Source organism: Mirounga leonina, unplaced genomic scaffold, assembly GCF_011800145.1.
Source record: "Mirounga leonina isolate KUSES-001 unplaced genomic scaffold, KU_Mleo_1.0 Mir_174, whole genome shotgun sequence".
In the NCBI taxonomy this organism is placed as follows: domain Eukaryota; kingdom Metazoa; phylum Chordata; class Mammalia; order Carnivora; family Phocidae; genus Mirounga; species Mirounga leonina.
This window is the reverse complement of record NW_023270451.1, coordinates 51,771,561-51,843,649: the sequence shown is the minus strand read 5'-3', so window position 1 is coordinate 51,843,649 and position 72,089 is coordinate 51,771,561. Positions and strand designations below refer to the sequence as shown.

Below are 72,089 nucleotides of genomic sequence, written 5' to 3'. Positions count from 1 at the left end.
AAGCCAGAGAGTAAAGACCAGCTGAGATCATTTCAAGGGCTAACTGTATTAATTAGAGTTGTCATATGCCTGCCAGAAAAAAAGTCAGTCCTCCCTGGAGAAAACATTATCCAGAGCTCAAATGATCTTGAAAATACTTTTCACGCAATTTTTTCCTTACTACCACTAGGTATATAACAAGATACAATTTGAATAAAAACTAAAAACAATGACAAACAGAAAACAAAAGAACCATAGAAGCAAAAAGCAAATTACCTTTAAAAACAAAAGTATGAATAGTATTGTCAAGATATAAATGCACAAGATAGAAGAATTTTGGCAGAGAAATGGACACTATACATAAAAACCACATAAGTGTATTATAAATGCGTGAAAAAAATCTCACTGAAGGGATGAGGAGAAAAGGTGTTAGCCCAAGTAACTTTGGAAATAAGTGGAGTCTATGAGACTAACGGCAATGAAACTTTGCATAACATTGTACTCTAGCTGATAAACTTGTTTTCCTGGGGGTACAGATTAACAAGTCTAAAACCATATATATTTATACTGTAATTAAACAAGTAAATGGATGGTGGATATGTGAGCCAGGTTTCTCAATGTTGCAGTGAGCAATTACAGCTAAGGAAAGGAACATTAGATGTGATAAAAGATTAGAGTTGGAGATATCAAAATGAACTCATGATTTAGCTTAATACAGATACAGATGTTATAGAAATATTTATAAACATGTGTTAGTACACAGTGGTTAGTACCCATGCATATATTTCCTTGTTCTGTCAGCTAAGGGGGCCTAGAAGCAAGAGCACATCCACTGCATAGATTGCTAATGCCATTCTCCAATAAAAGGAACCAGTACTTGGAAAACTGGATAATTCTAGGACTGGAGAAGGAAATATACAAGATGAACCTGGAGCATCTTATAGGGCCAGAAAGTATGGATATGCATCTTTTCCCCAAAAACATTATGTATACAATGATGGGGATTTGTCAAAGGGACATAGGAGACAACTAAAAGATCTACCAATAGCTAAAGCTAGAACAATCTGAATAACAAAATAAATAAATAAATAAATCAGAGTTGAATTATATCCTATAGTATATCTGTCTCAATGATATAAATATAAATATATATATATATAAATGATTGAATTAAAGAAATAAATGTGGGCAAATAGAACACATTCTAAATAATTTTTTGTCAATACTCGGCTCTCAAGGAGGTGGTCACTTCCCACTCATTACGTGTGGGCTGTACATACTGACTCCCTTCCAAAGAGATCAATATGGAAGCAGGAAAAAAGTAACTTTACAATGGAAACACCCAACAAGCACTACCTCAACCTCAAGGTTAACATCATCAGTAATAAGCCACGTTGATAGTATGTATCACTGATATGATGCATTGAGAATGGCAATTTTCCTTTCTGGCCTTCCTCCCTAAAACATAAAACCACAGTCTAACTATGGGAAAAGCATGTGGAAAATCCCTCATGGGGGACACTCTACAAAATTACTGGCCAGTACTCCTCAAAATGTAAAGGTCATTAAAACAAGAAAATTCTGAAAAATTGTCACAGCCAAGAGGAGTCCAAAGAGACACAATGACTAAGTGTAATACAATATCCCATAACAGGAAAAACTGGTAAAGACTACGGACATCTGAATTAAGTATATAGATTTACTTAATAATAATGTATCAATATTGTTTCATTGATTGTTTCACATTTACCACTCTAATATAGGATAATAACAATGGAGGACACTGTGTAGGGTATATGGGAACTTTCTGGACTATCTTTACAATTTCTCTGTAGATCTAAAACCTAAAAGTTCTAAAAGATTTTTTAAGTTTACTAAAAAACAGAATAGGTGTGACACCATTTACATTAGCACCACAAAAGAATAAAATACTTAAGTATAAGTATAACAAAATACATATAAGATCTATATAAGGAAAATTACAACACACTGATGAAAGAAATGAGACAATGTAATTGATAATATTAATAGAATAAAAGAAAGAAATCATATGATCACATGCAAAAAGAAAGCATCTACTTATGAATGAAATTTTCCCAGCCAACTACAATTATAATAGCAATTCTAAAAAAAGGCAGCAAAATCATTCTTAATGGTTAGATGCTGAAATGTTTTCTCCTCAGATTGAGAATGAGACAGCGATATCCTCTCTCATCACAATTCAATGTTGTATTTGGGATCATGAAAATCAAAACATTGTTGAAAAATAAATATTGTTCAGGGATGATATAATTATATAGACAGAATATCTAAAGGAAATTATAGATAATGTATTAAACTGTAAATCTATTCAGCAGTGTTGTATGCAAGGGCAACCAATATATAACTTTTTTCATGATTACCTTAACCACAAAGATTGTGATACATCTTCAAATAGCAGCACTGCAAAAGTGAAAAATAAATTTGGTTTTATTAGGGAGTAAGTTAGGGAATATGTTAAAGGTTTAATTATCTTGAGGCCAGAACTAGACAGACTGATCCTGTTCTTTGTTTTGTTTTGTTTAATCTTGAGGGAAAAGTGTTTTTGTTTGTTTGCTTGCTTGCTTCTCTTTTGATTATGAGATATATGTATGCATAAAGTTAGAACTCAAAGTTGGTTTTATTAGGCAGTAAGTTAGGGAATATGTTAAAGGTTTAATTATCTTGAGGCCAGAACTAGACAGATTGATCCTGTTCTTTGTTTTGTTTTGTTTAATCTTGAGGGAAAAGTGTTTTTGTTTGTTTGCTTGCTTGCTTCTCTTTTGATTATGAGATATATGTATGCATAAAGTTAGAACTCAAAGTGTCAGGTTTTTTTTTTTTTTAAAGATTTTATTTATTTATTTGACAGAGAGAGAGACACTGCGAGAAAGGGAACACAAGCAGGGGGAGTGGGAGAGGGAGAAGCAGGCTTCCTGCAGACTAGGGAGCCCAATGTGGGGCTCGATCCCAGGACCCTGGGATCATGACCCGAGCTGAAGGCAGACGCTTAATGACTGAGCCACCCAGGTGCCCCTGAAAGTGTCAGTTTTGATTCTACAAGGAAAAGGTGTTGACATAACAAAAAGAAATAATTTCCTCAAATAAACAAAAAAGTAACAAACCCAAAATAAAAAATGGGCAAAGAAAAAAAAAGAACAATTTTTATGAGAAAAAATCCGAACTGGCAAATCAACACTTGAACTATGTTCAACTTCATTGGTAATCAGATATGTTTAAATCAAAGCTATAGTGAGATACTTTTCACACATTATGATTGACAAAACTTAAAAACAAGGGATATGAAATGTGGCGAGAATGTAAAGCAATGGGGCCTCTAATACGCTGCTTGTGGAGGGAAATTTGACTGTCTATAAAGATGAAATTATAAAACAATTACTCAGAAATGTCTCTTCTAGATATAGCCCCCATTAAAAGTCTCACATATATGCATAAGAGACATATATGAGCATTTACAGCCTCATTGTTTGCAGTCAAAAAATAAAATTCTTGGGGTGCCTGGGTGGCTCAGTCATTAAGCGTCTGCCTTTGGCTCTAGTCATGATCCCAGGGTCCTGGGACTGAGCCCCGCATCGGGCTCCCTGCTCAGCGGGAAGCCTGCTTCTTCCTCTCCCACTCACCCTGCTTGTGTTCCCTCTCTTGCTGTGTCTCTGTCAAATAAATAAATAAAATCTTAAAAAAGTAAAATTCTTGGTAATGCGTATTGATATATTCATAAAATAAATTTATATAGAAATTTAAATAAAAATACTAGAACAAGAGATGGATGGATAAATAGATGGATAGATGTACAGATCACAAAACATGAATTTAAAAAGTAACAGAAGAATACACAGACTATAATACCATTCATAAAAATTAATGAGTGCAACAACATACATACTGTGTAGGGTATGGTTTGTAGGTATCAGCTTGCCAGGGATCTAAATGAATCAAATAAGAACATTAGAAAAATAGAAAATATGTGAATGTAATGTGATACATTAAGAATTATAATTCAAGGGGCGCCTGGGTGGCTCAGATGGTTAAGCCTCTGCCTTCGGCTCAGGTCACGATCCCAGGGTCCTGGGATCGAGTCCCGCATCGGGCTCCCTGCTCAGCGGGGAGCCTGCTTCTCCCTCTGCCGCTGCCTCTCTCTATCTCTCTCTCTGACTCTCATGAATAAATAAAACATTTTTAAAAAAAAGAATTATAATTCAACTCTTTATATGTAATTCTAAAATTACTAATACAGAATTAAAGGGCAACTTTATTAATTAATCCATCAATATTGGGATGCAGAATTCAAAACTGCCATTATTTGGAACCTTTGAATACTGTGGGAATGCAAATTACTGCAACCACTATGAAAACAGTATGGATATTTCTTTAAAAATTAATAATAGAACCACCATATGATCCAGTTATTATTCTATTGCTGGGTATCTACCTGAAGAAAATAATTGAAAAGATACACGAACCCCTATGTTCACTGCAGCATCATTTATTTTATGTTTTTTTAAAAATTTATTTATTTATTTATTTATTTATTTATTTATTTATTTATTTATTTGATAGAGAGAGAGACAGCAAGAGAGGGAACACAAGCAGGGGGAGTGGGAGAGGGAGAAGCAGGCTTCCCGCAGACTAGGGAGCCCAATGTGGGGCTCGATCCCAGGACCCTGGGATCATGATCTGAGCCGAAGGCAGACGCTTAATGACTGAGCCATCCAGGCACCCCAACAGCATCATTTATAATAGCCAACATATGGAAACAACCTACGTGCCCATCAATGGATACATGAATAAAGAAGATGGATACATATGATTTCACTCATGTGGAATTTAAGAAACAAACAAGTGAGTAAATGGAAAAAAAGAAAAAAGAGAGAGAGAAATAAACCAGGAAACAGACTCTTAACTATAGAGAACAAACTGATAGGTTACAAGAGGGGAGGTGGGTGAGGGGTTGGTTAAACAGGTGATGGGGATTAAGGAGTGCACTTGTTGCAATGAGTGCAGGGTGTTATATGGAAGTACTGAATCACTATATTGTATACCTGAAATTAGTATTAAACTGTATGTTAACTAACTGGAATTTAAATAAAAACTTATAAAGATGTAGCTCTCACACACACACACACTCACACACACACACAAACAAGCAGGAATATTACTTAGCCATACAAAAGGAAATCTGGCTATTTGTCACAACATGGATGGACCTAAAGGGCACCATACTAAGTGAAGTAAGTCGGAGAAAGCCAAATACCATATTAATTTCACTTATACGTAAAATGTTAAAAACAAACAAAACAAAACTCACAGATACAGAGAACAGATTGGTGGTTATCAGAGGTGAAGGGATTTGAGTGGTGGGCAAAGTACATGAAGGGGGTCAACTGTATGGTCATGGATGGTAATTAGACTTATTGTGGTGATCACTCTGTAGTGTATACAAAATTCAAATAGTTATGCTGTACACCTGAAACTAATACTTTTTACCAACTTTACCTTAATAAAAAAATATTGCAGGGTGCCTGGGTGGCTCAGTCAGTTAAGCCTCCGACTCTTGGTTTCGGTTCAGGCCATGATCTTGGGGTCGTGGGATTGAGAGCTTTGTATCACCCTCAGTGTGGGGTCTGCTTGAGATTTTCTCCCTCTCCCTCCACCCTCCCTTCCACTTGTGTGTGCTCTCCCTCTCTCTCTCTCAAATATAAATAAATAAAATCTTTTAAAAAATTGCAATTGTCTTGAAACATGTCAATTATCTACAGTGAAAATACAAGAAAATAAATTTATTTTTAGACATAAATAAGTGGCCAAATTACATAAAATTAACCTACGTAAATCATTTTTCTACCTATGTGTCATTTGTATCAAATAGAAAATGTAATGAAAAAAAGGGGGGAAAAGTGCCCCATATACACAAAAGACAAACATACAAACAAAAAATTAAAAAGTGGTCATGTCTAAATGAAAAAGAAAAACTATAAAGCTTTCCTAAAAGTCATAAAAGAAGACCTCAATGAACCGAGAAAGAGTATTTTCCTATAAGAGAGAACTCGCCATTGTAAAAATGTCATTTCTCCTTCAATTACTCTATAAATTCCTACAAGACTTCCATGAAACTTGTCAAACCATCTTGAAATGTATCTGGAAGTGAAAATGTGCTATTATTATAGCTTCGTACATTTTGAAAAGAACAATGAGCAGAGACTTCTCCTGAGAGATACCAAACATACAATTTATAGTATTTCAAACAGGGTGGTATTATCAAAGATATGTATGGTCCTCATCTTCCTGTACCCTATACATGAATAATGTTTTAAAGTATTAATTTTTACACTCATACCTTAAACACTCAGCTGCTTTACCAACAAATGCAAGTAGATACTTTGATCAGCCTCAAACTTTAAGTCTTTGTATGGTATCATCCAAAATATAAGCATTATCTTTTTTTGTTTTTTTTTTTACCACTTATTTGCTTTGTTCCCTCATTCTTTAATTCTTTGCCATATGCGAGTTCTCCATTAGGAGCCTGTTGTTTTGGGGTGCCTGGGTGGCTTAGTCGGTTGAGCATCTAATTCTTGATTTTGGCTCAGGTCATGATCTCAAGGTCATGGGATTGAGACCAGCATGGGGCTCCACACTCAATGCAGAGTCTGCTTGAGATTCTCTCCTTCTCCCTCTGCCCCGCCCCCTGCTCGCTCTCTCTCTAAAATAAATATATAAATAAAATCTTAAAAAAAAGGAACCTGGTGTCTTCATTTTGTGCATTTCTTCCCTAATTATTATCAGAATCCTAAGAGAGCTTTTTCACCTAGAGATGTGGAACACAACAGTGCAGTGAAATTCTGAGAAATTAGGCATCTTAAAGAGGTCTAATCTTACAAACTTCAAGTAGTTTTGCATATTTACTAAAATTCTGTTAGTGCCAGCTAGCAATGGCCTTCCTTTAATCAAAATTGTGCTGCTAAGAATGCAGTTCGTCAGTTTAGAATCTTAATTTTACACAAACTGTCTATGAAAACTATAATCTAATCATGGATTCAACTACGTAAGGTTTTATATAACCAAAAGCATCATAAATAAGGGTCATAAATGACACAGATAGATTAAATGTTTACAATATATAAAAGAGATCAACATCCTTAATATATACGAAAGTCCCATAAACTAATCAGGAAAAATAAATTACCAATGGACAATGTTTCAATTAGAAAGAAACAATATACAGAAGAAATACAAATCGGCAATATAAAAAAATCCTTAAAAATCTATCCTTAACAAGGATAAGTACAAGTAAACTAGGTAATAAAAATTTTTTAAATGAGATTCAACTTTTAACTGACCATATGAGAGAAAAAGGAAATTGTCATGAATAATGCTGATAAGGATAAGAAATTCAGTACATTCCTACACTATTATAATACTGCCATTTCATGCATATATTTGGAGGCCCATTTGGTAAAAACTATCAAAATTTAATGTTTTTATAACTTTTAAACTAGCACGTCTCAGGATTTCTAAAGCAAAGATATGTGTGCAATGATGTTCACCGGTACATGACTTGTGAAAACAAAACACTAGAAACCATCCCAAGGTCCGTTAATGAAGCAATTGCTAAATAAACCATGGAACCTCAGTACCATGGATTACCATACAGTAATTATAAATAAAACAGAACTACAGGGTGCCTGGGTGGCTCAGTTATTAAGCGTCTGCCTTCAGCTCAGGTCATGATCCCAGGGTCCTGGGATCAAGCTCCATGTGCGGGCTTCCTGCTCAGTGGGGAGTCTGCTTCTTCCCCACCCTCTCCCTCTGCCCCTCCCCAACTCATGCGCGTGCGCGCGCGCTCTCTCTCTTTCTCTCTCTCTCTGTCATAAATAAATAAAATTGTTTAAAAAGGGGGGGGCCTGGGTGGCTCAGTCGTTAAGCGTCTGCCTTTGGCTCAGGTCATGATCCCAGGGTCCTGGGATCGAGCCCCACATCGGGCTCCCTGCTCAGCGGGAAGCCTGCTTCTCCCTCTCCCACTCCCCCTGCTTGTGTTCCCTCTCTCGCTGTGTCTCTCTCTGTCAAATAAATAAATAAAATCTTAAAAAAAAAAGAAATGAAATAGAACAATATATACAGAAATGTACACCATGACGTTATATTCTCAAGTGAATCTCTGAGGAGAGAACAATGAAAGCAGATGCATACGCCTTCCATGGAAGCAACTGTTGTGGTGGTTAAGAGCACTAGCTCTGGAGCCAGATTATCTAGGTCTGAGTCCCACATTTGCTGCTTACTTTAGAAGTGCTCTTGGGTGGGTCACTTTAACTTTCCGTGTCTACTCTTTCAATCTGTATGCCCTGAGGGAAAGCCTTTACCAATGTTGGTATTTCCTTTTTGGCTCATTTTAGAATGTAAGATGGTACTAAAGAACTTTTGTTCAAAGCTATGGACACTGGACAAAATTCATGGACCAAAAGAAAAGACCTACGGGGTTTAAAAAAAAAACAACAAAAACGGTCTTGAAACATTACAAACTGTCTTAAACCATTGTAAGTGGTTCTCAATTGAAAGAAGTTTCAGATTAGAAGATAGCATAAAAGAGATACCTGATTGTTATTTTCTTGAGTCTGATGTCTTTGGATTTAAAGTATGTATAATCAAATACTGTGTAATTTACACAGATTTTTTAATCAAGGAAGAGAAACAAAAATAACAGGAAGCAAACAAGATAGTTTCCTACTGCAGGACGTTTTTGTTTTGTTTTGTTAGCACAGCACTTTTATGTTTGTTTCCAAGTCCACTTCAAGCATATCTAGTCCACTAAATAAATGTCATCATTTCTCTAGTCTACAGAATTTAACATTTACAGTTAATTTTTTTGTTCTAAATGAAGAGGGCTCATGACTTTATATATATTTGGAAATCCAACTTAAAAGATTGCTGGCTAGTTGTCTCTTATATTTATAAAGGGTCAAATGATAAAAACTAACGTTTCTTAAAGAAACTCTAAGGGACCGATGAGTAAGTTTTATTAGTACTCATTTTTTTTTTTTTAAAGATTTTATTTGTTTATTTGACAGAGAGAGACACAGCGAGAGAGGGAACACAAGCAGGGGAAGTGGGAGAGGAGAAGCAGGCTTCCCGCTGAGCAGGGAGCCCGATGCGGGGCTCGATCCCAGGACCCTGGGATCATGACCTGAGCCGAAGGCAGCCGCTTAACGACTGAGCCACCCAGGCGCCCCTATTAGTGCTCATTTTAAAAGATTTTTTTTGCAAATATAGACATTTTTATATTTTGAACACTTAATTGTCTGATAAAGGTGACCAAAATGTATTATCCAATTATACTATATAAGTATGTACTAGGGACTTATTTCACAGCACTAGTGGATCAGAAATACAAAACATTTCCTATTATATACTGAATATTATTACATGTTTAAGTTAAAATTTTAAGTTTCCCAATGAAAAACAGTTTTTGCCATTTTTATCCCCCTTGCAAACATGTATATGATTACCTTGTGGGTTTTTATTAACACCCACAGTAAGGTATTACTGCATTTAAAATTGCTTTTGAACAAATTAAAGTTATAGCAGAGATTATCAGTACAAACATATTAGTACACATTAATGTATTTTAAAAAGCCCAATATAATATGGTCTTTTGGGAGAAAAACATTAAAATGTTTTGTTTCATGCAGTACTTGGGTACAGCAAGCAATGTAAAATCCTAAGATATCAGAGCAGTTTCTTTTTTTTTTTAATTATTTATTTGACAGAGAGACACAGCGAGAGAGGGAACACAAGCAGGGGGAGTGGGAGAGGGAGAAGCAGACTCCCCGCAGAGCAGGGAGCCCTATGTGGGACTCGATCCCAGGACACTGGGATCATGACCTGAGCCGAAGGCAAGTCGCTTAACCGACTGAGCCACCCAGGCGCCCCAGAGCAGTTTCATAAAAGCATCTGAAAACTGGAAATTAATGAAGATTACAACTAATGACATAAAGATATAATATAGTAAGACATTATCTTTCCAAAATGTTTACTAAATTGATGATGGTTATATATGATTAATAAAATTATAAGCTCATCTTATAATGGCATTTGGCTTCCTACTAAAATAACGAATATGAATGTGTAAAGATGCTAAAGTATTTCATCACTTTTAAGTTAATGCATTGAATATTATGCTTTTTACATACCTATCTTTCTTTAATATATTATTTGAAAATTTATTATTTTTATTCATTTCTGTCTACCATTTTAATTCCATTCACCTACAACCTCATGAAGGCAGAAGTCTTGTCTCTCTTGTTCACATTATCTCTAATGTCTGCCATGGCCAACATGTGCCATATATTCAGGATATATTAATTGCAGGAATAAATATTTTTTCTTACTTTTATTCCTTTTTTACGTATTTTAATTCTATTCACATATCCCACTTATTTTTTCTCATTCCTCTAATATTCAAATTTATTAATAAGTGATCTGACCCTAACTTATCACCAGTTCTGCTTATTTCAACAACTTTAATTTTATTTATTTTATTTTTTTTTAAAGATTTTATTTATTTGACAGAGAGAGACACAGTGAGAGAGGGAACACAAGCAGGGGGAGTGGGAGAGGGAGAGGCAGGCTTCCCGCTGAGCAGGGAGCCCGATGTGGGGCTCGATCCCAGGACCCTGGGATCATGACCTGAGCCGAAGGCAGATGCTTAACAACTGAACCACCCAGGCGCCCCTCAGCAACTTTAATTTTAAAGTCCATGTCTATTTACTGACATGGTAGCATTTTTTTTAGTCATTCTCCACTAAATCAAATCTCTAGACTAACCCACAGCCCCCGTTCCCTCCATGAAACATACTGACATCTGTCTGTGGCCAGTCCTCCAGAACATTTCTTCTCCCACCATTTCCCTGAAGTCACACTTGTTCTCAAACAAAATTATGTCATATTCTTGTTAGAATGTTCTAATGTAATTTTATATTAACCATGAGTGCTAAAACAGGGAGTTTTTTTCCCCCCTAGCTAAACCCATCTTTGATGTGCTTTGAAAGCATCAATAAAAGGATTGCTAAAAATAATTTACTGTAGAGTTACGGTTGAGAGAGATGTAAGGCAAAAAAATAATGATCTAAAAAGATTCTGCATACAATTTATACCACATAGCCTCATTTTTCTTTTCTTTAAAGAAAAACAAATTTGGAAATCACAAATAATGTATTTTAGGTAGGATTTATGAAAGCAAAACAATAAAAAATTCTAACCACCTTATCTATTATCAAAGAAAAGGACTTGTCCATTTATTAAACACTTTATGTGTACAACACTATATGCATAATTTTTGTACTTCCAACTTTATCCAATATCTAAAAATTATGATCAATTACAAGTGAATTATTGTTCCTGACTACACTGGTAATAAGCTTCTTTATTACACTGAAAACATGTTCTTCAAATCTTCTACAAAATGAGTATTTCCTCTACATGTAGTGTTGTTAGTGATGACATTTAATTCAATAGCCTATGTTTTTAGTTACTAAGCTCATCCCCTTCCACTCCATTATCAATACTAATGCAAAAGAATTAGGTCTATTCCATTAAGTGTTTTAAAATAAACTTTTTTAAAGTTACATTTAATCAATAATAATTGATTAAAATGTAAAAAATCAAGGAGGCATTCAAATCCTTGAGAAAATCTTGAGAGTTGCTTACTAACTATAAAAAATATGTACAATAATGAAACACTGTAGCATTGGCATAATACTGGACACATAAGTCAATATAAATGAACTTTCATTCTGAAATTCAAATGTATTTAGTATTTAATATACAGTAATGCTGGATTTTCAAGACAGTGGAAAATAAGGATAATTTAATAAATATTCTTTGGGACAATATCCCTGGAAACAAAAGAAACAGGTAATACGAAAATTTAAAAATATGCAGATGTCCAAAATCTGAACAGATATTCAATTTCATTATCAATCAAATAGATGAGAAGTAAAACAACCATAAAGTACTTCTTATGTACTTGTGTTGGGAGTCCCCAAAGCTACCACCACTAGACTCAAGGATTTTCTAGGAAGATTCACAGAACTCAGCATATAAAGTCATCTCACAGCTATGATTTATTACAAAGAAAAGGATAAACAACAAAATCAACAAAGATAAGGAGCACTGGGTGTTATATACAAACAATGAATCATGGAACACTACATCAAAAACTAATGATGTACTGTATAGTGACTAACAACATAATTAAAAAAATATTAAAAAAAGAGTACATGGAGGGAAACGCAGAGGAGACCAGGTGCGAGATTCTAAGAGCCCTCTCCTACAGCAGTTATACAGGACATACTTAATTTCCCAGCAAAAATTTGTGACAATTTGTGTGAAATATGGTCTACTGGGGAAGTTCCTAAGAGACTACGTACGCAGGGTTTTCACCAGGAACTGGTCACATAGGTACCCTCCGCCTAGCACATATCAAAATTTCAGACTCCCAGAAGGAAAGCAGGTGTTCAGTATAAACCATATAGTTTATACAAAACAGTTTAGGCACAGTGAATCATTCTCATTAGGAGTTGGGAACCCAGCCCAAATCCAAGTTTCTAGACACAAGCCAAGGGTCAACCTTGTGATTATACAAAGATAATGTGAATAATGTTATTATTCACATAGTAAAAATAAAATGTATGTATTTCTAAACTCCAGGGGATGCATGCCAATGTTTCCCAAAGAGTCTCTCACCCCTCTTGGGCTTACAAATTTCTGGTATTCAGTAAGCCTTTATCTACAGAATCATATGCCAATGTTTCTTCCTTTTAGGCTTTGCCAATCTGGATAAGAGATCCTTTTAGCATTGCCCCAAGCCCTTTCCCACCTCAAACACACATGTTTTTGACTTCCAGGGCAAAGAAGGACATATATTTAAAGTAAATAAAATATAGTTTTTAATATGCACTTCACTGCTGTACAACACTTCTCGGTTCAAGTCAACTTGGTGCTTTTCAATGAAACTTATATTGGTGAGACCTTACTTAATGTTGGACAATGTGACAAATCAAGGTGAATAAGATTTATTTCCTCCTCCAAAGATATTATTTCCTCCTCCAAGGAATTTACAGTTCAACAAACGTTATCAGAGTAACAGTCTTTCTCTAGAAATTTTCTGGTGAAAACAATGGTTACTATGCCAAGAAGCAAATGTTTATGATGAAATGTTCAATTTTTCTCTCTAAGCAAGATAAGGTATTTTCTTTATTTAGTCTATCTCACTCATCATTTTGAATGTCTTTGTGTTTCCACACTTACCTGTGGAAATTTGGGAAAGTTCAGTTTTGTGTACTTAAATATTATTGTTGTCTTCCTTCTTTTATTTCTTATTGAGATATAATTGACATATATCATATTAGTTTCAGGTGTAAAACATAATGATTTGATATTTGTTATTGCAAAATGATCACTACAATAAAAATAGTGAATATTCATCACTACACAGTTATATTTTTTTTCTTGTGATGAGAAATTTTAAGATATACCCTCTTAGAAGCTTTCAAATATACAATATCATTAATAGTCAATATGCTGTACATTTGCATGCCCAGGATTTATTTTAATAACTAAAAATGTATACCTTCTGATCAACTTCAACCATTTTGCCCACCCCCCAACTCCTGGCAACCACCAATATTTTCACTTTATCTGTAAGCTTGGAGTTTTTTTTGCTTTAGGTTCCACATATGAGTGAGATTTTATGTAATTTGTCTTTTTTCTGTCTGATTTATTTCACTTAGCATAATACCCTCAAGCTCTATCTACGTTGTTGCAAATAGCAAGGTTTCCTTCTGTTTACGGCTAAAAAATATTCCATTATGTATATACCACATTTTCTTTATCAGTTGATGGACACTTAGGTTCCTTTCATATCTTGGGTACTATAAATAATGCTGCAATGAACATGGGGGTGCATATATATTTTTATGTCAGTGTTTTCATTTTTTCCAGAAAAATGCCCAGAAGTGGAGTTGCTGGATCATCCTCCCATTTCATAGGCTGCCTTTTCATTTTTTTGATGGTTTCCTTTGCTGTACAGAAGCATTTTCATTTGACGTAGTCCCACTTGTTTATTTTTGTTATTGTTGCCTTTGCTTTTGGTGTTGAATCCAAAAAATTATCACCAGGACCAATGTCAAGGAGCTTACTGCCTGTTTTCTTCTGAGAGGTTTATGGTTTCAGGTTTTACATTTAAATATTTAACCCATTTTGAGTTGATTTTTGTATATGGTGTAAGATAAGAGTCCTGTTTAATTCTCTTGCACGTGATGGTTCCATTTTCCCAACACCTTTTATTCAATAGGCTATCCTTCCTCGATCATACATCCTTGGCTGCTTTGTTGTAAAATAACTGTCCATATATGAACTAGTCTATCTCTTGGCTCTCTACTGTCCTAATGACCTAGGTGACTTTTTATGCCAATACCATACTGTATGATTACTACAATTTGTAACAGTTTGAAATCAGAAAGTCTGATGCCTCCAGCTTCATTCTTTCTCCAGATTTCTTTGGCTATTTGGGATTTCTTGTGGTTCCTTAAAAATTTTAGGGTTGTTTTCCTAGTTCTGTGAAAAATGTCAATGGAATTTAGATAGGAATTGCATTGGACCTGTATATTGCTTTAGATAATATGGAAATTGTAACAATATTAATTCTTTCAATGCATGATCTCAAAATATCTTTCCATTTATTTGTCTTCTTCAATTTCTTTCATCAATGCCTATTAGCTTTCAATGTGTAGCTCTTTTACCTTATTGGTTAAATTTATTTCTAGGTATTTTTTTTTAAGATTATTTATTTATTTGACAGAGAGTGAGAGAGCACAAGCAGGGCAAGCGGCAGGCAGGCAGAGGGAGAGGGAGATGCAGGCTCCCCGCGGAGCAAGGGGCTGGATGTGGGGCTCAATCCCAGGACCCTGGGATCATGACCTGAACCAAAGGCAGCTGCTTACCCAACTGAGTATTTTAATTTTTTGATGCAACTGTAAATAGGATTGTTTTCTTAATTTCTCTTTCTGATACTTTGTTATTAGTATATAGAGATATAACTGATTTTTTATAGGGATTTTGTATCTTGCAACTTTACTGAATTTATTACTTCTAACATTTATTTTGGTGGAGTTGCTAGGATTTCCCAAATATAATATGTCATCTGCAAATAGAGACAGTTTTACTTTTCCCTTTCCAATTTGGAGGTCTTTCATATATTTTTCTTGCCTAACTGCTCTAGCTAGGACTTCTAGTACTTTGTTGAGTAAAAGTGGTAAGAGCAAGCATTTTTGTCTTGTTCCTGATCTTAGAGGAAAGCCTTTCACCTTTCACAATTGAGAATTTATCTACTCCTTGTAGATTGTCCAATTTTTGGCATATAATTCTTAATAGTAGTCTTTTGTGATCCTTTGTATTTGTGCAGCATTGCTTGTAATATCTCCTATTTCATTTCCAATGTTGTTTATTTAAGCCGTCTTTCTTTATTTCTTGGTAAGACTAGTGAAGTTTTGCCTATTTTGTTTATCTTTCCTAAAAAATAGCTCTTAGTTTCATTGATCTTTTTTCTTTTCCTTTTAGTCTTTATTTCAATTATTTCTGCTCTGATCTTTGTTATTTCCTTCCTTCTGCTACCTTTGGGCTTAGTTTGTTCTTCCCCACCCCCCCAATTCCTTGAGATGTAAAGCTAACAAGATGTCTCTTTTAATGGAGCTTAAGTTAATAGGGATGATAGATAATAAACATGCAAAGAAAAAAAGAAAAAATGTCAAACAGTAACAAATGTGAAAGGATAATTTACAAGGAAGGTAGGGAGTCAGGCGATAGCTTTCTAAATGACTGGCAAAAATAATCAGACACATGAAAACCAACATAAAAAGCACTCCTAATAGATGGAACAATTGGTGCAAAAACCCTAAAGTGAGTTTAAACTGGGCATCTTTGAGAAACAGAAATAACAGCAGTGTTACTAACGCAGGCGAGAGAAGAAATGCTATTCATGGCACCAGGGAAGTAAGCAAAGGCTATTATCACACAGAACTTGATATATGAAAGAAAATAATTTGCATTTTATTCTAAGTTACCCACTGGAAACCCACTGGGATTAATAGTTTACTATTGTTCTTAGGAGAAAGATAAAATTTCTTAAACAGATTTGATACTTACGTCTGTTAAAATGTTAAAATGTGTTGTATTGTTATATCCTTCAGACTCTTTTTGCATCATATTCTTCCTTGGTTTGGGGACTGCAGCATAGCTGGCTAGCTATCCGTCTGCTGAACTTCAAGACTCCTTGGACCACAGGGCATTTGACGGTACTGCTTCTTTTCTCTGAGACTGATGAATTTTTAAATAAATGGGCGGATAACATTTAGACATTGTAAGAAACCAACTCATACCTAGATTTCTGAAATAACAAAACAACTAAAAAGGAATACAATAGGGAACCTCCTCCCAACTCACTTCTCACTTCCACACTAAAGCCTTAGTGTCTGTACCACCAAAGTTTCTAGGTCAGCCTTCCTCCTGATGGGAGCCTCTATGTGTGGCTCGAACCACTTCTACTCTCAGTCTCAGTACTTACATATTATTCGATCAGACAATTCTCTGTAAGACAACACAGTCTTCAAAGGGGATCTGTGATGATGCATTTTATCCTGAGTTAAGTCATGTAAAGTAAAAATAAGATGAACACAGAGAGCTGGACTTTCCAGAGAGAACAGTATTTACATGCAAAAGAAGACCGATAGGTTGCTTTAAATTATGACAGGAGCCAGGGATGAAAAATGTAAAATTCTCACCTCGGGGCAGCAGAGCTGCATTACAAAAATGCGTAATATCAAGTAAAGCCTATTTAAGAATTATCTAAATAATGTAACCTAAAATTTTAGAACTAAAGATCTGTGGAAATACAGAATATAGACACATTGTCAGTTAGCAACCTCTGGTCAGAACAGATCTCTACTGTTTCAAGACTGCATAAACTGGGGGGAGACGGAAATAAAAAATAATAATACTGAGGCCTATATGATACTTTACAACACAAAAGCATGGAACCAGTTTCTTAAAATAGGCAGAAGGAAAGTAAACCTATACAAATATTTACTGTAAGAAACAATAGGACATGTAAAACTATATTCATTTTGAGTTTCCAGAAATATTAAAAAAACACAGTCCAAGTGAAATAAAGTATTAAAAATTAAATGAAAAGGTAGCTAGGACATATAAGCAACAAATGTTTAAAAATTACAGATGAACGCAGGAAACATACTTGCATGATTGAAGAAAGAATGGAATCAACCAAACATAAATTCAAATCTGCAATTTGGAAATCAGACTAAAAATATACGTCAAATATAATAGCTATGAAAGACGTGATGGCTATCGAAAGCAGAGAGTATATAGTAAATATAAAGAGAATATAGTTCTTTCATGAATGGACATTTCTAAAAAAGCTAACTAGAACAAATAAAATATTTAAAAAGCAGAAAAAATATTCTCAGCACATAGGTGTGGGTTTCTGTGTGTGCTTAACCTATTGACCACAAAAATTTACTACATTCCAGGTTCAAACAATGCAAAAAGAATCTCAGTTTGACATACTCTGGAAAAGTTTTAAATCCTGATAATAAAGAAAATACAATCATAAACACCCATGCTTATAAAAATAAGTGACCATTTTTAGGGTAAGTTATATAATTCTAGTTTATTATTACACTTGCATAAGCTGCTATCAATGTGTAAAGACAACCTAAAGAGATTTTTGGATATGCAAAATCAGAACATGGAGTAAAAGATGACCTTTATTACCTATGCCAGAATGTATTAATTGAAAATATGAACTAAAATGGAGAAGGTTATATTTATATTACAGAATAAGTCCTGCTTCTATCTCATATCATCATCTCTGTGATAGCTATTCTATATATTTAAAATTAAGTTTAGATCACTCATTAATTCAGGATACATTTTTTGAGCGTCAATATGCCAGGGACTATGCCTGGCAACAGACTGATGACAAAAGAATTGGGGCCAATATGGTAACAAAATTGCAAAAAGAAAAGACCAATATTGATACTTAAAGGATGATATAAAAATTAATAATAATCATACAAGTATATGTATATATGTAGATTTTATTGCATTGAGAGAAACTGGGGAGTGAGAGAGTATTATGCTAAATTCTTCATTTTACATTAAGGAGTCATCAATAATGAAATTGTTCTTGAGTATGACAATTTTGAAAATCATCAATCTAATTGCATGTATTATTTTAAACGTATTGTATAAGCTCTAAATCATTTACAATAAATGTCAAAATAAAGATATGCATATAATTAATACTATAAGTAATGAAAATAATTTAGATATCATGAAAATACATAAAATGACATACCACATATTATACTTTTAAAAATTAAACTCCCCATTAGGAGGAAATATCTATTTGATTTGGATAAAAGCAATAAATTGCAAGAATATGCTATTTATTTGAAAAATACCTAAAGCACAAGAGTAAAAAAGTAAAAATGTGAAATGATATATGAACATAGTTTTGAAGATAGAGAATTGTACATGTTTTTGTATATGATGTATATGAGAATGGGTACAGGTAAATCATATCCCCAAATATTTGTACTTGTTAGCACATAATGAATGCTGTATGTGCTATAGCATTATAGATTTTACAATCTGTAATTTCTATGTTTCTCAGGTTTTTTCTTAAAAGGTATATACTTTAAGTTGGGGAAAAGCAGGTGAAATTTTTATGAAAAAACAAATATTTTTGGCTTATTTACTATTTCATTTTCTACAGAATACTTTTCATCTTCCTTGCCTAATTAACTAGCCAGGCCAGTACTTTGTTATTTTAGCAAAGATGAATAAATCTGGGAATTAGTGGCTATCAACAGGGAATATTCTTAAAATCATGACCTTGATTTTAATGTGTCTCTAGAAATATGAGATAGTAAATGAGCTGGAACTCATTTATTTTTCATCGTTTGAAGGAATATTTATTCTTACCTGATATGCCTGCCCCCAAAGCTCTTGAGATATATAGTTCTACTTTCCTATCAATTGAGAGCTTTGAAGTATTTATTTCATTCGAAAAGTTGTGCATACACTGCAACTGCTCATTTTATTTTTTTGAAAGATTTTATTTATTTATTTGACAGAGATAGAGCCAGAGAGCACAAGCGGAGGGAATGGCAGAGGGAGAGGGAGAAGCAGGCTCCCCGCTGAGGAGGGAGCCATTGCAGGACTCAATCCCAGGACCCTGGGATCATGACCTGAGCGGAAGGCAGATGCTTAACCGACTCAGCCACCCAGGCGCCCCGCAACTGTTTAAATAGAGAAAAAAAAATCATCATGATTCCAACTTAAAGTACAATTTAAATTTTAAAATTGTTAATCATTTTCATAAGCTACTTTAACCAGTCATCTGCTCCCCACTTATCCTATAATTCCTGTGCCCAGACTGCAGTATTTTTTATTCCTGGAAAGTGTTCTCCTGTCCCAAAGGATTTCTGATCATTCACAGGCTCACATACCCAGAGCTAATTTCTTAAAAATCCCTTACACATTTTCCTCTTGTTTAATTCCACCTTGAGATACCATTATTAGTGATTTACTTTCACTTCTTCTCCCCTCTCTGTGTGAAAGTCTTCCTGGCTCTTTTCCCTTCCATTTAGTCCTGAGATCTTTTAATCCTTCCTCTCTTTTTAATGCTGGAAGATTAAAATCAATCCCAGTTTTTCTCCACAGACATGCATATCCTAATTTATCCCAAAGCTCAGCAAAGCAAAAGGGCTTCTAAGAAACAGGAGTCTCCTGAATTAGAAGGCATTTTATTAAGCATTCATTTTAGAATCTTATTTCCCTTCCCCAAAACGAGTATTTCTTCCTAATACAAAGCATACTCTCCCCAAAGGGAATCCAGTGAATTAGGATTTTTCTCTCTTTCCACCACCATAACATAGCTTCTACCACTATAAAAATGTGGTCCCTAGACCAGCCTCAGCAGCCCTGTGACCATGTTAGGAATGCAGATTCCTGGGTCCTAACCCATATTGAAACAGAAATTTTACTTTTTCTGGTGATTCTGAGGTATACAAAAGTAATAGAATCTGCAGCAACATGAAGAAAAGGTAACATGCATGCTCTCAAATACATATTTCTATGTGATCAGGTCATATTAAGAATGGCAGAATAGGGATGAGAATGGGGGTGAAGCACTGAGAAGATACCTGTACATTCCAAACAGACTAGTCATGCTGCTCTGAGCGTGTCTCATCTCTACCTTCAATACTCAACAGCACCTTTGAGTCAGTTTCTTCTACCCCCAACTGCTTCCTCCATCACATAGCCTACATTAATTCATTGCTAGGTTCCTACACACCTGGCTAGGATCCTAACTGTTCCAAAACTTCCCCTGTGCTTCCACCGACAGAGCTCACCATCTCTCCCAAGAGACTTTCTGACTGTTCAAGGCCTTCTTGTGTCCTTTCCCTAATATTCTGCTTCTACAGCCCTGAGCTGCCTGATAATTTCAAAGGTTTGGCATAATTTAAGTAATCCTAATAAGGAATCTTACCAATGAAATAATTCCTGCACGTTTGAAACTAGTCTCCTTTTGCCAGTTTAATCAGAATTGGTCTAACCAATGAATAATATAGTATGAATCCAAATTATTTTTTTTACTCCAAATTCTTAACTAATTATTGAAATTTTTAGGTTTTCTTTTTCTCCCTCTAAGATTCTAATTATCATTACTGAATGGTAGATTTGTGACAGATTGCAAAGAATCTTGAAGATGTTTTATCCTATACACAAAGATAACAATGAAAATTTTAATGAGATTGGAGGGGACATGCCCTAAGGGTGGAAAGACAAGGACTACCTGTGGAGAAACAAGGTAGAAGGCCTTGATAAGCCTGAGTGAAGAATTATGATAATAGTTTGATCTAAAATCGGTACAGTAAAGCTTCAGGCAAGCAGAAAAACTCAAGGAAAATATATGGCACTTTGAAATAGATAGAATAAGGGGGGTGGTGAGAAAAGCAGTTATCAGATGTCTGTCTTGCATCAGTAGATGGTGAGGGAACCATTCAATAAGCCAAGAAGTCACAGAAAAGGGCGGGTGGGGGTGGATGTTACCTATTTATCCTTCTACAATAATCACCTAGCAGATCTTTTTGTTTCCTTTCTCACCTCTGTATTGGAGAGAGAGGCAGTCATAATAACCTTTACCGATTATTTACAATATGCAAAGTTTTGATGTGTTAAAATATATGTATGTATATATATACATACATATGGATATATATATATATGAGAATATTACATATTGAGACTATTACATATTCTCACAGAAGAGGAAACTGAAACACAGAGGTGGATGGCTTATTCAGATTCACATAGTTAAAGAGTGGCAGGAATCAAATTTTTAGAGTTCAAACTCTGAGCTTTTGCACATTTGCCTACTTAAATATTCCTCCCTCCCCAAAACTGAGAAGTGATACATATTCATCCCTGATCAGGCTCTTACTAGACCTAACTCAGTCTAACTGTAATATTGGACTCTTTCCTGTGGCAATCTTTCCTAAGAATTGCTTCTTATTAGCAGAATCCCAAATCAGATATATCTCTCTACAATGTTTATTCTATTAGATTCCCTCATACTGTACCTCATCATAAACAATAGGGCATAAATTTCTGCCCCACAGTTTAACATCTCTAAACCAAGGTGTCTTAAAATTCATGGAATAAGAGAATCTTGGCATAATTTAATTGGCACACATATTTTTCTTCTTAGTGGCACATACAATTGGTACATCTTACAAATAAAGCCATCTTAGATTCTTAAAAAATTCTCTATTTCCTGATTTTGTATCTTTAGAGAAGCTCATACATTAATATTAAATAAATTGATATGTGATTGAAATACTGTAAATTTAAGTGGCCCTAATACTACCTAGGCAAACTATGTTTTCCTAATCCAACCACTTACCCACTCTTCTAGATAGTCATTTCATATCTTCCCCTCTCCTCAAACTTCCAATACTATGTCTTCTATGCTCTTCCAATTTTAGTAAGAAAACAGAATGAGTATTCTGAAATTATTGGACACAGTGCTCTGTGCATATCAAGTACATATTTTGTTAACTGTGGCCTATTACATTCATTAGCATTTCTGTTTGTTCTATCAATTATTGAAGAAAATGAGCTAAAATCATCAGTGATAGAAAGTTGTAGATGTTTCCATTTCTTCTTTTTATTCTGTTAATTTTTACTTGAATTATTTAAGACTATGATTTTACATGTATATGCTTTTATATTCTTATGTATCAGAACATATCAATTTTTATTTTTAGTATTTATGTACATTTAATGTAATTATTGATATGATTACATTTTAATCTATCATCCTGTTATTTTCTACTTTTTTTTAACCTTTTTTTTTTTTAAAGATTTTATTCATTTATTTGAGAGAGAATGAGATAGAGAGAGCATGAGAGGGGGGAGGGTCAGAGGGAGAAGCAGACTTCCTGCTGAGCAGGGAGCCCGATGCGGGACTCGATCCCGGGACTCCAGGATCATGACCTGAGCCGAAGGCAGTCGCTTAATCAACTGAGCCACCCAGGCACCCTATTTTCTACTTTTCTCATCTGTTCCTTGTTCTTTAGTTTATGCTTTTCCACTGTTAACTGAATATTTTCTATTATATTTTTCACTATTGGCTTTTTATACCAGTAGCCCTAAAGATTACTACATAACTTAGCATACTCTAATTTTCAAATACAAATTCAAGTAAAATGTAAAAACCTCAAAACTTCAGAGCTGTCATCTTTCATGACTTTGGTTTTTAATTTTGATTCTATCTAGAAATCCATAATTTTCTAATTTTCTAATTCTAAACATTCTGGAACATTTTCATAAACCAGATTCCCTAGAAGGAGTGCCAGTGCTGGGAATTCTGTGAGTGTATGATGTTTGGAGGGAGAGCTCTCAGGAGAAGGGGGAGAGCTCAGGAGAAAGGGCCTGAGGGAAGCAGGATAGGAATAGGGAAGAAGAATAAGTCAGGCAAGGATGTGGTTTCGATTAGAGGCTAGCTGCAGCCTGGTCCCATAAGATGCTCTGGTATGTGAACTAAATCACAGAGATGTTCTCTACCATGAGGCAAGGGGGCCAGGTTTATGATCCTCATTTCAGTCAGTCATTGACTGACGGCTATCCCAGGCAATGAAGGTAGACAGTTCTGGGGTAGGATATATAACCTCTCAGGTAGGTTTGCTCTTATTGAGCTGAAGGAAATTCTCCAGTGAAAGCCTTTAAGCCTTTAGTTGCAAACATTCATCCTGCTGGTAAAAGCAACTGGAGTTGGGAGAAAAATTTTTTTTTAAAAAAAGGACCCACTACAGTCTTAAAAATCAAATAAATAATATTTGGATATAATGAGTATAAACAGAGGCTAAATAAAGGCAGCATTAGGACTTAGTTTTAGCTACTTTTTATAAGAAGAAGCCTTGTCAGTTTTAGACTTATTCTATAGTGTTGAGTTTGTTGAAAAAGTAGAATGTTACCACATATCTAGCAAAATATATTTTTGCAGGTCTGCCTATAAATCACATCTCTAATTAGTCTGAGAACTTCTAAATTATTCAAGTTAAACCTGAATATTTTATCTTGGAATGTCTAAAATATCTAATGTTTAATGTCAGTTACCTTTGATATCAATAGAAGTTTTATATTTCTACTTAAATTGAATAAAGTTTTGAATTTGAATAATTTCCAATTCAGAGGTGAAAATTCCAGAAAAGAACTGATAACTTTGATACCTCAAAATTAGCAATTCACATTTATACAAGGATAGAATCATCAATTTTCTTTATATATAAACATATATTCTCTTTGTAAAGAAACAGATCATCTCCAGAGAATTCTTTAAGTCATTTTGTGCCTTCCTACAAGTGGTATATAACTTGTTCCTATTAGTTTTGACAAAATGATTATCATCATTGTTGGTAATATTTACAATCATCTGCTTGTCTTCTCTCATGTATTTAGAATGCTTATGAGAGGAAGTCCTTTTTAATACAATTTGGTAAAGAATATTTTTAAAAATTCCAAAGTTGAATTTGTATACCTGACACCACAACAATTAAAAATATTTATTCAGAACAAGCTTGTTCTTGATGTTTAGTAGTTACTGAACATTCATCATGTTGCATGCAATGCTCTTTTGTTTTCTTTTCCTCCTCCAAAGAAATGGAAATCATTTTATTCAGCTCCAGCCAGCAAAGAATTCTCACCAAAGATATATGAATTTAGGCACACTTACAATTTTCTGAGGGTGATCTATAATACCTGTTTTCAATTAAAGTGCAAGAAATACCCTGTATAATGCATGTTCTGTCAGAAAAGCAATATGGGAAATGAACACTAACATTTCATGAGGCTGCTACCTCACTTCATATAGAAAAGGGAGGTCAATCAATCAGTATTTGAAATAAAATTGTTGGTATGCATTTTATGTGAAATACTGCATTACATGTTTAAAAACAAAATATATTAAGAAAACCAACTTCTCAACGTTTTTGCATTACAATTGGTAGCACCTTAGTATGACAGGAGCCAAAAAGAAGAAAACAAATTCTTACTTTCGGTACCTGAGTGGGAAGAAACAGTACTGATGGAATGTGAAATTAATGAGGACTTGGAGTAAAAGAAAGAACACAAAAAGAAGAAGGGATGCCTTTCCTTATAATCTACTTAGGATATAAGCAGAGGTGTGCTTCATAGAGTAAATAATTCATAAATCTATCAATGATGGGAGGGGAAAAGCCTTAAAATAGGTTTCACAAAATTAGCAAATCTTTGCACACCTCCAACCTTGGAAATAAAACCTTAGGATCTTTCAGAGAAAAATGTTGCAAACCTTCTAGGAGGATTCTTAGTGTTAGCCCTGTAGCCTCTGAGACTTATATTGAGAGCCTTCTGTGAACATTAATTCACTTCCCAATGAGTAGTCTTGACAAATTCAAGAATAAAAATCAAGGATTGGTCAATTGCCATTCTCTTGCCTTCCCTGGCAATTCATTTGGCATTGTGCAGACCTACATATAGAGCTTAGCATGAAAGACTCTGTGAAGAGCACTTGAAATTGAAATGTTTGAAATTTCAAAGGACTTAAATTAAGTTGGGTTATCCTGGCCTCATTTTCCTGGTCAGTGAAGGCTTTTCAGAGAGTGAAAGCCTACATTTTAGCAGTGTATTCTACATAATTAAAAGAATCTTCACATAAGACATCTGTTTTAATTAAAGCTGGAAAATGGAATGCTTCGTTGGAAAAATAAAGCTCTTTTCTCAGCTTTCTGGTCTGTAGGTACTTTCCTGAATTTAAAATCAGAAATGTTTAAGTGGTAACAGCGATACATTGGCAGATCTCCCCAGCCCTCTGAAATATCAGAGTCATTTCCATTTGAGTATGCTCACAGAATTAGTGTTCAACCCACCATCTATGGAGCTGGAGTGTCTATGAATTCTGCCAGAAATAAAACACATCATCATTTGTTAGCTGTACTATGTTTTATGCCACTAACAACCAAAAACTTTCCCCATCTGGGGATTTGAGTAGACTCTGCCAGGGGTCAACGACAGGTAAAGAGAATGAACTGGAGCTGGCATCCCACTCATGGAGCTAGGAAAGAACAGTGATGGTACTCAGTCAACATTCGTAGAGAACACTAGTGTTAATTCCAGAAACACAAAACCAGTGTATAAACCTAAAGGCTGGGAGAGGATTAGAAAAATGCAGATACAGCCAGGCCAGGCTCTCGGAAATAGGAAGAGGGTAGTGGGATGAGTATGAAGCAAGGCTGACCCAAAACAGCTACTGAAAGTGTTCTGGTTACTGTTCTTTAAAACTTTGCAGCAAGTTTCAAAGGGTGAGGCTGGAGCAGAGGTGTGAGGTCAGGATAAAGAGGTAACAAGCTAGACCGAAATCTATAAAAATGAGATAATGCAGTAAAGGCTTCAGCTATGATACATTATATATTATAGTGAGAAAATTCACATTTATTGCAGTGCCTGGTATAGAAAAGGTATCAGAGCATTTTGTTGCCATCAAAATCCTTGCTTGCCAAACTCTCATTATATATCAACCTGCTTTTGTTACTTCAGTTACATGTTTCATTTAACAATAAGTAGTATTCTTTAATATGTCCTACACTAATGCAACTTAGCCTGATCTTCCACAATACCCATTAGCATAGCGGGCATATCTGTTAGGATAGATGACTGGCCTCTTGGATATGGTACCCATATTGCCATCTACTGGAAACTACTACAAATTACAGATAGACACCAAGATGAGCAAGGATGCTGCTAAAAGAACTCAGCTCCATTCTATATACAGTGACATAATTGTGAAATTTCTGATGGATAAGAAAGGTACAAATAAGCACTGTGTGGTAACTTGGCTTTCATTTCTAAATGACCATAGTCTGTGTGAATTTCTTCATTCAACGTGTCTTACATGATTTCGTTGGTGCAATCAACACTTCACCTGATTGTTCTAAATGTTCTGTTTCTGATACACAGGGATGTTTCAAACTTTTATTAAGAAAAAAAAAGTTTGAATTTATTCCATAAGGAATATTATCAGTACTTCTTAAATTCATTTGCTATTCTAAACACTGATATTCTGATATTGCATATTCTTAGTATTCTTTTCATGATGTTTACTCAAAGGAAATAGAAAAGAAATGCCATGTACCATAAAAAGTATAATTTAAGGCAAATAGCACAGATATTTGAAAACCAAGGGAAATGTATTATAATCCATCAAAATATAGACTTTAAAATTTCTTTTATTATACAGCTGATAAATTAGGCCCAGAAAGACTGGGGATAAAAATCACAATCATGTAATGGTAACATTTAGAACGATACCACACCTATGAAGGAGTATGACTTAATTTAATCATTACTACACAAAGCCTTTTTAGAGGGTTCAATTTTCATTACATTTTTTTAAAAGATTTTATTTATTTATTTGAGACAGAGAGAATGAGAGACAGAGAGCACGAGAGGGAAGAGGGTCAGAGGGAGAAGCAGACCCCCTGCTGAGCAGGGAGCCCGATGCGGGACTTGATGCGGGACTTGATCCCGGGACTCCAGGATCATGACCTGAGCTGAAGGCAGTCGCTCAACCAACTGAGCCACCCAGGCGCCCAATTTTCATTACATTTTTAAAAATAAGATCTTGAGGATCTGGAAAAGATTTTTTAAAAATCAAATTAAATATTTTGGGGGTACCAACAATGTATGGTATTTGTCTACAAGAGAAGTGGGATTTCTTATTATTTCAAAAGTGTGCTGATTCCAAATAAAATGTATCAAAAATTATGTCATTATTATATTAGAAATTGTTTCACATAATAAAGTCCAATCATCAGAAAGCTTATTGTATTGGGAATTTTACATTCTTCATCAGAAATAAACAAATGTTAAGAAATGAAAAAGTTCAATATCTACATTTATCAATATCTGTAAATATTGCAGAGGTGATTTGTATTCACAACAATGTACGTATGCCTCTGCCTTCTGATCTTTGAATTACACTTCTTAAAATATATTGCATCAGTCTTGTAGAAATATATGACAGCAAAGATCCTTGAAAGCGTATCTGATTCATCCTGTTGACTTCAGCTGGAAATGCAAGAGTCATGCTACACAGGTGAGTCTTATTATTCAATAACTACACAGTAGCAAAATCCATGAATTCTCTTCCAAATAAGTCCATTCTTGAATTCAATGACCTTTTCTATCAAAACAGCCCTCGATACATGTGCCTGAATTTACGCTGCCATAGGTTAAATTTATTCCCTCAGTGGAAAGAGAGAACAACATGACATTGTACACTTAGGATTTTATCAGTGAGTTCCACGGAATGACAGCTAATCACAAGAACCCTTGCTAAAAATCCCTTTCTTGTCAAAATTAATGTTTAAATATCAGATTTATATTATATGCTAGTCTCAGCTTTCTCTTTTAAGGAATAAATTTGTTCATTTATCCACACAGATCCCCTTCTATATTACAGGGTCATTGTTTTTAAGCTTAAGGGAAAGTTTCAGTATCCTGTTTGAGCTTTGACATTTCTCAAGAACAAATTATGAGTTCTTTACCTGGATTTCAGTATATTGATTTTCTTTAGTACTTTGGATTCAATTCTTTCTGTAGCAAGAGAACAATAGACTCATTACCCCAGGAGATTTACCCTTGGTCATACATTAGTTAATATGACAGAGAAACACTATAGAGAGAATATCCATCCAAAAAGTTTGAATTAGAGAGAAAGAGGCTGTAATGCTTTTCCGAAGTCTCCACTCCCCTTCCCTAAAGTCCAGAAGAAAGACAGTCTCTTCAATATTTCCCACTGCCACAGAACACTGATCCAGAATAGAAGTCTGCGTTTATCAACTGTAATACCTCTCTCCACCTTAAGAGGGAGATTCAGGTTTAATGACATAGTTAACTGTACTGAACCATCATTGGAGTTTGTGGTATCTTCTAGGTACATCCAATCAAACCTATCACTGGTACTTGTGTCTACACCGTCTTTAATAGTCTTCTTCTTTTTTGATTTAATGATTTCAGTCTAAGAATAACAATGTATCTTCCCGGACTAAATCAAGACTCTGAGCTGGCCCGGCATATAGAAATCCATTCCCAATGATGATCTCTTTCAAGAGACCAATAATGTCATATAGTTTGTAACAGATTCTTTTTCATTTCATTCTTTCCTCTTCTATCCCCTTTGGTTTAACTGCATCTACTCCAAAATGGAAAGGTTCTTAGGAAGAATAAATTTGGCTAATATAGCAGATCATCCAATTAGAATAACAGAAATCACTCACTAAAACAATTAATGGATTCATCCAGTCAGCAAGCCTTTTTACAGCTATGTTATATGCAGTGCACTTTGCTAGGTGTTATAATTTCATAGGTAAATATGTTCCATTAAGAGAAATATGTATTTTGGGAAACAGTTTATTCTGAAATATATACGTTTGGTCCTTTCAATCTTAAAATACACAAGATTTTATCTGTGTATAGCATATTTTAGTCAGCATTATGTTATACACTCCACCCATGTTGCATGTGTAGCTGAGGTTTGCTGATTTTCAGTGCAATAGGAGGTTTCATTGGATAATCATACCACAATCATTTACCCATCCCATTCTTGATGGCCATTTATGTTACCTACAGTTTTTAGTAATTACAAGTAACACTGCTACGAACGTTTTTTGACAAGTCTTGCTGCACGTATGCACCCACATGGAAAGAGTGGAATTTCAAAATCATAGAAAGTTAACAGATAATGGCAAAGGGTTTTCCAAAGCAGTGATGCTAAATTTTACTTCACCAGAAGTGTATAAGAGACCCTGTTGCTCCAAACACTTGTGAAAACGGTACTGTCAATCTTTACAGACATTTAGGACAGTGTTTAGTAGTATACTGTAGTGGTTTTGATTTGCATTCCTACAATGATTAATGAAGTTGCACGCCTTTTCATATTTTTATAAGTCATTTTGATATCCTATTTTGTGAAGTGCCTGTTCACATCTCCTTCCCATTTTCTTTTGGATTCTGTGTTTCCTCTATTGATTTATACTTTTTATTCTGGATGGGTCTTTTCTAATTATATGGATTGCAAGTATTTTCATTCATTGTGTCTTTTCTCTCTTTTTTAAAGATTTTATTTATTTATTTGACAGAGAGAGACAAAGCGAGAGAGGGAACACAAGCAGGGGGAGTGGGAGAGGGAGAAAAAGGCTCCCTGCCGAGCAGGGAGCCCGATGCGGGGCTCCATCCCAGGACCCCGGGATCGTGACCTGAGCTGAAGGCAGACACTTAATGACTGAGCCACCCAGGTGCTCTGAGTGTCTTTTCTCTCTTAATGGTGATTTTTGATACAAAATTTTATGTAGTTTAATTTTTTAATCATTTTTATTGTTAATGCTTTTAGGAGTTCTGTTTAAGGATATTTTTCTACCCAAGGTCATAAAGATCTTCTTCCATGTTTTCTAAAACCTTTCATGTTTTGCCTTCCAAATTCTGCAGTGTACAAGCAATTGTTACTTTATGACATGAACAAAGGTCAAGTTCTTTTTGTTTCTATACAGATATCCAATTAGCACTGTCCCATTTGTTGAAACAACAATCTTTGCCCACAAATTTATAGTGGCACCCTTGCACCATATAAAGCTTCATATATTCATGATGCTGTTCTGATATGTTTGTTCTGTTCTATCGATGTATTTGTTTATCTTAGCCCAAACCGACTTTCATAATGATTGTTGCTATATGACAGGACAAGTTCTATCAACTCATATCTTTTCAACAGTGTCTTGGCTTGGAAATATCATTTGCACTACCAAATCAGTATCACCCTACCAATATTCACATAAAAATCTGCTGGTATTTTTACTGGGATAGTACTGAATATAACAATCCATTTGGGGGAACTAACATCTTTAAGTTATTAAATCTCTTCATCCTTGTACCAGATAAATGCTTCCATTTATTTAGGTCTTTTTTTTTTCTTCAAATTTTTAATTTAAATTCTAGTTATTTAACAGATAGTATAATATTGGTTTCAGGAGTAGAATTTAGTGATTCATCACTTATATACAACACACAGTACTTACACAACAAATGCCCTCCTTAATGCATAGGTCTTTTTAAATCTATCTTAATAATATTTCTAGTGTTTTATGTGGCAATTTTTCACAGGACTTATTCCGACGTATTTGAAATATTTTGATGCTACTGCAATGGTCATATGTATATACATATAATTTCATTTCTACCTTTTGACATCGTTTCCAAAAACTTTGTCAAATTTGCATGTTAATTATAATAATGCATATGCAGATTCTCTCTTCTTTTTCTATGCTTTTACCCTTTCTTATTTCTTGCCTATTGCACTATGATTTCAGTAGAAGTCCTAGACATCTTTGTTTTAATCTCTGAAACAAAACATTCAATAGTTCACTATTAAATATAAAGCCTCCTCCATGTTTTCTGTGCCTATCCATTATCAGATTAAGGAAGTTTCTTCTATTCATAATTTGTTAGAAGTCTTAATTCATAAATAGATGTTTAATTTTACCAAATATCTTCTCCATACTGATTTAGTGGATTATATATTTGTGCTTTATTCTGTTTATATGAATAATTTAACAGGCTGATTATTGAAGGTTAAATCAATCTTACATTCCTGGAATAAACCTAATTTGATCATGATACATCATCTTTTTTATATATTACTGAATCTGATATGCTTTTACTTTGCTTATAATTTTTTAATCTGTGCTTAAAGTTGGCCTCCATTTTACCTTTCTTTTAATGTCATTGGTGGGTGTAGTTTCAAAAAGTATCCCTCCCTCATAAAAATATTAAGAGATCTCTCTTCGTCTATCATAGGAGTGTTATTTTCTTCTTAACCATTCTGTGGAAACTGGTAAAACCAGTAAGAACTATAGTTTTATTTGTTGGAGGAAATTAATTATATATTCCATCACTTTGAAACTCCAAAGATTAAGGAGGTTTACTACACACACACACACACACACACACACACACTCTCTCTCTCTCTCTCTCTCTCTCTATATATATATATATATTTTTTTTTTTTTGCTGTGTCAGGTTTACAAGCAGTGTTTTCTTGTCTACTCTTTCCTTTTGCGTTTCTATTCGCATATATGATAGACTACTAAACTACTGTCCCCATGTTTATAATTTTCTCTTCTTTCCATCATTTTGGGCTTTCCTCTAGCTATATTCTTCTGATCCTTCTTCCAACTTATTAATCCCCTCTTCAGTTATAATAAATATGAAGTTAGACTAATCTATTTAGGCCTTAATTTTAGTTGTTTTATTTTTCAGTTCTATAAGTTTCAATTTTGTTTAATATATTTTTGTGTATGTATGTTTATACACACACACACACTTCTTACATATTCTCTACTAATGCTCTAATTCTGTGCTTTATTTGCTTGAATTAAGAATAGTGGCTAGAGGGACACCTGGGTGGCTCAGTCGGTTAAGCATCTGTCTTCGGCTCAGGTCATGATCTCAGGGTCCTGGGATCAAGTCCTGCATCCAGCTCCTTGCTCATAAGGGACCCGGCTTCTCCTTCTGCCTGCCAGTCTTCCTGCCTGCTCAGTTTCTCTCTCTCTGACAAATAAATAAATATTTTTTTTAAAAAAAGAATAGTGGTTAGTTTGTGTCTGAGAAGTCCATAAAATGGGCTCTCTGAGGATCCTTTTGTATCTCTTTTTTCCTTCCCTTCATCTTCATCCTCCTCCTCCTTTTCTTCTTCCTCTTTCTCTTCTATTTTTTTGTTTTGTTTTGTTTTCTACTTTCTAATCTCATCTCATGTGCCTAGGAAGTCTTAGTGATTTCACAAAATAAAGAAATAATTTTAAGCCTCAGAAAATATATTCACACAAAGAAGACTTTGCTTTAAGCTACTAGCAAGTAGGCAATAACAAAACAATTCAAAACACCTTGATCTAATTTTGGCATTGAGAAGGTCCAAAGCTGAAATATTTTTAAATGTCAATCTCTTCCACAACACCCTTACTCAGGGTGTATGGGTATTCATCAGTAGCCTCCCTTGGTGATATTCTCTAAAGACCAATTTTTGTCTCTGAATCTTGTGAGGTTGTAAAAACTCTTCATATTTTTGAGATTTATCTGGAGAAATCAGCCACCCCAAATATGGGGCTTACCTCACTGGGTTTCTTTATTTTCCCAGATCTTAAATCTGTAATTCTTTACTGCCTTGATAGCTCTTCGATGTCTTTAAGCTTAGTATTAATAAATTTTTCTTTTAAGTCTGGAAACTGGTCTAATTTCCTAGACTGCCATTAACCTAAAGTTGAACATAATTTTTAAATAGATAAAAGGAAGAGGGGTAGTAAAAAAAAAAAAAAAAGCAAACCATCAATAAAAAATTCCCCATAAAATTATACTCTTAAAGGACAGATGCAAACCAAGAAACAGACTCTTCACAATAGAGAATAAAATGATGGTTACCACAGGAAATGTGGGTGGGGCTCCATTAAATAGGTGATGGGGATTAAGGCATGCACTTGTAGTGATGAGCACCAGGTGTTTTATGGAAGTGTTGAGTCACTATATTGTATACCTGAAACTAATATTACACTGTGTTTTAACTAACAAGAATTTGGATAAAAACTTTAAAAAAATAGTATTCTCTACGGCATGACTTATTCTTGACTTAAAGACGTATTTTGTCAATGTTCTTATACCTAGGGTCTCCCGGGTGGTTCAGTCGTTAAGTGTCTGCCTTTAGCTCAGGTTATGGTCCCAAGGTCCTGGGATCAAGCCCTACATTGGGCTCCCTGCTCAGCAGGAAGCCTGCTTCTCCCTCCCCCACTCCCCCTGCTTATGTTCCCTCTCTTGCTGTGTCTCTGTCAAATAAATAAATAAAATCTTTAAAAAAAAAAGTTCTTATACCTGAAAATTAACCTTACAAAAATGCTAATTGGTACAATTTCCTAGAACTGTTTCCCAAATTACATTTTTCAATAAACTCTTTGTGGGAGAGGAGAAGTTCATAGACAAGTTCTCTTAATCTACTTCTATTTAATGGATTTGCCACTGACTCTTCACTGTTCTAGAAGATATTCTGACTTATACACCAGTAGGCTGATTATTTGTGGATGGCTCTTTGAAATGTGCCTCTGTATTTTTGCTCATACCCATCAGGTTGGATGACTTGTCTACACCATAAACTGCTGAAGTGTGAGGGACGTAAATGTCACATTTATTCAACATTTATTGCTGGTTCAGCAGTAGTCTTAAGAATTTTTTTTTTAACTTGGCGATAGGCATTTATTGTGAATAAAAAAAATTTCCTTCAACAACAGATACTGCACATGGGGGGGCCAGGACTCATGCCTGATGACTCATCTTTCAATACTCAAATATATGCAGCTATTTGGACCCTGGTAAGAACCACTCACAGCCCCCCAGACACACTCCGCAGCTTTCCTCCATCCGCAGATAAGTTAGCACCCAAAGTACCAGTCTGCCTGGGATGCGCATATTTCTTCTGGCTTCTAGAGCTAAAGGCAGAGTTCCTCTTCCTGCCTTACGGAGGGTGTCGCCTGTCCCCTCAGCCCGCTGAATAGCAGGCATAACTACTGCTCCAGGGTCACCACACCTGGCAGGACTGGATCACCTCCTTCAAGGCCTTCAGCCCCTCCACGCTCCTGTCCTTCACGGCCATGGCCAGGAGGACCGCTCTGTTTCAGCTTCCTGAGACACAAATGTCATCAGGTCCTTTGCTAAGATATGGATGAGAGGCTCGTCCTGCCCAAGAAGGACTTTTGTGGTGAGCACGGGCTTGCTGATGTCACTGGCCATGGTGCTGGGCTCCAGGGAGACCAGGGTACCCATCTTCCCAAACTGGGTCACCACCACCGATGTGAATGCTGAAGGCTGTGCAGACCACCTGCGTAGGGACCCCACACACCACTTCCGTCTTCTGTTTTGATATCAGCAAGGGTTTGCCTTCCATGGATGGGTCTCTTCAATGGCACGCGCCGTGCCCGGAAGTCAAGAATTTTTTCTTAATGCTTATGTGGATTCACTGTCTTAGTTTCCTTACAAATACTGAGAATAAAAGCAAGCTTGGCAAATGCTTTTTATGTCTTACCTTCAAGAAATAATCTGATGGATTTATTCTTATTATAATTCAGGGGTAAACTGAAGAGAAAACACCATAAGCATGTCAGTACATACGTGTACACATACAAACACACACATACATACACTTTATTGTCTAGCACTACCTTATTTTTTCTTTTTTTTAAAGTGGGTACCATTTTTTTGTTCCTGACTTCCCAAAGGAATATTTTTAGAACATGTTTTCTTTTTCTATGTATTTTATTATCCTGTGTGCATATACATGAACCTTAAAAAACATTTTTTTCAAAACAATATAAGAAGCATTTAGAAAGACAATTTGGGAAATTTTATATGTAAACATATGAACTGATAACAGTTCTCTAAAACTTATGTTTCCAAATATTTTTTCATACTGTCTCACTAAAACCATGTTTAAAAATATACATGATTCAAAAAAATAAAAGTATACATGGTTCAGAACAGGTGATTTCCAATTTTTCTGAAAATCTGAAGCTCACATGATAGTTAAAAAGTTTTCTACCTTATTCATTTAATGATTTAAGTTCTACTCTTGAGAAACCCACTGTGTAATTTTATGTGGTATAGAGTTAACATTTATGGTAAGATTCAGTGAAGCTATATTAAAAGTAAGTCAACCTTCAGAATCAGAGGTACCTTATTTCCATCATCCATTATGTGGATGATGGTCTTCTTTCTCCCTATAAAATGTATTCTACATTTTCCTTCACCATAAAAATACATTAAAAACTAATAATTATGGCACTAATGATGCCTTTTAAATAGTGCTAAAAAGTTTAAAAGTACAAAACCTCTCAAAAGACTTATATAATATGCAAAATAAATTATTATGCCACTTCATTTAGTGAATATTAAGCTTCCTTAGCTACTTTTGCCATCAGTTTATTTCACTCAGCTGAATAGTCTAATAATATTTTCATTAAATATTTATATGAACAATCAAACACTGCAAATGAAGAGCATATCTCTTGACATTCAAGATGGTTTCCAGGCTGATATCAGCAGTTTGTTATGTTGGTAGGGCTCATTTGCTATGGCTTAGAATGATGTTTTCCATTAGCGTTGAGTATCTTACATCTGACCTTAGAATAAAGGCTATTCATCATGTCTTCTAATTTCTAAATTTTATTTCTTCATTGAGAAAGTACTGATGATAGAAAATTAAGTGTATTTAAAAGCTGGGGTCATGTTATACTAATTCAGCCAAGGAAATTGATTAACGCAGATCTTAAAGCAGTAGAAAATATACTCTTTGGGGGCGCCTGGGTGGCTCAGTCATTAAGCATCTGCCTTTGGCGCAGGTCATGATCCCAGGGTCCTGGGATTGGGTTCCCTGCTCCACGGGAAGCCTGCTTCTCCCTCTCCCACTCCCCCTGCTTGTGTTCCCTCTCTCACTGTCTCTCTCTGTCAAATAAATAAATAAAATCTTTAAAATATATATATATATATATATACTCTTTGGTTTTACATGTTTAATACCATCCTGTTCATACAACTTATATATCCATTAAGTAAAGGTGAATCTAGTATCTGACTTCCAATTTATATATGATTTTTTGATTTATGAACGCATGATAGCATGGTGACTGTTGTAATATTTAATTTGAAATCCTCCAAATGTCATCATATGCTAACTCTACATTTCTCCTCCTGAAATATTTGTCTCATTTTCATGGACACTATTTGAGATTACTGGAAGTTAATATCAAAATGATCCTGTATATGATTTAGAATATAAATCCAGAAAATATATTCAAATAAACACAAAACTTTTGGGGTGGCCATTTTGAGTACTTAAAAAGTTATAAGTAAACCTTAAAGAGGTAATAAATAATTATTGGCTTTGTTATAAATTTCTATAAAATGTGATGTTAGAACTCTGTACCCACAAACTTGGATGTACACAAATAATTTTAATTTTTTTTATTTATATCAAATTAAATATGACTTACTTTCATCCTTTGGGGTTAATGAAAAACTTAATCTTGATCATTACTAGGGCTGATGTGGCTCAGGGCCATGTGAAGGCCCCAGCTGTCTTTCATAACTTCAGACTTCAGTATTCTCTGTTTGCTGATTTGGAGCATTGTCCAAATCTGCATAGCCCCTGTGGTCTGACTGTTTTGCTCCTTCCATGATATATTTGGACATAGGGAACTTTGATGAGGACAGAAACCCTGGTGTCTAGCATCAAGCCTTTTAGTCACAGTAAAGAAGCAAATCTCCCAAACTCTCCAGGGTATTACAAGGGCCAGAATCATTATCCCTACTTGTTCTGGAAACCACAAACCTTAGACCAAGCCCTATAGTTGAAAAACCTCTTCCCTATTGGAACGTTTCCAATTTCCCACCCCATAGTCACCAGTTCATCATGTTCTACATAATTCTTGAGAACACAAGTTCTCAATAACTTGTATGTTTTGGGGGGGCGGGGGGAGGGGTTTGTTTCGTTTTTGTTTTTTTTTTTCCTTAAAGATTTTATTTACTTGAGAGACAGACAGAGAGCATAAGCAGGGGGAGGAGCAGAGGTGGAGGGAAAGAGATAAGCAGACTCTGCACTGAGCATGGAGTCCAATGCAGGGCTCGATCCCCAGACCCTGAGATCATGACTTGAGCCAAACCAAGAGTCAGATGCTTAACCGACTGAGTCACCCAGGCACCCCTTTTGGTATTCTTAATGACTGAAACAAAAAAGATCTAAAACTGCAGCTTCTGGAAGAACCATTTATGTTTTTATAATAGCTTGAATGACCATATAATTTGTCATTCAAACCGGAACATTTTGAGAAAGGATTAATAATCATGGCAAGGCAACGGATACAGCTAGTTCTCTTAGATTAGGCTCCCTGGAAGAGACCCTGATTTGTATTAAAGTGATTTTTTAAGATGTATTCCCAAGAAAACCTGGTAAATGAGTGGGGAGGTAGAACTGTGATAGGAAAGGGCGCCTGGGTGGCTCAGTTGGTTAAGCGACTGCCTTCGGCTCAGGTCATGATCCCGGAGTCCCTGGATTGAATCCCGTATCCGGCTCCCTCCTCTGACCCTCCCCCCTCTCATGTGCTCTCTCTCTCATTCTCTCTCAAATAAATAAATAAAATCTTTAAAAAAAAAAAAAAAAGAACTGTGATAGGAAAGAAGCCAAGCAAGAATGCCACATCCAGTGAAGTCCCATAGAAGTTGGGGCGGGGCGGGGGGCGGGTACCAGATCACGTACAAGACATCCAGTTACATTGGATTTCAAGTTGAACAAAATTAATTTTTTGGTGTATGTATGCTCAGAATATTGCATGGCACATACTTAAATTAAAAACAAGTTCTTCCTGGGCATCCTGTATTTTTATTTGCTATACTTGGCAACCCTACCTAAGAGGTCTCTAGAGAAAGAAAAAGTATGGGTCACACTTAAGAGAGCCAGGAGACAAGGGAGCTAGAATATTTAAACCCTTGTACCCATCAGTCATTAAGTGAAGTTCTAGGTGATTATAAATTCCCAGGTACTTCCAGCTCTCTGTGTGCTGCCAAAGTGGGTCACAGGAGTCTGAGAGTAGCCCTCCCACAAAAAGACCCAAGTGCTCACTACTGGGACAGAAGCCACACTTCCATGAAACAAATCTGAGGGGGTATATGGGCAGAGCCCTGACAGCATCTGCTGCCCTCATATTAACCCAGGAAAACGGATGTATGCGGTCATCCTAACATTAGCTAGAAATCTATACTTACAGCTTGGAAGAGCTCCTAAAACACAAAGGAACACTTTTTTGGAATTGAAGGGTAAGGGGTTCTTCCAGAACACTGGAAAAAATAGCATACCCTCCCACATACTCACAGATTTACATCTCAGTAAATTACCTTGCCACAAGATTAATCAGGACATACACCCTCCATTTTCTAGATATGGAAATCAATTTATTTCCTGAAGACTATTTTAACTTAACAGAAATCAAAAGGTCATGAAATGAAGCTTCTTGCTTTATTTTCACACAAATTTAGCCATTTGTGATATATTAGTATCCCCTAAATGGAGCTAACATGCACATATCTACCTGAAGATTTATTGGAACTTCATGTGGTACAAAACGCAATGCCATCCCCCAATTAAAAGTGGAAAAACTCAGAATATAAGACACAACTTGGAAAAAGCTTCCACTTCCTTTTAGGTTCTTTTGGTAATTTTATATCATAAACTTAATGTATAGGCATCCTAGATAATTAGGATGCTAATTACTATTGGAGTTTTCTTCTTACCCAAAGGACTTGTACAGTTAAATTATTCTAAAAGTTAACTACAGTCTTCTGACTCCTTAGGGTGAGTCGGAAAGTCGCATAATGAAAATGTGCCTTGAGGTTAAACAAGGCCTTCTCCTGTAATATATACTGCCTAATTATTCAAGACAGAAACATTACTGTTTCACATAGACAATTCACAGTTTCTATGCTACCACTGGACTTGGCCCTTAATTACCTCATTGAATATGTTACTACATGCATGTAAGTATGAATGTAGTAGATAATGGTACATGAAACAGTTAAATGGTAAGGTAATTAGGTTGACATCCTAGAGACAGTGCTTAATAGTACTACATAGCCCATCACGGCATAATTTAAGAAAATAACAAAAGTAACTTTAAGTCCAGAGCCCTAATTGGGAGGTATATATACTTTCCGGCAAGCCACATTGTATAGATCCTCCTCTCTTCAGAGCCATGGGACCAAAGGTATACAATGCAAGGTATTGAATCCTTCTGTATAGAGAAATAAGGAACAAATTGTTCCTTAGGCAGAAAAAAACATGGTCCGTCCTAATTTGATTACATCCATGTTCCTTTAGTTAGCCTCCAAGGTCCACCTTTACCTGGCTCCTGCCTCCTTCCTAACCTCACCTCCTACTGGTCCCCTTTTTAGCACACACTATTATAGACACATGCAAAATTAACACTGTATCTTCCCTTCTTCTTTGCTATATCAGCTCCATCTCACTGGAATGTGGTCACTAAATCCCTTCCTCTCTTTCCTTAGCTAATAGCTACTTATCCTTTAATATTCTAATCAGGGAACACACTCCAGAAAGCCTTCTCTGTTCTTTCATGACTTGGTTAGGTATTTGACTAAGTCTCCCATAAAGTACAGTATATATATTATCTCCACAACTTGATGCATTGGTATACTTTACCTACTTATTTATCCCATGAGAGGAAATTTTTTAGAGGAGTAGGTGAGACCTAACTTCTTTACTTTCTCTAAATTTAGCAGAACATCTAGAACACATAGGAGGGTTTCAATAATAGTCTGCTGAACGAGTGAATAATGGATGAATGAATGACAAAGACTCTGGCTGACGATGAAAACTGAAAATCAATAAACATGAATGCAGGATAAGATGTCAAGGCTTCTGTTTAAATATAGGCCTAGTTCATTCTAAGTTGACCCTTAAATAGGGCTACAATGCAGATAATTATTAGCTGGTAGATTTAGGAAATAATGTATTAATTCCATAGTTAAATTAAAACATGAAATTCACTGTAGCGTTTTTTATAGGTCTATCATTAACGAAGAAACAGTATAATATACACAAATTCTTCCATCCTATTTTAAATAATTGTTTTTCATATTTGTACACAGGTATGCATATATATGATAGTATAAATTTATAAATATAAATGATTATACTAATTTTACTCTGAAGATAAAATAGTAATTATTCATATATATATGTCTACATCACCTTATGCCTTAAGAGTTAAAGAAGAATTAACTTCTTAAGAAAGACAATTGATTAGTTCTATCAAAATCAATTGATAATGATATTTAAAATGTCAGACCAACTCCAAACCCTCTCATTTTAATCTTTTTTAATTCCCATGAAAAGAAAAATTTCATTTAGTCTCATCAGAAAAAATAGAGATAACCTAAGACCAACAAACTTAGAACTGGATTCTAGTAATCAAGGACTCTGCCTATCATCAAAGCATTAGACCATTACTCTCTCTTACTATTTAATCAGAATCTAGTAATTATCATTTTACACATAAATTAAATTCTTTGAGGCATATTAGATGATACCCTAACATTTAAAATAGTGCTTTTCATCTTTAATATAATTTATAAACATGAATTAAGTAATCCTCCAAAGTGGCTATTTGAAAATTTTATCTCCCTTGAAAGTAATTATGCCTAAAATTTCTACTTAGTGGCATTGTACTTAATTTTGCAAACATTACACTTCATAACTAAACTAATCTATCACCTTCTCCACTTTGATACTAAATGAGATAATCATTAAACACTTAAATAGTAATTTTATCAAGGACTTAGACCAGTGAACAGTTTTATCCTTCATATTCTAGCTCTTCTGCTTCTGGGGCTATTCTCAATGGTGCAGTTCAATTCCTTGGAAATAAAGTGGACAATGGTCTTTTTTACCCAGTGCTTTAGGAAGAAAAAAATGTTTACCACTAAAAGTATCACTTAGGTGCCATATTACTGGTGAAATGAAAGGGAGAACTGTGTTATGTAGTATCTACCTGTTTGCACTGAATGGACAGAGACATTTTGGGTAATCCAAGTAATACAAATTTATCAAGAGGATATACTGGGCAATAGGAAAGAAGAAACATGTCTGAGAATGTCACATTCAAAATTCCCCAAAGAAAGATTATAAATGCCCCTTTTCCTCTTAGTATATCCCCACATTAAGCCATAAGCTACTAGCGCTTTGCTCAGTCAACTGGTTACAGACCAATTAAGTGCTGGTCAAAATGGCAGGGTCTCCTGTGGCAAAAGGTATGGTGATCTTTATATAAAGATTTTCTCAGTGATGAGCTGAACAGCCATCATATTCTTAATAAATATCCAAAGGGGACAAAAGAAGTAGCAGGTACCTGAGGCTTATCAGAAGAAATGCAATGCAACTATCAGTGATGGTGAAGCTTCAGAGTTTTTCCAGTATAAAAATAATCATTTATGGAGTAATTATTTTGTGTGATGTGCACTGTCACACTGCAAATACTAAATTATTTTATTTAGTCATTATTAGGAAGGTAAATATTGTTAGCCTTATGTTACAGATGAGGCCCAGAAATTTAAGGAACTTGATCAAATTTACACAACTAAGAAGTACCAAAATGAAAATATCAACTCAGGTTTGGCTGACAGTAAACCTAGTTCTTTCCTCAATTAAACCACACTGCCTTTCACAGTAATTATTATAAAATCAATTAATGGCTATAGGTTGATTCTCATGCTGATTAGTCATTTGCATACACAATAATTTCTCATTCTTGGTAACTTCTCTCCTATTTGGGAAAGGGAAAACAAAAATGTTCATGGATATGAAAAAAAACAATTCTTTTTCTTTGGCTCAGAACTAATGGGAGGCAAAATTCAGGGGCATTCAACAAAGACAAGATCATTAGGAATAGTCAGGGAGTACCTTATCCCTTGTCCTCTGTCTCCCAGGATGGTGCTCCCTGAATGATGCCAAGCTGGCTCTTTGCCTGATGGTCTTTCCACTGGATAGCCAGCCCATTCTTTTTATAGCTAGAAGAAAAATATTAATAGTTCAAATCACGGGTAAATCAAATATACTCCAATATGCTGCACATAGCATTTTGTTCTCTATAGAACAAATTCTGTGTTCACAAATAACTCTTAGAAAACCACATATAAAGCACACTGACTCCAAGAATTTAGACATTTGATCCTAGCATAGAATATGTTGAATACTAAAAAAGGTTGCTCACTAGAATTCAGCAAAACAGTCGTAAAATAATAATAAAAAGAAGCCTTTGATTTCGCTTATTTTGAAAACTCCATGAATTTTCCATATTGTAATCAAATTTTTATTCCATATGAATCAATGAAGATGGTGATGATAAAACAGAAGAAAAAACTTAAATAGCAAAATATTTCTGAAGCATATCATGTTCTTCTTTTACTGATACAAATTTTGAGAAGTATCTTTGAACCTATAAATTGAGCTACTTGGAAAAAATACATGATAATAATGTGATTTGTGAGCATTAAGGCTTTCAAACCAACCTCTATCCCTAAAAAAGCCTTGCTTCGTGTATTTATTATCTGAAAAAGAGGAAGCACTTCTAAAGGAGTTTTTACTTCTTTTTTTAAAATATCTATGTTTTTTATTTTCTCTGAAACCTGAGAGAATACCCATAAAATTCAAAAGACTGTAGGAAGCGCTTGCTCTTATATAGACAATAAGAATTCTTGTTTTGCCCAGAGGCTAGAGCAAATCTTGTTCTTTTTAAGACAACTTGCTTTCTTGGCCTATGGAATTCTGTTTAAAATGTGTTTTGCCTTATAAGCAATGTAGTTTCATCTACTACTTCTAGCTATATAAGGCACTTTATTCCTGTGATGCTAAACAGCAGTATTAGTCACTCGAGATTTTCAAGTTATCATTTCTCTGGATCCCTCTGGTTAATACCATTCTCCTTTCTTCTCTTCCTCCCCTAGAAAAGAGAGTTTCTATTTAAACAAAACCATAAAGTGGTAAAAATCATGTATTCATTTCCACGAAGGAAGTTAAATGCAAATATGTTCTCTCTTGCACAAGATAAGGGGTCAAATGAGTAAGATAGTCTAGCAACACCTCAACTACGAGAAGGTCTTTAGAGTAGAGGCTACTAACTCAGTAGCATTGCATGGTTACATGGCTGACACAGACATTGCTTCTGCTTTCACACCATGCAGGAGAAGGGAAACTCTGGGATCTTGCTGCATTCTTGGCCCCATCACACAACAGTGGCATGAAGCTTCCTCTGATCTAGCTGCCACAGGGGTTCTACCATCTCTCTCCTGGGAACTCTAAGACACACTAGCTTTTAATCTTTAGACTTTCCTTTCATTCTCCTCTCTCTTTCATCCCAGTCAGGGCAGAAATTTTAACCTTAGGAACAGAAAAAAAACTGACGTTGACTGTTCAAAAAAATCTAATCCTTCTGCCATATGGAATGGTTGGAAATATCAAAAAAAGAAGCCTCCATCTGTTTACGTCTCAAAACATTATCCTCACATACTTATTCAAATTGATGTCTTTTCAGCAGATATCTTTGCCTGCTAAAGACAAAAATGTCACAGAAATTGGGAACATTTGACATCTCCTTATATTGTAGATGCTTTTTAAAATCATGGCTCGAATCTTTCAAAGCACTATATAAAGAACCCAGGGCAGTTCCCGAGACATAGTAAATATTCCATTAATGATACATTATAACTCTAGGTTTATAATTATTTTGAGTAGGACCTGCCACCAGGGGAATGTGACCCAACTTCAAACTCTGTTTAGGTTGACCTACTTCCCAAGGTATCCCAGCTCCAAAGTTACCATTCTTTCATTGTTGTTAGTCTTTTAAACTAAGCTTTAATTTTCTCACTCATTCATAGTCTTCATTCAGCAAAGATTCAGTGAGGTGGCAAGCACAATACTAAATAAAGAGAATAAAATAATAACATATTATTGTGTTACTAATAATGAGCACCGCCCTACCTTCATAAAACTACAGTCCGGTGACAGAGATAGTCTGTCAACCAAGTCATTACCCAAATTGCTATTATGTGTTAGGAAGGAAAACTGCAAGACATCATAGTTGTCAGGGAGGTCAGGGAAGGTTGCATTGCATGATCTGAGACCTAAGAAATGTCTTAGACTCCTTATTCTGTTAGGAACTGGATCAGAAGGGAAGAAACTATGCTCCGGACAGTGAGGATAACATATACAAATACCCTTGGGTAGAAAAGAACATGATAGGAACTATGGATTGTAGGAAGGTAGAACAGAAAGGACAAGAGAACATGCAAGGTGAGGTTGGGCAGTTAGATATGGGTGAGGTCACTCAGGCTCCTAGGCTTTAACATGGACTTTAGCTTGACATTCATAGCACAACTTAGGGTTGAAAACATGAGAGGGACATGGACATAATAGAAAATAAATTGGGGAGGGAACAAGTTCAAGTAATTGCCCTGGGAAGTGGCATTTTCACTTGTACTGAAAAGATGCAGAGAAAGATGTCAGATTGCAGAGGAGCAGAATGGCAGCAGGGAGAAAGGAAGGAGTCTGGAATATTTAGGAAGTGAAGTCAACATCATTGCTAATGGATTGCAGGAGAGGGAGGTGTTAAGGATGACTAACAGATTTCTAGTTCTGAATTGCAGGGAATAGGTTGGCAGGAATTGTTTTAAAACAAGAGAATGATGTAGGCAGTGCCTTTCCCTTCATGGCCTTGGTTTACTCGTGTGTAAAATAGCTACTACTCAGATGGCAGGTTGCCTATGATTTTCTCTATATTTATAATTATTCCTCTACCAGAAAAAGTACAAAGTTTAGTTTGACTTGATTTTCTGTCCCCACCCCACATGATTATTACAGAGGAGTAAGCCAATCCATTCAATAAAATCATATAATGTTAGCAATTTAAAGGATTTTAGGAAACTTGTGCCATTTTGAGAAAGGAAAAAATTAAGTCTACAAATAGTAGTAAATTCTTAATATGTGCCAGATACTTTCTTTTTAACATGAAAAATAAAGACATATGACCTACCAGGACTTTGGAAGACAGGAATACACTAGAATGTATGGCAGTAGTAAAAATTCATCATTTACACAAAATCCAATGTGTACGGATTAATAAGTACATGATTATCCCCAACCCTCTAACATTTTGTATGGACTGGATTTCTATTAGTATTGTACTCTAACTCAATTCCACACCCTCTAAAGAAGCACACCTAATTTTAAGTTATTGCTTACATTCACTGTCATAGCATAAGCTGTATAAAAGCTTGACTGTGGCCCTATATCCAGTATCATAATCCCATGTTAATATATGTAACTTAGTTCACAGTAATAAAGATGTCTTTTACTAGAAAATAGTGAGCATAAGTGATTCCTTCCAAAATATGTTAATAATTAAATAAAAATAATGCTGTTTTAAAAATCAATAAATACATATTCCATATATATTCATAACTTTACAATAGTGTAATCCAAGTTAAACCCCATCTCCAAGTTTCACCAAGCATACGTTCTTACTTTATGAGCACATATATATATGACAGTTAAATTATGTGTTTATCATTTTCACTGAGAATATTTGACATTTATAGGTTGTGGTAAAAACAAATTGGGTAATTTTGCTGCCTTAAAAAAGACAAACCCACTACAAAAACTGGATGATCTCTGCTTTCAAAGGAGGATAGATTCTGTTTCAAATGGGGTTTTTAGATTTTTTCTCTTATGTACATAAAATAAAAAGAATTGTAGACATTGACAGACTTTGTCAACCAATTTTTTTTAAGTGGGATACATTAATTCTTGGCTAACAACAATTTAAGAGACAAGACATTTACTGACTTAAATGAAATAGAATCATGAAAACACAACGGTTCTCTTGTGTTGTTATTCCTGGGTTGTTCTGCTGAAGCAGATTTAGTTTGTATTGTATTTTATGACCAAGGTTAGAAGGGCTCTCTGAAAGTACAACTAAGTCCTATCACCCGACCAGAATTCTTCTGCACCTTTTCAAGGGCATTATAGTAGAATTTTGTGTGAAGGTGATTGCCATCAGGAAGGCCTAGAAGGCCTAGTTTTCTCTTTACCTTCTAGGCCAAAAAGAACAGCTTGACTTTCAGGTCTCCACCTCCTCTTTGTGAAAGGAAGGTATGAATTCGATTCCACAGAACCTTCCAGTCACAGCACTTAAGCTATAGAATGCTTCCTAGAGATTCAGTTTCTTAATTGCAAGATAGGGTATCTGTAAGATCTTCTGTGCATTCTCAAGGGAATAACCCAAGCTTAAAAGAGAGAGGGGATTCCTCAGTTACAAATGAAATTATGTTTGTAATTTTGAATTTTTTATTATTCATCCTGTAATCAAAGAAGCCCTAAATGATACCTTCTCTTCAACAGATCATTAAGACAACATATTGTGACAGTATTATTTAGTGTCCAATTTTCAGATTCCATGCCATCATGATGTAAGACAATTAAATGGGGAAATAAAAAAAACAAAATGGTAACTAACAAGCACTGCAGTTTTATGGCAAGATGGCATTGTCTGTGACTCAAGGCAAGAAAATCTGAAAAGGCAGTGAGGCACCTAATACAGCAGGGTCCTCTGTTAAACTTGTCTCCATAAACTCCACCATTTCCACTGCCATCTCTTACTCCTTTCAAGCTATACATCCCACCAGAAGGGTGGATGATGCCACTTCTGCTGGTACCTCAGGCCCTTGTGGGCCATTTAATCACATCCTTTCATTTACATGAAATACATTAATTCTTTTTACATGTACCTGAAAAAAGAAATACTTGACATATGAAAGAGGTAGGCTTAATTTTAACTTTCACTCTTATTTTTCCATGATGTATCCTGTTATTAAATAACATAGAATCCCTTTTCATTTTTCAAAATGTGGACAGAAAGGTATACTTCTCAGGTTTGTTATAAGAATGAAATGAGACAGCAGGATATATTAGTGGAATGTCCAAAACATTATAATCTTGGGGTGCCTGGGTGGCTCAGTCAGCCAAGTGTCTGCTTCAGCTCAGGTCATGATCCTAAGGTCCTGGGATCCAACCCCACGCCCCCCACCCCCTGCTCAGTGGGGAGTCTGCTTCTCCCTCTGCCCCTCCCCCCCAGCTTGTGCTCTCTCTCTCTCTCTCTTGCTCTCTCTGTCTGAAATAAATAAAATCTTGGAAAAAAAAAGAAATACAAAACATTATAAATTTCAAAAAAGGAGAACAGAGGGGAATTTCCCTAATGTCAAAACTTTAAAATATAAAAAATCTCTCAAATAGTTTTTGGTTTAAAACCAATACAGACTGCCTAGAAATGGGTAATAATGAAAACATTACTTTAATAGCCTATTTAACACATCTAAAGCAATGCTTAGAAAAATACTGAGTAGTCTAATGATTTATATTACTAAGCAGAAAAAAATATAATGAATATCCAATCTAAAAAGCTAAAGAGCAATAAGGAAAGCAGAATAAATATATAGAAAAATATGTAGGATATAGTTAAATTCTGATAAATGAGTCTAAAGGTAAAATAAAGAATAAAACTGATAAATCTTTAATAACTTTTCAAAAGGGAAAAAACCAAATACACCACAAACAAAAATAAAAGATAGAAGATGGCATTAAAGAATTATAAAATATTAATTTGCAAATGTAGATAAAATAATCAAAGATAACCCACTCAAGATAGCTACAAATTGAAACATACAGATTACCATAGAAGAAATAGAGAAGTCTGTGAAAGAACAACCTCTCACCTCCCACACCTCTGGACACACAAACTAATCCAAAACAAAGCACTAATCACAGATACTTCAGGAAATTCATGGAATTCTACCAATTACTTAAGCAACAAAAAATTTATGCTATTTAAATTGCTCAAGAGCACCTTTAACGAATCTGAACAAAATGAAAGACAAGCAAAGAAAAGAATAATACATTTTCACTTACTGAACACAAATCCTAAATTAAATATTAGCAGACAAAATATAGGAGCATAACACAATAATTATTACTAATTAAAATCTTACTGGATTCAGTTATAATTCAATATTGAAGGAATCTACTAATATAATTTGCACAATATAGATTTAAATATAAAATATTTGTAATCACTTCTTATATGTTAAAAAAAGTGATAAAAATTTAACATCCATGTTTGATTTAAATAGTACCAAAAAGATTAAAACATGGATATTTATTTGACATTAGGATATAGATATAAGTTTAAACATATATTCAGATCTAAATCTAGAATTTAGAAATTAATATGAATGTAGATTTTCATGTACAAATCAGTGCTCTTGTTAAATTTAGAAACACTGCAAGGATATTCACTATCACCACTCCTGTTTAACACTGATTTGGACATAATAGCTTACATGATTTGACAAAAGAGAGAAATAAGGTAAGAAACAAGCAAAACCATCATTATTTACCCCAAACAACACTGTGTGCCTGGAAAACTAAAGTAAACCAACTGAAAAACTATTTTAAAAAATAAGGGCAATCTCTTGGGAGGTTGGAATTTAAATTGCCTTCCTCTATCAAAAACAAAACCAGTTTGACAAGCATCCATTTATAATAGCAACAAGAAAGGATTAAGCCTACAGAAATATACTTAAAAAGTAATGTTCAAGATTCATATGAAATAAATTTTAAAACTCTCTTGTGGAACATAAAAATAAAATTTGAATCAATTAAAAGGCAATATGCTGTTCCTGGTTAGAAACGCTCAGTAAGATAAAATGTTAAATTTTCTAAATTAATATATAAAGCATAATCTGTTACCAATAAAAACCGCAATGTAATTTTTTTTAAACAAGTGAGTTCTAAAGTTTCTACATATAGACATTAAAAATGACAAGAAGAAAAAGAATAACAACAATAGCAACAGTAAAGTTCTAGAAATCCTATTATTCTGGTACTGATGCAAAATTAGACAGAGAAACCACAAGGAAGGAGAAAATAAATAGTCCTAAACTAGACCTTTATTACCACACACACACACACACACTCACAGGACTTCTGCATATAAATCAATATTTTTTTATTATCAGTGAAAATAATGGATTATTCAACGAACAGTGTTGGAAAAATTTGTACGTCTTGAGAATATATAAAACTACTATCTCATAGCTTACACTAGAAGTAATTCCTGATGGGTTCAAGATTTAAACATGAAAAATAAACTGCAACTGTACAAGAAGAATGTATATCTTCAGTGTGAAAAAAAGTCTTCCTAAATTTCACATGAAACATGAGAAGCCATAAAAACGGTATGTAAATTAGAATAAAGTAGTCTCCTTGGCAATATATATTATTACAGAGTCAAAAGCAAACATCAAAGAGAAACAAAGCAAAAACAACAAAAAAGCAACATCACCAAAAAACATCTGGTAACAAATGGGTGGTTTCCTTCAGAGTTCGTTCAAGTCCACACACACACACACACACACACACACACACACTAACACACACACAAATTAATTGATAATTTGTAAAGGGTACAGTGACAGTTCACAGAAAAAGACAATAGTATGAAAATATATGAGAATAATAAAAATAAGTTAACCTTGTCTTTTATTCCAGTATCATAGTGTTCTACTGCCCTCTGAAAACTCATAGATACTGAATAAATTACAATAAGCATATTTTAAGATGCATTTCTAAGTTTCTTTAAAATGGGGGAAATTCTGAAGAACCTATTTAGATTAACAGAGGTGGTAAATTGAAGAAAACAGTAAATACTAAAGAAGGGACAAATATCCAAATCAGAAAACCAGAGCACTGAAAATTAAGATGCTTAACTCTCAAAGCTCCAGTTAAAGGACCATTTGAGAAAAAAGAAATTATTCTTGGTCAATGAGGGGTGAGAGTTCTCAGGCCCTCCAGCAGTGCCAACCAACTGGACCTCCCATGTGGAAGTGTTTCCTACTGTGCTACCGATGAGGCTATTGAGCACTTAAAATATGCCTAGTGCAGCTGATGATTTAAATGGTTAATTTTATTTAAGTTTAATTTACTTTTTCTTTTTTTTTTAAGTAGACTCTATGCCCAACATGGGGCTCAAACCCTGACCAGAGATCAAGGGTCCCACACTCTACCTAATTTAAATTTTAAAAGCCACACAGAGCTAGGACCTATGGTATTAGACAGCACAGGTAAGGGGCCTTGACACCAGTAAAAGACTGGGCTACACAAGCTTTCTTTCTATGCAAAATGGAGCTAACAATGAAACTTAAACGATTATCTTTAGAACAACACTGTATAGAAAAAGAGGAAAATAAATATTGGGTTAGATATACATTATTTATTGGTTATGGGAATACTAAGTCAATATATTAAATTAGATACATTTTTTAATTAAAAATAAACTTACAAGAACTAAATAGCTGGATGTTAAGTCCATGTAAACTGGGAGGGAGGGTGTGTGTGTGTGTGTGTGTGTGTGTGTAATCAAAATGAAAACATCCTAAGTTCAATGAATTATTTAGAAGGAAGTTAGACACTGATTAACCCTAGAAATAGTAATAAAATTCATAGTTGTATTTCAAGTATAACTAATTAAGAATAGAAATGGAAAGAAAAATTTCAAATCTAGTACAAGGGAGAAAAACTGAATGGAAAAAATGTTGATAAAGGAAGTAAGAAAGGAGAAAAAGAGAGAAAAAAGGAAGATGACAAGAATGTTCAAATACATTCAAATACATTTGAAATTATCTCAATAAATGTAGTAAAATGAGTCAACTGAAAGACATAGATTGTTGGGCTGGATTAAAGATCCACTCCAACATTTTTGATCATGATAAGATGTTTGTTCCAAACATAGTAACACAGAAAGACTGCAAGGGATGGTCTGAAAACACATACAGGAAAATGACAAATGAAAGAATGCTGAAGTAGTGTGATTAGGATAAAACAGAGATTTTAAGGTGAGAAGAATTACTAGAGATAAAAATGGTAACTATATAAACATAATAGTTTTAATTGATTAAGAAGATATTAAAATTCTAAGTTTAAATGCATGTAAACCTCTTTTGTTATATAGAGAATAACAGAAATTGATGAACCCATGATCACAATGGGTATTACAAGATGCCACTTACAAATTACTAAGAATACAGCATAATTTAATGAACGTACACAGAATTGTACTATCAAAAATTACAGAATAAACAGACACAGAAACTTAATTAAAAATTAAACTCACAAAGTTTCAAAAATATATTTTATAGATTATGAAACCTTTGACCAATGCAGTGAACTTAGAAATCAATTACTAAAAGATAACTAACGCTTTTTGTAAGCAAAAATTTATTCCACATGCATTAAAATTAAAAATGTGAAGAACATGACCTAAAAGTTTTAGAAACAAATATCAGCCACATCTTATTTATCTAGAAACAGTAAAATTATTTCTTAAATCCCCGAAATGTATATGTAATTTGAAAAGTTGAAAACACTGATTACATTAAAATTAAGAACTTCTGCTTAATAAAAGACCCTCAAATATGAGAAAATACGTGTAACAAAAATGAAAAAAACAATTTCAACCCAAATTGCAAAAATAGCTTTTATTAATAATTAAGAAAAATATATGCAACCGAATAGAAAAAAGTATATATATATTGGTGTTTCCCAGAAAACTAAAGGACCAATAAGTAAAAAAAGTTTAACAATGCCAATTTTTGGTAAAGATATGGAGTAAAGATCACTCTCACAAACCGTTGATAAAATATATATATACACACACACACAAAGTTGAAAAACACCATAGCAGCATCTAATAACATGCAAATAGACTGAAATGTACTACCTATTGATAAAAATAATTGTAAACACATTGGAAATATCTTAAGGCTTTTTTTCTCATATCTATGATTAAGTTCTATAAGACTAGAAGTAGAGTAAACATAAATCAAGTCAAAAGTCACTAATGAAAATGATATTAACAAAAAATAAACAAAACTGAATGCATGGCTTGATTAAAAGATCAAATATAATCATTCAAGTTCCATAAGAACTATACTAGCAATTACTTGAATCATATTTCAAATTATTAACAGACTTGGCCTCATTTGTTCAAAGACTGAACTATTAAGGTAATAATTAAACATAAAATTGAATTCTTTATTAATATCTTTTCTATAGTGAAAAAAAGTTTTAACGTGTATTTTAGAAATTTAGCCCACTGAAGCTCAATTCTTACAAAGAAAATACTTTTTTATCAGTAATTCAATCTGATAAAAAATATGCCAATTTATACAGAGAGATAGCAGGTATTAACAAAAAGTTATGAAAGTTCTTAAACTTATTCCCAAACCTGTTTGATTTTGTTTTGTTTTGTTTTTAGCATTAAACAAAAAAATGAACATACGAAGATAACTTAATGAACAATCTGTGCTCCTGAAATGGTGAGTCCATAGTTCTTCCTGAATTATCAAGAACCTGTCCAAATAAAGTAATTTCTGTACTGTTTCAGCACCCTTTTTCAAATTCCCATTGCTCTCAGAAACATTAGGCTTCTATCAATTCTCTAACACTTTTAAATGGGAGTAATTTAAGTACTCCAGTATAAAAATATGACTATGAAAACACACTCTCTCTGTCACACACACACACGCAAGTTCTCAAAAAGCTTGCCATATAACACATTTTAGAAATATTTAAAATGACTTTTTGTTCCTTCTCCTAAATCTGCCTTTGTCTGTAGATTTTTAAAACCATTTCTCAAATATGACATTTCCAGAAGCAGTTAATTTTTTTTTAATTATATGGTGCATATGTACCAAATGGGTATTCAACTTCCTGACATTCATCCCATCTATACTTGATGAATGTCTTTATTTGCAAAATGGTCACTAGGTTTCTTTATTTAGCACTGTATTTCATGGAAGATTAAATCTTCCCATTGCCTTGAAGTTACTGCTCTGAAGTTTGATTAGTGATGTTGTACATGAAGATTTTTCAGACAACCTATTTTCCTTTTCATATTACAGCAGTAATCTGAGGTCATATAATGGTTAGAAAAAGGTTAGAAACTCAAAGTTAACCTGTTTAGATCCAGTTAACCACTGTACATAAAGTTTTGGTGCCTAGAGCAGACAGGTGAAGTAATCAATATTCATTAATAAGTATTTCCATATATTTTTGTCTTATTTTACATCTTAGAAGAATTCTGTAATTTAGGACTCAATTATCCTAGAAACCCCTTCCCTTTTTGGCTCACTGAAAATTCTGCCCCTCTCGATATTGCTCTTTCTGGCCCATCACTCCTTACTTTTCTGTTTGGCCTTCTCCTTCTCAACCTAACCTCTGAATTCTGCAGTTTCTTTTCTATCTGAAATGCCCCCCTACTAATTAATAAATTAATTAACAAATGTTGACTAAAGACCTTCTATAAGCTATATATGATCTCATTGAGTCTTGCTATTTACAGACTAATTATGCTTAATTTCATATTTTAACTTAGTATTTCTCTTTGAATTCCTTTTTTGCAGTCTGCCTGCCTAAATAATATCTCTACTTTGATATATAATAGACCTCTCATTCTCAGTATATCAAAGTGAATGTTAAAATGAAACAAAATATAAAACCTAAATAAAGAGAATTTATATATATATATTTTTAAAGATTTTATTTATTTATTTGAGAGAGAGAATGAGAGACAGAGAGCATGAGGGGGGAGGGTCAGAGGGAGAAGCAGACTCCCTGCCGAGCAGGGAGCCCAATGCGGGACTCGATCCTGGGACTCCAGGATCATGACCTGAGCTGAAGGCAGTCGCTTAACCAACTGAGCCACCCAGGTGCCCCAATAAAGAGAATTTATAAATGGGAGATGACAACTATTAATGATTTGACAACCTTAGACCTGAAATTTTTATTTCTATCACAAAATGTTCGTGCATTCATCTATTTGCATTACCATCCATTCATTGTTATTGACCAAATGTTGAGTGAAAAACTGTAATAGAAGATTATATATCACTTCAAAAATACAAAGAACATGTATAAAGGATAACTATGTAGTAGGATCCAAATAAATAACCAAAATATAAAAAAAAAAAAAAAAACTACACAGATCTTATTCCCTAACTAAAATCACCAAAGCTGGAAATATCTAACTAAACAACAGAAGAAAAATGTTAGAAAAAATTTTAAAATATTGTAAATAATTTGGGCACCTGGGTGGCTCAGTCGGTTAAGCGTCTGCCTTCGGCTCAGGTCACAATCTCAGGATCCTGGGATCGAGCCCCACATCGGGCTCCCTGCTTGGTGGGAAGCCTGCTTCTCCCACTCCCCCTGCTTGTGTTCCCTCTCTCACTCTCTGTCAAATAAATAAATAAAATATTAAAAATATATATTGTAAATAATTATGTGTCCCAGAAAAAAAGTATATGGAACTTAGAAACATTTATAATAGAACAATAATAAAAGCATTACATATAAAAGTTGACTGATGCACATAAAATATTGCTTATAGGAAAATGATCAGCAATAAATAATTATGCAAGAAAAGAAGAAAATGGAATTAGCCCAGTATCCAACTTGCAAAGTTAAATATAATTAAAATGAGAGTAAACCCATAGGAAGTAGAAGACATAAAAAGAGCAAAAAAAATTAATGTAGTGAAAACCAAGAAACTTTACAGAGAACATAAACTGCAAAATGGTCCTTTGAAGATATTACTTTGCTAGATAAACACACTGGATGAAAGAAAGGAAGAAAAATAAGGAATAGCAATGGAAAAGGTCATATACTTACAGATATAGTACAGGTCTGAAATTACAGTAGTATTTTAAGTCAGTTACTAATTTCATATGTAAAATCATAAAAAATGAGAATTTTTACAAAAATAGAAATTATTAAAATTGATTTAATAAGCATGAAAGATCTAAAATAGAGAGATTAAAGAAACTGTTAGTAGTCATACCTCTAGTTGAAAACTACCAGATTTATATTTTTATATAAATAAGTTTTTGTCAAAATTTCAAGGAGGGGACAGAGGAAAAGATGGCGGAGGAGTAGGGGACCCTATTCCAACTGGTCCTCGGAATTGAGCTGGATATCTACCAGACCACTCTGAGCACCCACGAAACCAGCCTGAGATGTAAGAAGATCTGGATCTCTACAAGCAGAATATCACAGGTGGTTGGTTTTGAGATACGAAGCAGGGAGCCCTGATTCTGCAGGCAGCTATCGGAGGATAAATGGCAGCAGGAGGGTGCCTGGCTGTGGGGATCCTACACCGCTCAAGACTGTAGTTAGAGACACAGAAGGACACTATATCATTCTTAAAGGGTCTATCCAACAAGATCTAACCATTCTAAATATCTACGTCCCCAACATGGGAGCAGCCATCTACATAAGCCAACTGTTAACCAAAATAAAGAGTCAGATTGATAAGAATATGTTAATTGTAGGAGACCTCAATACTCCACTCTCAGCAAGAGACAGATCATCTAAACAGAAAATCAACAACGAAACAAGAGCTTTGAATGACACACTGGACTAGATGGACCTCATAGATATATACAGAACATTCCACCCTAAAACAACAGAATACTCATTCTTCTCAAGCGCACATGGAACTTTCTCCAGAATAGACCACATACTGGGTCACAAATCAGGTCTCAACCGATACCAAAAGACTGAGATTATTCCCTGCATATTCTCAGACCATAATGCTTTAAAACTGGAACTCAATCACAAGGAAAAATTTGGCAGAAATTCAAACACTTGGAAGCTAAAGACCACTCTAATCAAGAATGTTTGGGTCAACCAAGAAATCAAAGAAGAACTTAAACAATTCATGGAAACCAATGAGAACGAAAACACATCAGTCCAAAACCTATGGGATACTGCAAAAGCAGTCCTAAGGGGGATATACATAGCCATCCAAGCCTCACTCAAGAAAAAAAAATCCCAAATTCACCAACTAACTTTACACCTTAAAGAACTAGAGAAAAAGCAACAAACAATGCCTAAGCCACATATTAGAAGAGAAATAATTAGGATTAGAGCAGAGATCAATGAATTACAAACCAGAAACACAGTAGATCAGATCAACGAAACTGGAAGCTGGTTCTTTGAAAGAATTAATAAGATCGATAAACCACTGGCCAGACTTATCCAAAAGAAAAGAGAAAGGACCCAAATTAATACAATTATGAATGAAAGGGGAGAGATCACAACTAACACCAAGGAAATAGAAACAATTATTAGAAATTATTATCAACAACCATATGCCAATAAATTGAGCAACCTGGAAGAAATGGATGCCTTCCTGGAAACCTATAAACTGCCAAGACTGAAACAGGAAGAAGTTGACAACCTGAATAGGCCAATAAACAAGAACGAGATTGAAGCAGTGATCAAAAACTTCCCCAAAAACAAGAGTCCAGGGCCTGATGGATTCCCTAGGAAATTCTACCAAACATTCAAAGAAGAAATAATACCTATACTCCTGAAGATGTTTCAAAAAAAATAGAAACAGAAGGAAAGCTTCCAGACTCATTCTATGAAGCCAGCATTACCTTAATTCCCAAATCAGGCAAAGACCCCATCAAAAAGGAGAATTTCAGACCGATATCCCTGATGAATATGGAATCCAAAATCCTCAACAAAATCCTAGCTAATAGGATCCAACAATACATTAAAAGGATCATCCACCACGACCAAGTGGGATTTATCCCTGGGATGCAAGGGTGGTTCAACATTTGCAAATCAATGTGATAGAACACATAATAAGAGGAGAGAGAAGAACCATATGGTCCTCTAGATTGATGCAGAAAAAGCGTTTGACAAAATACAGCATCCCTTCCTGATTAAAACTCTTCAGAGTATAGGGATAGAAGGAACATTCCTCAAGTTCATAAAATCCATCTAAGAAAAACCCACAGTGAATATCATCCTCAATGGGGAAAAGCTGAGAGCCTTTCCCTTAAGATCAGGAACACGACAAGGATGCCCACTCTCGCCACTATTGTTCAACATAGTACTAGAAGTCCTAGCAACAGCAATCAGACAACAAAAAGAAATAAAAGGTATTCAAACTGGCAAAGAAGAAGTCAAACTCTCTCTTTTCGCAGATGACATGATACTTTATGTGGAAAACCCAAAAGACTCCACCCCCAAATTACTAGAACTCATACAGCAATTCAGTAATGTGGCAGGATACAAAATCAATGCACAGAAATCAGTTGCTTTCTTATACACTAAGAATGCAATGGTAGAAAGAGAAATTAGAGAAATGATTCCATTTACAATAGCACCAAAAACCATAAGATAACTCGGAATAAACCTAACGAAAGAGGTAAACGATCTATACTCTAGGAACTACAGAACACTCATGAAAGAAATTGAAGAAGACACAAAAAGATGGAAAAATATTCCATGCTCACGGATTGGAAGAATAAACATTGTTAAAATGTCTATGCTACCCAGAGCAATCTATACCTTCAATGCCATCCTGATCAAAATTCCAATGGCATTTTTCAAAGTGCTGGAACAAACAATCCTAAAATTTGTATGGAATCAGAAAAGACCCTGAATCGCCACGGAAATGTTCAAAAAGAAAAAACAAAGCTGGAGGCATCACGTTCCCTGATTTCAAGCTATATTACAAAGCAGTGATCACCAAGACAGCATGGTACTGGCACAAAAACAGACAGATAGATCAATGGAACAGAATAGAGAGCCCAGATATGGACCCTCAACTCTATGGTCAACTAATCTTCGACAAAGCAGGAAAAAATATCCAATGGAAAAAAGAGTCTCTTCAATAAATAGTGCTGGGAAAATTGGACAGCCACATGCAAAAGAATGAAACTCGATCACTCTCTAACACCATACACAAAGATAAACTCAAAATGGATGAAAGACCTCAATGTGAGACAGGAATCCATCAAAATCCTAGAGGAGAACATAGGCAATAACCTCTTTGACATCGGCCATAGCAACTTCTCTCAAGATACATCTCCAAAGGCTAATGAAACAAAAGCAAAAATGAACTTTTGGGACTTCATCAAGATAAAAAGCTTCTGCACAGCAAAGGAAACAGTCAACAAAACAAAGAGGCAACCCAGAGAATGGGAGATTTTTGCAAATGACACTACAGATAAAGGGCTGGTATCCAAAATCTATAAAGAACTTCTCAAACTCAACACCCAAAAAACAAATAAACCAGTCAAAAAATGGGCAGAAGACATGAACAGACACTTCTCTGAAGAAGACATACAAATGGCTAACAGACACATGAAAAAAATGTTCATCATTAGCCATCAGGGAAATTCAAATCAAAACCACATTGAGATACCATCTTACACCAGTTAGAATGGCAAAAATGGACAGGGCAAGAAACAACAAATGTTGGACAGGTTGTGGATAAAGGGGAACCCTCTTACACTGTTGGTGGGAATGCAAGTTGGTACAGCCACTTTGGAAAACAGTGTGGGGGTGCTACCCTATGACCCAGCAATTGCACTACTGGGTATTTACCCCAAAGACACAGATGTAGTGAAAACAAGGGCCATATGCAGCCCAATGTTCATAGCAGCAATGTCTACAATAGCCAAACTGTGGAAAGAGTTGAGATGCCCTTCAACAGACGAATGGATAAAAAAGATGCGGTCCATATATACAATGGAATATTACTCAGCCATCAGAAAGGATGAATACCCAACTTTTATATCAACATGGATGGGACTGGAGGAGATTATGCTAAGGGAAATAAGTCAAGCAGAAAAAGTCAATTATCATATGGTTTCACTTATTTGTGGAACATAAGGAATAGCATGGAGGACATTAGGAGAAGGAAGGGAAAAATGAAGGGGAGGAAATTGGAGGGAGAGATGAACCATGAGAGACTATGAACTCTGAGAAACAAACTGACGGTTTTAGAGGGGAGGGGGGTGGGGGGATGTGTGAGCCCAGTGATGGGTACTAAGGAGGGCACGTACTGCATGGAGCACTGGGTGTTATACGAAAAGAATGTATCATGGATCACCACATCAAAAACTAATGATGTATTGTATGGTGACTAACATAGCATAAGAAAATAAAAAAAAATTTCAAGGAATAGAAATTCTTAGACTATAAGGAAAAGATAGGAAAAGGTAGAAATTCTTTAATTCAACTTTATCTAGTAAAGTTCAAGATACACTTACCTATGACCCAGAAATTCTATGCTTAGGTATATGCCCTTTTTTATAAAAGGCCAAGTAGTAAATATTTTAGAATTTGAGGATCATATTGTCTCTGTTGTAATTACTTAATTCTACCATTGTAGTATGAAAACAGCCAAAATATAAGTCAAAAGATACATAAATGGGTGTGGCTGTGTTCTAATAAAACTTTTTAAAACCAGGAGGTAGACTGGATTTGGCCAATGGGCAATAGGTTGTCAACCTCTGCACTAGAGGATGAATTTAATTCAACCCAATGATGACTAGGAAATTTCAAGAAAAGAAATAAGCATGTTAAAATATGTAAATGTATGTATAAAACAAAGGTGTAAAGACCAGTGACTAATATACAAATGTTGCATAATGTATTAAAAATATCAGCCAATTCAATTAGACAATAAAAATCAGAGCCACAAGAATAACTAAAATACTAGTATATATAATTAACACAAAGAATAAAAAAATTCTTCTTGTACACACATAAGAAACATGACATAATGGTAAAGAAAACCCTTTTATAATAACAATACAAAAATCAATACTTAGAAATAAATTTCAGGAGAAAGATACAAACCTTTACGAGTAAATTTTAAAACATTCTTGAAAGACACCAAATTAGATTTGGACAAACAGAGGTGGGGGAATCCCTGATTCTTGGATGAAGTGAATTATACACAAATATATGTGGCAACTTGTTATATGACAAAGAAGGCACCTCAAATCACTACTGTGAGGATGAATTTTTAAATAAATGGTACTCTGGCAACAGGATAATATTTAGAAAAAGATAAAATTAGAATCGTATCTTAATAATAAACTAAAGATTAAGGATCTAAATGTTAAAAAAAAAAAATGAAATAAAATAGAACTACGTGAGTACCAGGAGAAAACATGAATGTTTTCTCTTTAACTTTGGTATAGGGAATGGCTATTCACCTAAGACATACATCAAGATGTAATAAATGAAAAGACTGATAAATTTGACTATGTAAAAAATTAAAAATACATTAAATGATACAAACAAAATTTAAAAACCTGAAAAACGGGGGGGGGTTACAACATATAACATAAACAAAGAGTTAATATTCTCATACATAAAGAACTCTTTAAATTGAGGATAAAAGTTCAAAAAAAACTAATAAAAATTAGGAAAAAGTACAAATAGGCAAACGCTTAACCGACTGAGCCACCCAGGTGTACTAATTTGCCAAATTTCTAAATAATCATGCCCTCTTTATCTTACCTTTTTTTTTTCACCCATACCCCCCACCTTGGCAACCAGTGATCTGTTTCTATGAATTTTTTTTTAATCAGGTTCTACAGATAAATGAGATCATACAGTATTTGTCCTACTCTGACTTATTTCACTTAGTGTAATGCCTTCAAAGTCCAACTATACTGTTGCAAATGGCAGGATTTCCTTCTTTTTATGAGTAAAGATCACTTGTGTGTGTGTGTACCAAATTTTCTTTATCTAACCATCAATAGATACTTGGGTTGTTTCCATATTTGGGCTATTGTAAATGATGATGCAATGAAAATGGGGGTGCAGATATTTAAGATAATGATTTCATTTCCTTCAATATATGCCTAAGAGTGGAATCACTAGATCATATGTTAGTTCTATTTTTAATATTTTGAGGAACCTCCATACTGTTTTCCAAAGTGGCTGCACCAATTTACATTCCTAAGGACTGCTTTATCTCTGATTCTACATATTAACAGAGATGTGTATGGCATTTTATGGTTCATTAATATGTTCATCTACAAAATTTTACTTGTTCCTTAGAAAAATATGATTTTTAAATGAGATTATTATCTTCCTCCTACAGATATTTTTAAAAAGAGAGATCCAGAGAATGATTTGCTGTCCTCAAAATGCTGGAATGTGGCAAAATTAGAATTCAAACTTATGTTTATTGGCACCAATTTCCTTGATCTTTCTCTCTATATATATACACATTATATATACATTAAATATATATATTACATTACCTCTTGCAAAATTTACCCATGATCTTCACTTGTGAGCATACAGTGAATATGGTTAAACTGGCTAGCCATTGATGTTCCGATCCCTAAAATTCATTTGCTTTCAGGATGGAAAGAAAAACAAAGAGAAAAATGTTATTTTTCTAATTTGAAATAAGGTAATGACTACTCCTTAAATAAGGGCATTTGGGGGGAATCAATGATGAGAGTACTAATCAAAATAATTCCCCAAACAGACCATTTCAAATTTCCATTCAATGAAAGTCAGTAAAAACCTGAATTTCAAGGATAAGTTATCCTTGAATCTACAATTGTTATACTTCAATGTTGTTATACATTTTGACAGGCATTTCATTAATGTTGACAATATACATCAATTGTATAAGTAAAACTTTAAAGAGTAAATAGAAAGAAATGTCTTTGTGTTAGAAAGTTACATTTGCTTGTAAGAGAAAACAAAGTAAATGCAATGTTTCTCTAATCTTTGATTCATTTCTTATTAAAACAGTAGCTTACATATCTGAATGTCTGATTTCACAGACAGTACAATTATTTTGAATTATAAAAGCCTACACAGTGTCTTGATTAAATCAAGATGTTTTCCAGCATAGGACAATGTGCCACTGATTTGTGTCCTTCTAATGTGCTAAATTGCCAGAAAATTTAAAAATGACCTTTTGTGCTATAACTCATTAGCCTTTTTGTGGCAATTTAATATATTTTTTAGCTTATAAGGATTATATACTCCATGTAAAATTTCTATGAGAATAAGTGATTCATTTTAAAAAATCATATTTTCAAGGCTGAATGAAAGTAGCTATATACATTGAACTATATACTAAAATGTTATATAAACAACTGTTTTTTTAAAAAAATATTAGCTATTTGAAATATGTGAAAACTTTAAAAATATTTTATAATAAAGAGAAGCATTTCAGATCTTTTACACCCATCATATAAATGAACATATGGTGCTAAATTATTTTTCACAAGCAAAATATACTTTCGTAAGTTTAGACAACTAGTACACACAATTTATTACAGAAAACCATATGGATTAGTAAAAGTGAGGCTGTGTTCTGGATATTTTGATTGTTCTGTGGCAAATGGAATTGGTTTGGGGAAATGCCATTTACATTAACTACCATTCTGTTCCATAAACAGTTCAAAAACAGAGCACCTGACTTAAAAATGATAATGGAAATATTGGAAATAGTGGAAAATAACAGTATTTGAATAAGAAATTCAGCAATACCTTAACAATGTAATCAATGTGGTCAAATTTGGCCTTATGGACAATTATAATGTTAAGCACACTTGATTAACTGTTCCATAAATAAGGAAATATAAGTTCTGTAACACTACCCACTTAAAATCACCTCAAAGATGAGCCATTTAAAAAATAATAAACACAAGAGGGGTGCCTGGGTGGCTCAGTTGGTTAAGCATCTGCCTTCGGCTCAGGTCACGATCCCAGGGTCCTGGGATGGAGCCCCTCATCGGGCTCTCCACTCAGCAGACAGTCTTCTCTCTCTGCCTCTACCCCCTCGCTTATGCTCTCTCTCTCTCACTGTCTTTGTCTCAAATAAATAAATAAAATCTTAAAAAAAAAGAAAGAAAGAAAGAAAAAAACACAAGAGAGAATGAGAAGTCATGTATGCAAGCTGTGAAGCTTTTTTTTTTTTTTTTTCACATTGGAATTGTATTCAAGGTTTAGAAGAGAGAATGAAAACACATTACAGACTCAAATACATGGTCTACTGCTAGGCATCATTTCTCCTGTCTGGGTCCTTTGCCTCCTTTTGTGATTCACTTGTGCTCTAAACCTCTCTGACAGATAAAAGAGGCCAAAAAAAAAAAAAAAAGACAGAAGGAAAGGAAAGGAAAGAGAAAAAAGGGGCAAAAGTCTGTATTTTTTACAACTAGTCCAACACAAATTTCCATGGTATCTAGGGTTTTTGTGTACACTTAGGAGCTCAGAGAAGGGACTTTATAAAGAAATCTAATAGGTAGTCATTTTATATAAGTCTAATAATTCTTAGCATTAAAAAAGAAATTTGTTCTCAACCAGAGGAGTACTAAAATGGCTTTTCTCTGCTGCTTTGTTTACTCCTCTTTAGGGTTTTTTGAAAAGTATGATGCTTCCACCACATACGGAGAGTTAGGCAATGGGCTTTTGGACCCAGGACCTCTGATGGGCCCAACCCTACATGCAAATGGCAAAGAAACCTGAGATTCCACAAAGTTGTTCTAGCACAGGCACCAGCAACTGTCCAATAAATTGCTGCCTCACCCCATTTCAACACAAAAGTAATTCCTAACCTCCCTAACTCTTCATTTTCATTGGCTTTGAATACGGAGAGAATTATATAGCACTTTATGGCCTCTAATACTTTCCTCCATTGGAATTTACTATCTTCTGTTGCTATATGCTTCTAAAGACATTTTTTACACAAGCTTCTGCCTCTTGACAAGCTTTTGCTATCTCATCTGCCCTTTTCCAGTTGTATGGGCTCTCTGGTTTCATCACTCTTCCTGATTGGCAAAATTCTTTGAGAACAGAACACCCCATAACATCACAGCCTAAGTTCAACAGCAGGAATGGGACGGGTTAAGTGAAAATGTCAGCTTTCTGGTTTGTCACTTCTTTCTATTGTTCCTCTGCCTCCCCATGGTCTTTTATTTGTCCCCTGGCTTCAGAAGGAAGATTTCCTTAGACATCTTCTTTATCCCTCTTATTTATGAAAGTTTGTTCTCAGTTGGCTAGTTGTCATTTTGGAAGGTAACTGACAAATGATTTAATCCTCAAAAGTCTGACTTTGCTTAATTAAAATGCTCCCTGCCATCATGAACAATGCACGTACTAGCTGCAAAATAGCATTGATAATCCTGGTAGCTAAAGATTTACTTTCTTTAACGGTTATGGTGACTATTTAGAAGACCAGCGCCTTCTTACAAGCACATGTATCACATCAGGGAAGTACCTTCTCTACTTACTCTGAAGGCTAGATTTTCTAATTTTGTTTTAACAAACTTTTACCATCTTTCCAGACTTTCACCAACGTGGAATAAAGTATGCAGATGTGCAGACGTGCCAGACTCTAAATACATATTGGGAATTGGCTGGAAGTCAGCTATGTTTAGATGTAAGCTCCTAAGGTTTAGTCTTATTTTGCATGTCTTAAAATCAAGGGGAAGATGGTCATATTTTCTTCTTCAACTGTGAATTCCACATTCCTTTAAAGGAGAATATGCTTGCTATCTTTGAGCATGGTAAACAAAATTCAGAGTAAGTCTATAACCTTTCTTAGGTTAGGAGCCATAACAGCACACTTCAGGGCTACAGCCCCTAACATAGCTCATGTATAAGCATATGGTAGATGCCAAATATGTATTTGTTAATTGTCAGGTGTAGTACCAAATGATGATGACAATGTAGCTGAAAGTAGATCATTGACTTAGAATAACTAGGCCTAAAAAAAGATTCCAGAATATACAAGATACTCCCTGAGAAGAAGCACCAGTAAGGAGTTGACAAAAACTTACCTCATTAACAATTAAATGGTTATTATAATTTAGACAGTATGATACTTGCACAAGGTCAGACAAATTCAACAATGGAACTAAATAGAAATCTGACCAACAATCCACACATTTGGACACTGTCTTTGGGGTGATCCATGGTGGACATTTTGAGGGCAGCTGACCCGCAGCCTGCACGCCCCGGACCGCCTCCTGTGGAAGCCTGAGCCGGCCATCTTTCTCCCTTTGTCTCATAACCATGTCCACCAACAAGAATGCTAATTCACCAGCTGCCCGCCCTAACAGATTCAAGAACAAGGGGAAAGACAGTACAGAAATAAGGCAGCACCAAACAGAAGTTAATGTGGAGCTAAGGAAAGCTAAGAAGGATGACCAGAAGCTGAAAAGGAGAAACGTAGGCTCATTTCCTGATGACGTTACCTCTCCACTGCAGGAAAACCGCAACAACCAGGGCACTGTAAATTGGTCCGTTGATGACATTGTCAAATGCATAAATAGCAACAATTTGGAAAGCCAGCTCCAGGCTACTCAAGCTGCTAGGAAACTGCTTTCTAGGGAAAAACAGCTCCCCATAGACAACATAATCTGGGCTGCTTTGATTCCAAAATTTCTGTCCTTCTTGGGCAGAACTGATTGTAGTCCCGTTCAGTTTGAATCTGCTTAGGCTCTCACTAACATTGCTTCTGGGATGTCAGAACAGACCAAGGCTGTGGTAGATGGAGGTGCTATCCCAGCACTCATGTCTCTGTTGGCATCTTCCCATGCCCACATCAGTGAACAAGCTGTATGGGCTCTAGGAAACATTGCAGGTGATGGTTCAGTTTTTCGAGACTTGGTTATCAAGTATGGTGTAGCTGACCTGCTATTGGCTCTCCTTGCAGTTCCTGATATGTCATCTTTAGCACGTGGTTACTTACATAACCTTACTTGGACACTTTCAAACCTTTGTCGCAACAAGAATCCTGTGCCCACATTAGATGCTGTTGAGCAGATTCTTCCTGCCTTAGTTTGTCTCCTGCATCATGATGATCCAGACATATCGGCAGATGCCTGCTGGGCCATTTCCTACCTTACTGATGGTCCAAATGAATGGACTGAAATGGTTGTGAAAACAGGAGTTGTGCCCCAGCTTGTGAAGCTTCTAGGAGCTACTTAATTGCCCATTGTGATTCTTGCTCTAAGACCCATAGGAAATATTGTCACTGGGATAGTGAACAGACTCAGGTTGTAATAGATGCAGGAGCACTTGTTGTGTTTCCCAGCCTCCTAACAAACCCCAAAACTCATATTCAGAAGGAAGCTACGTGGACAATGTCAAATATCACAGCTGGTCACCAGGACCAGATACAGCAAGTTGTGAATCATGGATTAGTCCCATTCCTCGTTGGTGTTCTCTCTAAGGCAGACTTTAAGACACAAAAGGAAGCTGTCTGGGCTGTGACCAACTATACAAGTGGTGGGACAGCTGAACAGATCGTATACCTCGTTCATTGTGGCGTAACAGAACTATTGATGAACCTCTTAACTGCAAAAGATAACCAAAATTATTCTGGTTATTCTGGATGCCATTTCAAACATCTTTCAGGCTGCTGAGAAACTAGGTGAAACTGAGAAACTTAGTATAATGATTGAAGAATGTGGAGGTTTGGACAAAATTGAAGCTCTACAAAACCACGAAAATGAGCCTCTGTACGAAGCTTCATTAAACTTGATTGAGAAGTATTTCTCTGTAGAGGAAGAGGAAGATCAGAATGTTATACCAGAAACTACCTCTGAAGGCTATACGTTCCAAGTTCAGGATGGCACTCCTGAGACCTTTAACTTTTAGATTGCACAGCTGAGGCAGAAAGTTGTTTGTTGTGTACTCTGTTTGATAGAAGTTTGTCTTTCTGTTTCTCTACTAAGAACTCCTTTTAAATGTGTTTTGTTATTGTAGCACTTTTTACAATGAAACTCTACTTGACCAGTTCCAAACTGTACAACCTGTGTGAAGCTCCTCCTCTCAGTGGGTTTCTTATTTCTAGGTGGAAGCTCCTCTCTTGCAGTGTCCTGTAAATAAAGATTAAATTCCACTCTTTTCTTTAAAAAAAAAAAATCCACAAATTTGGAAACGATATATGTAGAGGTGGCATTGTATAACAAATTCCCTTTGATTTCCTGGGTGATAGGAGTATCTTTTGTTCTTATGAGGCAATGTTGGTGGGCTCCTGAATGGGGGCTGGTCACCAGAAGGACTAAGCTATGATTAGAAGCTTGGAAATTTCAGCCCCATCTTTTAAATGTTTAAGGTGTGATATATGGCCCAGAATGTACTCTGGTACATTCTTGGCAAACGTCCCATGTGAGCATGAACAGAATGTGTATTCTGCTGTTGTTTGATGAATTCGAATTGATGATGTTAATTATATCCAGTTAATTGATGGCACTATTGAGTTCAACTATGTCCATACTAATTTTCTGCCTCCTCAATCTGTCCATTTCTGGTGGAGGAGTACTGAAGTCTTCAACTATAATAGAAGATTAATCTACTTCTCTGTGTAGTACTATCAGTTTTTGCTTCACATACTTTGATATTCTATTGTTAAATATGTATTTATTAAGGATTGTTTTGTCTTCTTGGAGTATTGACCTCTTTATCATTATGCAATTCCTTCTTTATCCCTGATAACTTTCCTTGCTCTGAAGTCTGCTCTGGCTGAAATTAATATAGATGCTCACTCTTTTGATTAGTGTTAGCATGGTATATCTTTCAACATCCCTTTACTATTAATCTAATATGTCTTTTTATTCAAGTTGAGTTTCCTGTAGACAATATATATTGGGATCTTGTTCTTTGATCAGCTTTGACTACTCCTGTCTTTTAATTGGTGCATATAGATCATTAATATTTAAAGTGATTACTGATATAGTTGGATTGATATCTACCATATTTGTTACTTTTTTCTTCTTCTTGCCCTTTTTCCTACTTTTGTCTTCCACACTTTTTCTGCCTTTGTGGTTTTAACTGAGCATTTTATGTGATTCCATTTTCTCTCCTTTTTTAAGAATATCAGTTATACTTTCTAAAAAAACTTTTTAAAAGCATTTGAAGTGTTTCTTTTTTATGCTGATGCTTACCCCTGTGTCTTCTTTCTTTCCATTTTGTGATCTCTGATTATAAGCATTTCTTTTCTTGATCTTACTCTGTGGGAATTCTAAGGGCCTAAAAGTGAGATACTTTAAACTATAAAGGATTTCTGTTTGCTTCTGCTATGATCCAAGAGGTTCTGGTAACTACTTGGGGCTCTTTGATCCCTCCTGGTTAGGCTCCTGCACACTGTGATACACTCTCATAATAGCATCTAATCTCAGGGTTAGTTTAGCATGGGTATTTACACCTTGGGCCAACTCAGCTTCCAGGTTAACTTACTCTTCACTGCTTCTTGCTAAGGTTTCACCTTATAGCTTTGCTGTTTGCTTGTTGGGCCCTCGAAGATTTCGCTTATTTCTTGGAACTCAATGATGCATTTTCAATGTAAAGAGGAGAGCTCTTCTGAGTATCTAAATCACTACTCTGCTGGTAATGGACATGTTTGAAACATTTTTTAGTTCTATGAAATTTTAAGTGTTGATTTTTTTCAGTCAAAAGGATTACATGCATCTCCCTCAAATATTCTTTAGACTTGGGGGGAATATACTACCATCAGCACTTTAAATTTGCAACTTCTAAATTAATTCAAATCCCTGTGACTGAGAATGTATTCTTTAAAATGTATCATACAGGGGTGCCTGGGTGGCTCAGTCATTAAGCGTCTGCCTTCAGCTCAGGTCATGATCCCAGGGTCCTGGGATCGAGCCCTGCATCGGGCTCCCTGCTCAGTGGGGAGCCTGCTCTCCCTCTGCCTGCCACTCCCCCTGCTTGTGCTCTCTCTCTCGCTGTGTCTCTCTCTGTCAAATAAATAAAATCTTTAAAAAAATTAAAAATAAAAAGAATAAAATGTATCATACTGACGATTTAAGCCATTCTCTAATCACATAAGTTAAAATACGAAAAAGAGTAAGATAAGTACAAGCTATTTAAAAATGACTTTCAACATGTAGCCAGTCTATAAGGAAAAAAACAAAGAGCAGTTATCTCAATCATACATCTATGCCTTTCCTGTTAGGTAGCGTTCCACTGATTATCTGCATTTTCTATGTTGGGCATTTGGCACCATAAATATACAATCTATTTTGCTACAATAATAATATCTTCTTCAAAAAACAAGACTTACAAAGTTCCATGATTTAATATTCGCTTAGCTATTTCTACTCCATTCTGTTACACACTTTCTGGATATTAACAGAGTTTGCAAACACCAGAGTCTGAGTATCACTATCAATTTGCATTAACATAAAACTCTTCTTCATACTGTCTGTAATTATTTCATGCCTCATAAATCCAACTTGGTCCCTGTGTATTAATTTACCCGTAACTCTTCCAAGTCTTGTCGCCAAAATCTTGTCATATATCTTTATAGCACATTTAGTTATTTAAATGTGCCTATAATTTTCCAGACTGTTATCCCTCCCTTTTCTAAATTAGTAATAGGTACTTTGCTCATAGCTGGGGAAAACTCACCTTGTCCTGTTTGCTCCACAAAAACTTATCATACAAGGTGGTCAACTTCATCCTGAAATTATAAAATGACTCACTGTATAGCCATATTCTCCTGTTTTTTGCCCTTAGCAAGTTTTCAAATGTCATTTAGAGAAAATTAATTTGTCTCCACAGGACGTTCTAATCAGTGACATTGAGGATATATTTTCAAGCATTTCTTAGCTTTTAAAGTTCGCAGGAAATAAGTCCACTGGAGTTATGACACCACTTTTTTCCCCTTTATATAAAATCAACGGAAATGAGAAACTATTCTCTGCCATCACAGCACTCTGAGCCTGTTTTCCCTGGGGCAAAACATACTTAGATATAGGACAGAAAGTAGGGTGAAACACTATGTTTGAGTGTTAAGGAAATTGTTCCTTAGAGGCCTGAAAAGTTAATGTGTCTCATTAAATTACGACCATGGAACAGTACCAGGTCGCACAGAAAGAGCTAGAAGAGGCTGAAGAAATCACCTAACACTACAAAATCAATTTCTAGGTAAGAAACTAAGGACCAGGGTGCCTGGGTGGCTCAGTTGGTTAAGCGACTGCCTTCGGCTCAGGTCATGATCCTGGAGTCCCGGGATCGAGTCCCGCATCGGGCTCCCTGATCGGCAGGGAGTCTGCTTCTCCCTCTGACCCTCCTCCCTCTCATGCTGTCTCTCATTCTCTCTCTCTCAAATAAATAAATAAAATCTTTAAAAAAATCAAAAATAAAAAAAAGAAGTTCTAGCATCAGCAATCAGAAAACAAAAAGAAATAAAAGGTATTCAAACTGGCAAAGAAGTCAAACTCTCTCTCTTCGCAGATGACATGATACTTTATGTGGAAAACCCAAAAGACTCCACCCCCAAATTACTAGAACTCATACAGCAATTCAGTAATGTGGCAGGATACAAAATCAATGCACAGAAATCAGTTGCTTTCCTATACACTAACAATGTAACCTTAGAAAGAGAAATTAGGGAATCGATTCCATTTACAACAGCACCAAAAACCGTAAGATACCTTGGAATAAACCTAACCAAAGAGGTAAAGGATCTATACTCTAGGAACTACAGAACACTTATGAAAGAAATTGAGGAAGACACAAAGAGATGGAAAAACATTCCATGCTCATGGATTGGAAAAATAAACATTGTGAAAATGTCTATGCTACCCAGAGCAATCTATACTCTCAACGCCATCCTGATCAAAATACCAATGGCATTTTTCAAAGTGCTGGAACAAACAATCCTAAAATTTCTATGGAACCAGAAAAGACCCGGAATCGCCAAGTAAATATTGAAAAAGAAAAACAAAGCTAGGGGCATCACATTCCCTGATTTCAAGCTATGTTACAAAGTTGTCATCATCAAGACAGTATGGTACTGGCACAAAAACAGACACATAGACCAATGGAACAGAATAGAGAGCCCAGATATGGACCATCAAACTCTATGGTCAACTAATCTTCAACAAAGTAGAAAAAAATATCCAATGGAAAAAAGACAGTCTTGTCAATAAATGGTGCTGGGACAACTGGACAGCTATATACAGAAGAAAGAAACTTGACCATTCTTACCCCATACACAAAGACAGGAAACCACCAAAATCCTAGAGGAGAACATAGGCAGTAACCTCTTTGACATCACAGCCACAGCAACTTCTTTCAGGACTTGTCTCCAAAGGCAAGGGAAACAAAAGCAAAAATGAACTTTTGGGACTTCATCAAGATAAAAAGCTTCTTGGGGAGCCTGGGTGGCTCAGTCGTTAGGCATCTGCCTTCGGCTCAGGTCATGGTCCCAGGGTCCTGGGATCGAGCCCCGCGTCGGGCTCCCTGCTCAGCGGGAAGCCTGCTTCTCCCTCTCCCACTCCCCCTGCTTGTGTTCCGTCTCTCGCTTTGTCTCTCTCTGTCAAATAAATAAATAAAATCTTTAAAAAAAAAAAAAAGGTAAAAAGCTTCTGCACAACAAAGGAAACAATCAACAAAACCAGGAAATTAAAGCTTTTAGATTGGAGCATTTCTAACCTGAATAGCACAAAGTTACACACCAAAATCATGAAAAGGCAATGAAAGATTTAGAAATTTGGTATTTGTCCAATATAACATGGAGAGTTCTGCCAACAAGACATGGCCATTGGATCATATTTGCCCTCTGAGCTTATTCAAAATCCACTTGACATCAGACACATAATGAACTAAAGTTTGAAAGCATTGTGTCTATTGGTGAAGATGAGTAGAATATACAAAACATGAAGAGAGATTATGAACTGAGAAAGAAATGTGGGTATAAATTCTTTGGTATCTTTGTAGCAGCACAATCTTGACAAATGTCCTATACTAAGCAGGATTAACAATTAATGGTTCCTGCCATAGACTAGATCTCAGATTATAGGGAAGTAATACACTG

The 72,089-nt window shown here is 35.1% G+C and overlaps 2 pseudogenes; one reads left to right on the top strand and one right to left on the bottom strand.

Moving 5' to 3' along the window:
- Nucleotides 1-33,889: 33,889 nt before the first annotated feature.
- On the bottom strand, nucleotides 33,890-34,799 carry LOC118021369 (annotated as a pseudogene).
- Nucleotides 34,800-65,314: 30,515 nt separating this feature from the next.
- Nucleotides 65,315-66,904, top strand: LOC118020979 (annotated as a pseudogene).
- The last annotated feature ends 5,185 nt before the right edge of the window (nucleotides 66,905-72,089 follow it).